Source organism: Cupressus sempervirens, chromosome 5 (assembly GCF_028749045.1).
Source record: "Cupressus sempervirens isolate cs-2001-9-10 chromosome 5, ASM2874904v1, whole genome shotgun sequence".
NCBI classification, from domain to species: Eukaryota; Viridiplantae; Streptophyta; class Pinopsida; order Cupressales; family Cupressaceae; genus Cupressus; species Cupressus sempervirens.
Window position 1 is genome coordinate 643348365 of NC_143122.1, and position 72089 is coordinate 643420453.

The window sequence follows — 72089 nt, forward strand, 5'->3', positions numbered from 1 at the left end:
TTCTTAAGCAGAATAAATCATCAAGTCCCTTTGCCCATTCATCTTTTTTTTTAAAAATTATTTTTCTTATCTAGGGCATGAGGAAACAAACTAAATTTTTGGCTCTTGTATTTGTTCAAGTAGCCAACTATTATTCTCTGTAAAAAAATTATTTTATTGTCAAAATCAGCAAGATCAGAAACAATATCAAAGGTTTTTTCAATTTGATCAGAAGAATTATTTCTCCCTTCTCACTCATTTATTTACGATAGGCTTTAAAACCTCATAATTGGCTTTCAACTCCTCCCAGATACTGATCACCCTGGCCAACTGATCATGAATTAGTGGCCATTCAACTTTGTCCCCCAAATATGTGAGAGCTTTTCTTAGTTTATCTTCATATTTGGACTCCAATTCTACATGTAAGGCCCACATTTTACCTTTTTCTTCTTCAAAATCCTCAGTAGTGTAGTATTGTGGCCTTTGGGGTGTATCTGGTATTTCTATAGGGGGGTGGATTTGAAAGGCTGAACTGGGGGACGATGGTATGTTATTTTTGGCCTAATGGATTTTCCCAATAGCTTGTTCTCAAGCTCAATTCTCTTTTTTACCTCTTTATTGTAGGCATCCACCACTGTTTCATACTTGCTCTGTAGCTCAGTCATTTCCTTTTCTTCCCTCTCTGCAGTAGCCAAGGAAAATTGAGAATAATCCACATTCATGTGGGTTTCCTGTACATGTGAGGTATCATCAACTCTCCTCACAATGATACTCCCTGTTAGTCTTGAATCATTAGGCTTTGATGGAGCAGCCTTGGATCCTCTTCTTAATGACCACATAACAAGAGCAGCTTGGTCATTACTAAATGTAGTTCCTAATAACTCCTTTTTATCTAGATCTTGCAATCCCAAATTATTTGACACAGAATTAAAAATTAAGGCATCATCAATGTCCCAATTTGGCAATAATAAAATATTTGTAGCCTTTACCATCTGTCTCCCCTCTTCAGGGGTTATATTCTGGAACTCTTGCATCATTTGTTCCTTTATTTGATTCTGAAGGGAGGCTTCATCCATTTCTGGATGCTCTACTTTCATATTTTTACATCTTTCCTCAAAAATGTGCATGTTTTCCCTCCAAGCAAACTGATGGAAAGCCCTAGATTTTACAAAACTATCATCAGACAAAAATTGATGGCTGGCTTGTTCCAAACCAGGGTCTAATTCCCTTCCCCAGAAATCTGCTATAGTTAACTCAAAACTTGGCACAAGAGGCTCCTAGGGATTCCCTTCATCAATCTCTGCCTAGGTAACAAAAACTCCCCCTTGTGATCCAATTTGTTCAATTTGCTCATCAGTGAGCTGCTCCTCCTTAATTCTCATAGGGGTTTGGGAAGGTTAGTAACTTTCATCATGTGATTCCTCTTCCCTTAATATCTTTCTTCTCTTAGGAGAAGGTTCAGGTGGCCTTTCTTCAAAGCAACACTAGTAGATTCAACTATCTGTTTTCCTTTATTCACAATGGGCCTTTGATCCTGAATGACAGTATATCCTGACCTCCTTTGCACAATTAGTGGGCCTACCCCTATATTGGGAGTGAAACCCAATTTCCTCATTATTTCGCTGGCTCTATCTGGAAAAGAATCAATAAAATGTTGCTTCTTCTCATTCATTACCTCCATTATTTCGGGGAATGTACTCATAAGCTTATTTATTCTATCTACAGTAGTTACAACATTACTAAGAGGGCTATAATCTTTGTTAAAACAATTAATAAAATCCAAAACTTTTGAATAAACTCTCCATTTTTCTTTCTTTGTTTCTTGCTCTTGCAAAGAGTACTCATTCCTTATTACATCTTCAAGGAAATAAAATGCATGCTCAACTGGATGAAGCTTGATCCTATGCCTAAGAGATGAATTAAAGAAACCTTTAGCATCACAAAAATGAGTGCGAGATACTGTCATTTTAGATTGCTCCAAAAATTTGTAGAGGAAGACCCACCCTTCCTTGGTTATTACAAACTGGTGGGCTACTATGCAAGTGGGAAAAATTGATCCTGTTCCCCTTTTGTGCAAAAAGGTTTCTTCTACTCCTCCCAACTGCCATAAGAATTTAGCTACTCCTACCTTTAAGGGCACCTAATAAGGCAGTACATGGGGTGTTCCTTTAAATCCATAAATTTTGATGACAGTTGAAACTAAATATGAGATGATATCCCCCCAATTATGTGAAACTTTCAGATTATGGGGTTTGTCCATAGGCCTAACAAGGTACATTAGCGCCTTAAGAATTTTGGGATTGTCACTCAATATGAGGCATCTCAGTTTGGAGGCAAAGTGCTTGTCAAATCTAACAAAACTAGCATTTTCTACTTCCCTATTCATATCTACACTCCATAATTGAACTGGCAGTGCTTCCCCCTCTCGTTCTCTGTTCAATGCCATTTCTTTACCAAAGTATGTAGCCCCCTTAAACAAAAACACGTGCATCAACAGGGAGTATTGGCCCCAAACCTTCTCCACCTTGCTCTTTGCAATCCCAACCAATCCATTGTGAATCTCGTCAGCCAAGTAAGAAGCAAAATCAAAAATTATATCAACACCAAAAGAGGAGATTTGAGTAATCATATACATGAAACTCATAGGCATAAAATATTCTTCACCCTCTCCAAAGACTGTGCACAGGGTCCTGTATATCTCTACTGCCCTGGCATTAAAGCATGCTTTCTTAAAAGGTTCTTTAGAGGATGATGTTATTGCTAGTGGGGTTCCAATTCTACCAATGTGGGCCTTCAGTGCACTTTGTCTGACTACATCCTTCTTTGACATATATTCTTTTTCTAAATCTATCAAATTAATGGGCACATGATACCTAGTGACAGGTCCCAAATGAAAAACGTCCCTAATCTCTTCTGGACTGATGATGATTAGAATTTCACCATCTACTCGTCTTACTACCCTAGTGGCTTGATCATAACTCTTTGCCATGGCCTCAAGGAGGTCATAATCCATAAACACACTGGGAACAACTAGCTTTCCTAGGTTGAAATTCCATGTATTGGCATGTGGGGCAAACAATTTCCTTTCTGCAAGCCATTTCTTGAACAAATTTAAACCAGTTTGCGAGGTTTGAACATCCTGGACCCAATTACCCTTATCATATAATCCATTTGCTATCCTTAGCCTAGGGTTTAATGAGGTCAACTTTTTAACTTGCACTGTCTCTACAGTAGACTCAGGAAGCAACTCAAGAAAATCATCATGGACATTTCTGTCCAAATAATTAACTTGACCTGAAAATCCCTTCTTTGGAGGCATCTTTGATTATGCTTTACAGAACTGTGATACTTACAAAGATTACAGTAGGATTACTTACTTGAATTTAGTCCTCGTTTTCTCCTGTAGTTCTGCAAATTTTTTTGCAAACAAACTGCTTTACAAACTTGCCAAGCTTCAGCACAATCTTCTTCAGTAATTGCTTCTGCTTAGGAAAGGCTCGAAATCTTTGTTTGCGTAAGGTGAAACTGAAAAAATCTTCTATATTATACTCTATTTTTCCTCACGTGCAAAGCTTTCATGTCTAATTAATACACAGAGTGGCACCACCTTCTGTGTTTAAATTTGCATCGTCGATCTTTAAAAATCCTACAATCATGGGATATGGAGAAAGACAACTAGGCATTGCACTTGACAAGTTGGCCAATCGATCCAATGAAAACTACCCACGTACATAGCTCCTTCCTTGATGGAACTTTTGTCTAGACCCACTAGCGATTAAGGACACGTGTCAACAGCTCGCTACTTCACTATACATAAAGAATGAGCACCTTGCCATAGCGAAGCACCGACAACCATCGATTCGATCTTGATCTTGTGGATGATATATTACTGTACTACTTAGACGGACAGTTGTGGGCCCTCATTCACTATCTCACTATACGTATTGTCCAAGAAACTCTTCATGGCAAGACAACGACGACTATTGATTTGAGATTAAATCAAAGGTGGAGAAATTGCACCAAGTACCTTGAAGAGTGGTGGGTCCCATACTCGCTATGTCACATGGATTAAACAACTTGCAACTTTCCATAGCGAGGTAGCGAGGACTGTTGATTTCACTTTGATATGACGATTAGGATCTCTTGCACACATTATGAATTGGGCGTGGGTCCAGGGTATTGATGACATAGGAAAATCTGCACTGCTGGCACCCAACAAGACCTTACTTTAGTCCTAGTCACCATCCACGTTACTTGAGGTCCCATCGACTGTTGATTTTGTGGCACCTCGCTACATCACTAACGGCAAGATGTCAAATTTTTTTGATAGCGAGGTAGCGAGCTTCGATGACTCGAATAAAACTCGATGTTGTGAAAAATAATAACCCATCAAATCATTATCGCTCCTACCAATTGCTTCTGATAACATTAGTTGTTACTTGTCATGCCATTTGGATAGACCATGGTTACTGAGAAATTTTGAGGCCACTATGTCTTTAATTTTACGGCACCTCGCTACTTCGCTAACGACAACATGCTCAATTTTTCTGATAGTGAGGTAACGAGGCATCATAAAGATCCTCATTCCGGTGCTGACTTTTGGCTGCTTCTACTGGGTCCCTTTTTCAATTCTGACAGTACTTGCAAGGTGTACGTGATTGAAAAGTCAGCCATAAAACAAATCTCTGATTGTTGTGTCTTCATTTTTGCGGTCCCATCTTATAAACTTTCTGGCACTCGCTACCTCACTATACATAAAAAGTGCCCATGATTTCATAGCGAGGTAACGATACTGGTAGATCTATTCAGATCAAACGGTTGGGGAATCTGAGAAGAAAAGTAACTTGAGGGTGTGAAAAATAAAAAGAAAATAGAATATTCGCCCGAGTTGATTTTCAAATATTTCACATGTGGAATTTTTTAAAAGGGATGGGACATAAGGTTTTTTCACAAAATTTTTCAAAGGCTAGAAAAAGGATGACTTAGCTAAAAACCCTATCATCCATTAATGGATACAATCTAAATTTTCTATATCTAGACAAAGGACTTCTATCATGCAAAAATTCAGACCAATACTACCTAGATATCAAATTAGGAAGAAGAGAAAAAATTCTAAGAGTTAGCACTTTAGCTATGATTTTATAAAAAGAATTACAAAGACTGATTAGATGAAACTGGTCCATGCTATCTACACCTGGCTTTTTTGGAATCAAAACAAGGAAGGTACCATTCAATTCTTTTAGAATTTTCCTAGAACCAAAGAACTCCTTAACCCCATTAAAAACATCTTCATGAATGATATACCAATACTTATGGAAGAATAGGAAAGGAAACCCATATGGCCTTGGAGCCTTGTCTCCATCAAAGGAGAAAACAACCTTGGTAATTTCTTCATTAGATAGAATAGAAGTGAGAAATTTATTTTGATCCTCAGATATACAATTTGGTATGTACATTCCAGGAACATATTTTTTTTCTCCTTGTCTAAATTGGGATCACCTTGCAATAAATTGTTGAAAAAATCCATGGCTTCCCTTCTTATAATCTCCTTGTCCTCCATAGTACCTTCATTAACATTAAGTTTGGATATTTTGTTAATCATTCTATGCTTCAAAGTATTCATGTGGAAGTATTTAGTATTTTGATCCCCTTCCTTCAATTTTTTTTTCTAGATCACTGCCTCTAGAACATTTCCTCCTTAGTGATAATATCATGTATCTCAATTAATTTCACACTCTTTTCTTCCCTAGAAATAGACCAATATCCATCAACTTGAATATTGTCCTAAATCTCTTTAAGCTCCTCTAGAACCTTCTTTTCGTTCTAAAAAATGTTCCCAAAAGTATCCTTATTCCATATTTTGATATTCTTTTTAACATTTTTCAACTTACTCGCAATTTTGAACATGGTAGTACCCTCCACATGAATGTTCCATCACTCCTTAATAAGATTTTCTAGTCCTGAATGGAGAGTCTAGATTTTTTCAAACCTAAAGGGATAATTCTTCTTGAAGGTTAATAGATCAACCATAGTGAAAATGGGGTAGTGATCCGAGCCAATATGAACCTGATGCAGGAGCATCTTGCATGGGAAAATTAAATTATTAAAAAAAAAAAAAGAAAGAGAAAAAAAAAAAATTATGGAGGAGAGAGAAAGTGACGAAAGTAGAAGGAAAATAATAAAAAATAGGAAAAAAAAAGGAGAAAAGAGGAATTTCTATTTTCAAGGTGTATGGGTGGCATAAATAGAAAATAATAAAAATAGTTGTCATTCCATTAATCTAGGTGTGTAGGTGGCATCTTAGAAGTTTGTGGAAAGTTCCTTAAATCATGCATTTAATATTTGTTGGGTGCTTAGTTGTATTTGGGTGGGAATTTGATATTTATTTAAAGGTAGTTGTATTTACCTTTTATCCCACATTGCTTGTGTTTGTAATGTCTTGGGTTAGAAGTGCCTATTTAAGCAAGGCTTATAATCGTTTGTAATCAAGTTCAAGAAATGGAAGCTCTTCTAATGGAAGTTGGAGAAATAGAAGCTCTTCAAGTAGAAGCTCTTCGGATGTAATTTCTTGTAGAAGCTCTTAGTGAGCAATCTCTCTTATATTGTAAGAATTTGGAGTTTTTCCATTTGGAGAATATTCTAATGAATTTCAAGTATTAATGGAAGTTTTATGAAGCATTTTGTCATCTCTTTTGTCTCCATATTATTGCATTTTTGGTTGTGAGTTGGTACGGGTGGTGTGGCCCATCATCAGAACCTAAGCAAAAAGAGAGCATTTATATTTAAAAAACCAATCACTACTAATAAGGGCTCTATCCAACCTTACCTGTATGAGGTCCTTTGCAGTTCTTCTATTGGTCCAAGTATAATCAATCCCATGCAAATCCATATCATGCAATAGATGATTATCAATAAAATCCATTAAATCTAATCTGTTATCCAAGTTTGTCTGACTTTCTCCCACCTTTTCATTTTCTTTCAAAGGAGTATTAAAATGCCCCATAATAATCCAGTTATCCTCCACAATTTTTTTCTCTAATTGGAGATATCTTCCCAAAGTTTTTTTCTACCCCATTTAGAATTGGGAGCATAAACATTAGTAAGCACCCATACAAAGCCATCCTTAGAATTGGTAAATCTAATATTTATTATATTTTTATTCTGAGAGATAAGTTCTCCCTTAATACGTTTGTCATTCCAATATACTGCCATACCACCTAAGGCCCCATCAAAATCATTCCCAATAATCTTACCTCCCTAAAAAACTAAGAGACCTTCCACTTTATCCTTTGACTTTTTTGTTTCTTGAATTAGTACAATATCCGGTTTCTTATTGCTAATCATATTTTTCATAATATCTTGCTTGTGAGGATTATTTAATCCTCTGATATTCTATGATATGAACTTCATTCCTTATGATATTTTTTTTGAATCTAAGATAGTCCTCTGACTACCATCTGCTAAACTTCTACTGGTCTCAATAATTCTTCTTTGCATATTAGTTGGTCTACCTATTGATGAAGGAGATGGCCCAACATCTCCAACCTTAATACCTTTACCCGATAGTGTTGTAGGTAGACGACAATCCTTGGCTTTATTGTACTTAAACTCACCTTTTTTACTACCTTTTCCTAAAGGTGTCCTAGGGATATCTCTTTTCTTATTATTCCTAGTTTTTAACAGAGCATTCTCTTTATTCCTTTTGGAAGAAACAACCTCATTTTTATTTTTTGATTCATTGATTCTTTTACCCCCAACTAGTGTCGAGTCTGCATCAGATTCCTCCTCTACCCTTTGTAGAGTTTAAAGGATTTCCTCAACATCCCCCCTTTTTTTATTACTCTCTATGGCTGCAAGAGGTTCAGTTTGACATTGAGTTTCCTTACTCGTGATGATACATTTAGGTTCATTAAATAATTCAAAAACATCTTCAATAATTTTATCCATTTGGATCTCCCCACTTTCTTCTTCATTAGCTTTATTTGAGTTGATCCCTCCATCATGATCCAAATTTTTTTCCTCACTACTATGATCAAGTGGAGCGTTTACCTAATTTTCCCCTTCAGCATTCACCTTCACCTAAGAAACTTCCATTTGTTCAAATTCATCAACCACCAAATTTCCCTTCACCACACCACTAACCTCCTGAGTGTTCCTTCCCTTGTAGCTACTTTTCTTAGCTCCATTCTGATCATTCACTCCTTTACAAACCTACATTTTTAAACCTTTTTGGGAGCTTCATTCAAAGATGGGCATGTTTTAGCCCAATGCCTAGATTTTTTGCATTAAAAACAGGCAAAGGGAATTGTCTCATACTCAATTTTTTGCTTCCATATGCCAAGTTTAGATTTAAGAGAAATAACCTCTGGCATATCTGTACCTCAAAGAACTCCTACACATATTCTAGCATAGGTCATTCTTCTCCTTGGCACTGTGATTGAATACATAGATAGGAGCTCACCAAAGGTATTAGCAATACCTTGAAACACATCCTCCACCCAAAACTCTATCGGTAACCCTATCAATCTAATCCAAACAGGCACTTAAATCTTGGATCCATCAAGAGAATACAAGTTTGGAGCCCATTTCTATAGAATCAATGTATGTTTACCCACAACCCAAAAACTTTTACAAAGGATCTCTCGTTAATCTTCTTCACAAGAAAAACCAAAAGAAAGACAACCTTTTGCCATCGTTGCAATGTCCACTTGGCCTTTTAACGCCCATTTCCTTCAAACAAAGGCCTAGATGACCTCAATGTTGGGCCTAGCACCTAAGAACCTTCCTACCAAGTTTGAGTTCATCCTAGAAATATTTTTATTGATGATTTGATCTAGGATATCAAGTGTAAACATACTTTGATCTATCTCAAAAATATTCTTTACTGATGGAAAGGATGACTTGCCTGTTGGTTTGATGCTGAATAGACTGGCCCATTTTTTTGGTGGAACAACATCCAACCTGGGACCCACCCTAGATCCTCCATAGTCTCGCTAGTATTGGGATCAATCCCCTTTTCAAAGTTGTCCCTTGCCAACTCTAATTGCACTCCTAAACTAGATGATTTTGTCTCACTCCCCCCCCCCCACAAAAATAAAAATAAAAATAAAATTTTGAATCCATTATTCCCGCCCACCACACCTACACCAGTCCTGCTCCCACTTGTCATGATTCCAACTATCATATATTGAGTAAAGTTATTGATATACTTTGCTAGTTCTTTCTATATTGCTTCAATATATACAATTCTAAGGCAATAAAAATATAAATCAAATTTATTAGAAGGATAATTAAAATCTAAAAATTTCAACATGGTATCATAGTAGGTCTAAAGAAAGGATCTAATCAAACATTCTTATTTTATAAATAAATTTAACTAAATATCAAGATGGTGAACGACATGCACTCGATGACATGTTTGAAATTAACAACACTAGTAGGTGTCTTACTCTAAAGAACCAACTTGCTACTATAAAAATGAATAAAAGAGAAACCATCACCTCATACTTTATGAGGATAACATATTTAAGAAACCAACTCTTAACAATTGGTCACATCTATGATAGTAAGGAGTTGACCATGGTAACATTAAATGGACTCCTTTCTTCATGGGAGAATTTTAGACAAGGAGTACGTGTTCTCTCCAAACTCCCTAAATTTGATAGACTCTAGGTTGACTGCATTCAAGAAGAATATAATTTAAAATCTAGAGGAATCAATATTGAACCCACAAGTGAAGACATTCAAGCTCTCACCACTAAGTTGAAAAGGAAAAAGGGGAAATACTCTAATAGTAAACCTTTGCACAAGAAACAAAAAGACTACTCCAAAGTTCAATGTTACAGATGTGACAAATATGGGCATACTTCAACAATATGTCTTGACCGACTCAAACATCAAGCTTCCCTCGCTAAAGTTGGTAATTCAAACTTGGATTTAGAGTGTTTTCCATTCTAAATCAAAGTTTTCAAATTCATATTGGATTAAGAGGGAGTTCACAATTATTCACACCAAACCTTTGAAGGTAAAACTTTGTATGTTGAAATTATTAAGACAAAGTTTCATAACAATTGATTATTGTACTAATGAATTATTATTTATTTTATATAGATTCTGTGTACATCACAAGGAAGTGATGACTTTTAAAATGATTCTCTTGTATTGTAAGTTATTGAAAGGTGGCATTCTAATAAAAACTTAAATTTTCTATTATGATAGACTTATCTTGCATGGTGGAGAAAGTTCCTTAAACAGACCATGGCCTTCTATTGTGATGAACATCTTATAATGTTTAAGAAGATCACAATAGAAGATATTTTGCATGGTAGATTAAGTTCCTTAAATAGACAATGGCCTTCTATTGTGATGAGCATCTTATGATGTTTAAGCAGTTGCATGGTGGATTAAGTTCCTTAAATAGACTATGATACAATTTTCTATTATCATGGCCATCTTATAATAGTTGAAGTATAAATTATAATAAGTTATGATAAATATCTTTTTATCAAATATATTTCCTTTGTTGATATAATGTTGAAGTTATATCCCATCTTGTATCTATCCTTCCTAACTAAGAGGGAGTGTTAATGTTTTATAGTTCTGTTGGATAGAACTTAAAGTATAAATATAACATTCAAACCCTTGATTAATATTATGGATATTAATAATGTCAATTTGTCATGTGCTAAGTAAATTGATATTTCTATTATTCATTTATATATATTTTACCATTATACTATATATATATATATATATATATATATATATATATATATATATATATATATATATATATATATATATATATATATATATATATATATATATCTTGAGGAATATCCATCATTCATATCATTTATCGATGACAATTATATAATATTCATCAGTGGTTTTTGAAAGGTAAGTGCATGTCTTATGTTTTTGTCCCATTGGGAGTCATGAGCATGTGACTCCATATTGAAGTCACATCCAATCAGGGTCATGACTGCCCTTAGATAAATTGCCTTTGTTTGATCTGTGAAATATATTACAAACATAAATGCTATTTAGTCCTCCAAGGTTTGACTGACACTCACCACTTTTTCTTTGTGACACCATTAGTATATAAAGTCTATGCAAATGAGTAAAATTGTACAATTATATATTGAATAAAGTTATTGTCAAGTATAATCTTAATATTATATATTGAGTAAAGTTATTGATATACTTTACAAGGTCTTTCTATATTGCTTTAATATATATAATTCTAAGGCAATAAAGATATAAATCAAATTTATTAGAAGGATAATTAAAATCTAAAAATTTCAATAAATATTAATCATCATGCTATTACTGTTATATATATATTGATTGATATAATTATTACTATGCTAAATTGGCACACTTTACAAATTTGGGTGTTTTGTAACCTAGTCAAGAAGGGACTTATGTGAATCGTAGTGGCATGAGCTCTATTGCAAAACATTTATAAAAGTTTTAAGCATATCTACACATATATGTCTCATTTCAATCTAAAAGTATAAACACTTAATAATCTAAAATTAATTTTCTATTAATTAAACAATTATATATTTAATTAATTCACTACCCTCTTCTATATTATTTAAATAAATATATCTATTTACTTTTATAATGTGTTGGCAATTTAATCATATAGTTGACTAAATTTTCATTTACCGTCTCTATCTTCTCCTATGGAATAAATATTTTCACTTAAAAAAAACACTAAAATTCTTCTTTCCAATTCTTATCCTAGCTACTCATGGAGGCTAACAATTGTAACCATAATTCAAAACTTTGTGTAATTAAATTTTATTTATTATTCCCTAAAAGATAATGCATGTATTGTACACTTAATTAATATTTATTGTCATGTTATCATTTTTAGATTTATTTATTGACTGATATATTTATCATGACCTTAAAAAGATACTTTTTGAAGGTATTTGGTGGCCTACCCAAGAGGGAACTTGAAATCCATTGGAGTGGCATGAGCTCTATTGTAAAACACGTATATGCAATTTTTAAGTATATCTACATATAAATGTCTAACTTCTCATTTATTAGTATAGACACCTAAGATAATCACAATACTTTTATATTAATTAAATAATTATCTGTTTAGTTACTTCATTACTCTCTTCTATATTATTTAAATAATAAACATATCTATTTATTTTTATACTTTGTTCGCAATTTAATCATATAGTTGAATAAATTCCCATTTATTTAGTACCTACTTACAATCTCTCTTTTCTTGAATGGAATAAATTTTTACTTAGTTTATAAATTCACCAATATTTCTACTGACATGGATTAACTTCACAAATTTGAAGCTTTTGACAAATAAAAGTTGTCTCTTCATTTGACTTTTGCACCATCATATCTTCTCTTAATGTCTTTTAACCTCAACCATTCATTTTCTAATGCCCCTTAATCTCCTTTATTTCAGACATTCTTTACTTATTTCTCAACATCTTTCACATTAACCCTATCTACTCTCTAAACATGGGCACTTACCTAACACCTCTTAATTATAACCTTTGATTTGTATGAGAGTTCTATAAAACAAGACTTCTCTTATCAATTGAACCCCATACATTGGTAAACTAATGCTTTTACAAACTTGAACTTTTGGAGAAGTTGTGCTCTTCAATACTCTACCATTTTTGAGAGTCCATAGCTTTCATCATTTTCGATGTCCTATCACCATTATACCATTACCATTTGCCTTCATACATCCACCATTCATTACTTTACACATTACCATTTGTTTTCATACACCATTCATTATTTTATACCATACCATTTATCTTCATACATCCACCATTCATTACCATTCATTAATTTATATCATTATCATTTGTCTTTATACATCCACCATTCATTATTTTATACCATTACCATTTACCTTCATACATCCACCATCCATTCATTACTTTGCATCATTCATTTAATTTCCATTCTTCTATAATTTTATAATTTTTTGAATCAAGCATCTCTTAGGTACATTTTGATAGCTTATTAGTTCCTCCCATAGGCAGGTAACTTATGCTTTCACTTAGTCCATTGTATTAATAGCTGCACCTATCAGATTTTAGATTTCATTCATATAGTAATGTTTGCAAAAAGTTTTGTAATTTGCATGATTTTTTGGAATTGAAAAATACAATTTTTTGAAAACCTTATTGGCTCATGAGGAAAAAGGCAATGAAAAAATTTAATTTTTTTCAACAAAAATACAACTATTTTTTCCAACACCTCTATTAATGCAAGCATTAATTGCAACTTTATCTTTTCTTTTCTTGTGACAAGTGAAGTGGATAAATTTTATTAAAAATAATCATTTTCCTAACACCTCATGAATGCATTAATTTCAATTTTACTTTTTCCACATTTGTCACTAATGGACAAACTTTTTTTTAAAAAGACAATCACTTTTAATTTTTGTAATTTGTAAAATGCTATTAAATATAGATATTTTAATCAAGTATAGGTATTTTAATCAAATATAGACATTTTAACTCTTTTAAATTGTCAATTTCCAAAAATTATTTTTTATATAGCTTAATTTCATATTTATTTTAATTTTAATTTATATATAAGTTTAAATTAGAATTTAGTTCCTTTTATTTTGACATATCTAAACCAATGCTTTTAATAGATTTATTGTTTATTTTTTTATTTTTATATATAATTTTTATTATATTAATATTTTTAATTTATACTTTAAAATACATAATACTAATTTTGTATCAATTTTCATAAAGTTCAAATTGTTTAGCTTTGTATATTATCAACTTTATTTATGATAAAGGTGTTTGGTTTTTTTAAAGCATAAATGTTATTTTTAAATTAATTTATGTTTATTTATTTTTATGCATTAGATTTAAACTTAAGAATATTATCCACCTTCTTCAATTAGATGAAGTTATCGCTTAAACAAGATATATCAAACAATTTCGTCATTAAAATTAATCAATTTAACTCTTTAAAAAAAAATTTATATAATTTTATCTATATCTTATATATAATTAGTTTATAAATATCTTTGGTCTCATAAATGTTCTTTACAATGTTGTCTAATTTTAATTTACCATGATACTATAATATTTATTTATATATTCTTTTACTATTTTAATTAATATATATCATTGCAGTTATATAATTTAATAATATATTAATTTAATTTAGCTTACCACTATAATATTATATTTGTCATTACTATTTATTTGTTATTTTATTAAACTAAATACATTATATTTTAACCAAAACCTACTTCAATCAATCATAAAATCATGAAGGCACGAACTTCGGCGCTTGCACCCCTTGTTTTGTTTTATTTTCTGCTTATGCATTGTTGGAAAAAAGGTGTGTTGGTTTTATTTTGTCCGTCTGATTCCCGCCATCCTGCAAAATAGATAAACAATGACGAGTCCGAGGGAGCATATTGAAGAGATAGGAAGTAAATTTTCGATAGGCGGGCAAGAAAATCCCCTAACAGAAGATCTTCATTATGCCGTTAAACATCTCTCTGCGGAACTCTACACCAAGGATGCCCAATTTCTCGTGGAGCTCATTCAGGTAGCTTTCTGGGTGGTTTGATTCCAAATTGTTTTTGTGGGTGATATGAATTCACATTGTTATGTGGGTGATATGAATTCACATTGTTTTTCTATTTATAATCGGCAGAATGCGGAGGACAATGAGTATGAAGGTGCGTTGAACCGTAGTTGGAATTTGTGATAATGAGGAGAGACGTGGCTTGTGTGGGAGCCCCTGCTACTCTCTTGGTGTTTAACAATGAGAAGGGCTTCACTCCCAGAAACATTGACTTCCTCTGCAGTGTTGGTCACTCCACCAGACAGCGAGGTTACATTGGAGAGAAAGGTACCTGTTTCATCTTCCTCAACTTTTTTTCTAGAATGACCAATCATACAGGAAATTAATTTGAATTCCAAATTGAATTTTTTAAGTTTTAAATCTAGAATCATAATTTTAAGAACAGAATTAGACTTGTGATAAAGATGGCGTCTCACAGCAGAAACTCAGCATTAGTCTTAAAGCATACACGCAGATTATAAAGTTACAAAAAACATCTGTTTTTATTGTTCCAAATGATTACAATAATTATCTAATTTTCTTGTTGGGGACTGAAATATATTTTCCCTGTGTTATTTCATAGACTTTATTTGCCTCTAAGTAGAACTTTTGTATCGAAGTTTTCTGAAGTGAGGATCTATACAGTTTTGAGTTCTTAGAAACCAAGAATTGGACCTATTTCTTTGGGTGGAAATTGATAGGTCAGGATAAAATAGCATTTCTCATATCTGACTTTTTAAAATAGCCTTTCCCCAATGCTAATGCGTATCTCTATAAAGTGGGAAAGATATAATGACGAACACCAGACAAACCCTAAAAAGAAAGACCAGCATTAACATACAATCAGTGGAGAAGCTGAAAGTAACAGATCTGCAGTAAAGAGCTGAAAGTCCGAAAGAGGTTGATTCAATAAATGTGGTTTGAAACTGAAATACTGATTTGAGGCAGATTCAATAAAGGTGTTCTGAAGCATTGAATGTAATCCACGGAACCTTCTTCTGACTTGTTCTCTCTTATTTTTCAGTGTTCATGTTCATTCTGGATAATGTTGCCCTTTATAAATATTGGACAATCACCTGTTAATGTTTCTTCTTGGTAAACTATTTCATGCCAAACACCCCTATAATTCTCCTTTAATTTTGCTTCGAAAGAGCATTTTAAAAGATGTAATATACAGTTTTACAGAGATGAATAATAGAACAAAGGTTGCTGGATATTAGTCTTTAAATGTTCTGATTCTTGTTTCTATGTGATATCATTCATGTTTTCTTATAACTTAACTTTTAACTGGCACTATCATTGCTGAAATGTTTTTCTTTAATTTATGTCAAATTACAAATAGCAATCTGTGTTGTAGCAAAGTGGACCATTTACATCAGTTTGGTATCAGAGTGCAAAGACGATCCTAAGAGATATATTCGTAAGTTTGTTTAATCATTCCTCCAAGAACACACATATGTTGTTAGGAATAAGGTGTCTCAACCTTGTATAATTCCTATTCTTATTATTTGTTTTGTAAAATGTATTTCTTGCAAATAATGTTGATGTGTCGACATCTTGAATTGTGTGTAAGGAGATCATGACTAAAACGGTTATGACGGATTCCTATGACACGTAAGAGCTATGTTAAGAAGATTCAATGACAGGTGAAGACATGTGGCAACTAAGATATTTGAGTACTGTACACTCTACCCCAATAGTAATGGTAAAACCCTAATACGGTTTACCTTTGGGAGTAGCCCTAAAGTGAAGCGCATGTTATAAGCGTTTTTAGGGTTGCGAAGAGATGCGATGCGAAAAAGGTGTATTGTTGGTACTGCGAGTAGCTACTGGAGTTTTCTGTTGTTGATGTTGAACTTGCATTGCAAGTGTATTGTAACCTTGTGTTGAAGATAATACATTGTTCAAGGTCTAAAGGGGTGGGGTTGTTTTACCGAAAAGTTTTTCTCCACCGGCAAATCCTTGTGTTATGTGTTCCTTTCTCTGTCTATTTTCTATATGCATGGTTGGCTGCAATATTGTTGTTTACATGATATTGAATCTGTAAGTGTAGAAGATTTTAATAGGATTTGCATCATACTTTCCTTATGAGATTAGTGTAGGAAGCTGTTTCTGCACCTGAGTTTCCTTACAAGTGGTATCAGAGCTTGATCAACTTTTGATCCTAGTTGTTGGGTAGGGTTTTTTGAGCTAATCTCAAGTTGAGTGGGAGTCTTGTGTAGAGCATCCTGAATCTTATTTGCAGATTGAGATGGCGAGTTCATCATATGGAAGAATGGAGGTGGAGAAATTTAATGGCACTAATTTCGAGTTGTGGAAACTCAAGATGGAAGACATGTTGGAAGATCGTGACCTATGGGAAGCGACTACAAGCGCTACAAGACCAACAACTATAGCTCAAGCAGATTGGGATATCAAAGACCGTAAAGCTAAGGGTCTCATAAGACTCTGTTTAACCGATGCAGTCCTTCTGAATGTTCTAGATGAGAAAACCGCATATAGTTTGTGGGAGAGGCTTGGGGCCGTGTATCAGGCCAAATCTTTGGTGAACAAGTTGTTCCTGAGGAAGAAGTTGTATTCTCTGCGAATGGAGGAAGGTGGATCCTTAACGGATCATTTAAATGCATTTAATCTGCTAGCTGCATAGTTGACATCAACTGGTGTCAAGTTAGAGGAGGAGGATCGTTGCTACACACTTTTGTGTTCTTTACTGGATTCATGGGACCATCTTGTGATGGCTGTCGGAAGCACATTAGTCACCTTCAAAATGGATGATGTGGTGTCTTCACTGCTATCAGAGGAGATGCAGAGAAAGGCTTCTGTTTCGAAAAAAGAAGCCCTTGCTGTTCGTGGGAGATCCACGGAAAGAGGGAAGAAAAATGACAATAAGTGTGATAATAAGGGTAGATCCAAATCCCGTGGGAAGTCAAAGACTTCCAATAAGTCCAAGGCAAAATGTTGGAACTGTGATAAGACTGTGCACTTCCGTAAAGACTGTAAAGAGCCTAAGAAGAAGAAGAAAGCCTCAGATTCTGGTTCTGAAAAATCTCAAGAAGATGGCGATGCATTCATCGTAGCTTTGGTAGCCCATGCATCTGATGATGTGTGGTTGGTTGACTCGGGTGCATCTTTTTACATGACCTCTGATCGAAACTGGTTCTCAAGATATGAAGAGTTTGATGGTGGAAAGATGTTCTTGGGTGATGATTCTCACCTAAAGATAGTTGGACGCGGAAGGGTCACTATCAAATTTCCTGATGGACGAGTAAAGGGAATCAATGGAGTTATGCACATTCCAAGTTTGGCACGAAACCTATTATCTGTAAGTATGCTGAATGATGTAGGTGTGCAAGTTGTTTTTTCTAAAGATGGATGTAAGATGATGAGAGGAGCTATGGTGCTTGCTAAGGGTACTAGGAGAGGTACTTTGTTTCAGCTTGATGCATACATTTCTCAGTGTAATAGTTCTTCTGTTTCAAAGAAGAGAGCAGCTATTACTTCATCCCCACCATCTGAATGAGCAGTAAAGAAGATTGTGGTTATTGGTTCTGATGGCAATGTAAACACTTTGGAAGGCAAGCTTCCTGCAGAAAAGACAATGTTGTGGCATATGAGATTTGGCCACATTGGTGAGAAGGGTCTCAGAACCCTGAAAAACAAAAATCTCGTTGAGGGGTTAAATGATTGCAATCTCGAGTTCGACTTCTGTGAACACTGTGTATATGGTAAACAAAATCGTGTTCAGTTTTACTCTAGTTCTCACAAATCTTCTAATGTTTTGGATCTTATTCATTCTGATGTATTTGGTCCTGTAAAAGTTCCTTCAATCTCCAAGTCTATATTTTCTGTATCTTTCATAGATGATTACAGTAGAAGGACATGGATTTATTTCCTTAAAAGTAAGACACAAGTCTTTAGTCGATTCAAGGAATTTAAAGCCCTTGTAGAGAATCAGACTAGTAAGAAGATTAAGTGTGTGAGAACTGACAATGGTGGTGAGTTTTGCTCAGCAGAGTTTGAACAGTTCTATAAAGAACAAGGTATCGAGAGGCATAAGACAACTCCTTATACCCAAGAGAAAAATGGAGTTGCAGAGAGAATGAACAAGACACTGATGGAGAAGGCTAGGAGTATGCTTAGTGGAGTTGGTTTAGAACAAAGGTTTTGGGCCGAAGCTGTGGCCACTGCTTGCTATCTGGTTAACAGATCTCCTACATCAGCCCTTGTTGGTAAGACACCCATAGAGGTGTGGTCTGGTAAGAAGCCTTCAATTAGACATCTTCGTGTTTTTGGTTGTGAAGATTATGCACATGTTCCAAAGGAGAAAAGATCTAAGTTGGAAAACAAAGCTGTTAAATGTATTTTCATCGGGTACAGTGCTGGTGTGAAAGGATACAAGCTTTGGGATCCTGTGACTAGTAAGGTGTTGTATAGTAGAAATGTTATTTTTAGAGAGCTAACATCTTCTCCTATTGTGCTACAACCAGATGAAAAAGAAAAAGAAAAAGATGTTGTTTAGTTGCCTCCTATCCCTGAGAAGACTGAACAAAGAGACCATGTTGGGTCTAATGATGAGGAGAGCTCTAGCAGCTCTGATAGTTCAAAAGAAGAGGAAGAACAACCTCAACCTCAGCCCTTGAGGAGATCCATGGGAGAAAGAAAGCAACCAAAAAGGTTTGGTTATTCTATTTTAGTTTCCAGTTGTGCTTTTGCTTTGATTACTAACACTGATGAGCCTAGATCTGTGAAAGAGGCTTTGGGCATGGAAGATGCAGGTTCCTGGATTGAGGCTATGGATGATGAGATGGCTTCATTAGAGAAAAAAAAAACATGGGACCTTGTACCTTTGCCTAAAGGGAGAAAATTTGTTGGCTATAAATGGGTGTTCAAGAAGAAATTCTGTGCAGAGGGTAGTGTTGAAAGGTATAAAGCTAGATTGGTTGCAAAGGGGTATTCACAGGTAGAGGGAATAGATTATGGTGAAATATTCTCTCCTGTTGCAAAGTTGACATCCATTAGATTTCTGTTATCTCTTGCTGCATCATATGATTTAGAGATAGAACAGATGGATGTGAAGACAACCTTCTTTCATGGTGATTTGGAGGAAGAGATTTATATGTCACAGCCTGAGCACTACATTGTTAAAGGTAAAGAATCCTTAGTTTGCAGATTAAAGAAATCTCTATATGGTTTGAAGCAATCTCCTAGGATGTGGTACCTTAAGTTTGATGCCTTTGTGTTGTCAATTGGATTTGTAAGATCAAAATCAGATCATTGTGTTTATTTCAGAGTTGAAAATGATTGCCTTCTTATTGTTGCATTATATGTTGATGATATGTTGCTGTTTGGGAAGGGTAAGGGTATGATTTCTGATTTTAAATCTCAGTTGTCAGCACTGTTTGAGATGAAAGATCTTGGGGCAGCTAGGTACATCTTGGGTAGGGAAATCAGTAGAGACAGGTCTAACATAAAACTTTGGTTGAGTCGGAGTAAGTATGTGAAGTCTGTGTTGTACAGGTTTAGCATGGCAGATTGTAGACCACTATGTGTTCCTATTCCTGTAGGAACAAAGTTATCTGTAGATGATTGTCCAAAATCTCCTAGTGAGGTGGAGGACATGAGTAGAGTACCTTATGCTAGTGCAGTTGGCAGTCTTATGTATGCTATGGTCTGTACTAGACCAGACATTGCCCAAGCAGTGGGAGTCTTGAGTCGATTTATGCCTAATCCTGGACAGATACATTGGGATGCAGTTAAGTGAGTATTCAGATATTTGAGGGGTACATCAGATTACTCCATATGTTATCATGTTAACTCTTCTGGATCCCAGCATTCAGTTTGTATTCATGGGTTTGTGGATTCAGATTGGGTAGGTGATATTGACCGCAGGAGATCCACCAGTGCTTATGTGTTCACTATGTTTGGTGGTGCCATCAGTTGGATGAGCAAGCGACAACCTGAGTTTCCTTACATATGTAGCTGCACTAAAGAAGACTTGCCAAGCATTGAAAAGAACATTTTGGTAAGCATCACATTGCAGGAGGAGCAGCAAACAAGAAGAGGGAAAAAATAAAATAACAAGAATTGAATTGTGCATAAGAAAGAGAATGGAAATAGAGGAGGGAGGGTGGTGTAGATTGGTGGCAACCACAACTAAAGTGTTGAATGAAATCAATGTGGGAAAATCTGAAGATATGCAGAGTTGCCTGTATTAAGGTAGAAGGAATGAATATATGTAAGTGGAATCAATTTTCAAATATGTTTGGTATGATCATGATCTTTAACTGGTTGTGGAGCTGTAATGTCTTAGTATTAGTCTAAAAAATTTAATTACTCTATTGTCTTGATATTTCTTTTCAAGTTAATGATTTTATGCATTAAGCATCATTAAATGGAAATAAGAATAGAGAGTGTAGTCATGTGGAAGGAGACTAGGAGTTTCGGTTTTGTGTGGAAACTTGTTTATTGGAATTATGGATAGAGAAAGTGAGCTAAAGCTACCTAGTAGTTGCAGCCGTGCATTTGATTACTGGTTATGTATGCATATATGCGGTATTAACTTGCAGAAGTGTCTTCTAAATTTGTATTGTATCTTTTTGAAGAAATGAAGGATGGAAGTAGAAATGCTGATATATGCTCAATAAATTTTTCATTCCACAAGAAATAAGAGGAGAGTTGCATCTCTGTCTTAGAGCTGAAGAAAATTATGGAGCTCTATCGCTATGCAAAAACATAGGATAATCAAGTTGGAAGAAAGAGTAAGACAGAGACAAAGATAGAGAAATTTAAAAAGGACCAACAAAAGGAGTTGCAACTAGTAGAGCGCAAGTTGGAGGAGTTATGGTGTATATTGGAAGATTATGAGACATGCAGCAACAGGAAGCCATAGAAAAGAAATCTGCAACAAAGATGTTGAAAAATTATGAGAAGATCACAAAGAATGAATTAAATCATTTACGTTGTGAGAAAGTAATTCTCAGAGAGTAGAGCCATTGAGTCAAAGATTATAGGAGGACTGACGTTGTTAGAACAAGGAAAAATATAATCCATTGAAGAGTTAGCAGAAATTTTAGTGGATAAAAGACCCTTGGATGAGATCTTCCAAAAATTACAATTAGAAGAATTAAATGAATACGATGAAGATGAAGAGATAGTTGACTTTGAGGAAGCTGTTGAGTTGTGTTATCCAGAAGAAGGGGAAAGCGTTGAAGAGAACAATGCAGAAAGAGAAAGGGAAGACTGCAATGAGAAAGGAAGTTCACATTGTTGTACCAGTGGAAACAGTCCATGTTGGAGAGGAAGCTGTAACAGAGATAGAGATCTTTGGGAGTCCTATATGTGATGAAGAGTATTGGTTTTAGAGAACACAACTTGTTGGAAGCAGTTAGAGAATTTGTTACACCCCAATTTTTGGCTTAATTTTAAATGTTCCTTTATAGCCGTTGAGGTTTCATGAGAAGTTGAGTGATTGGTTAAATTAGTTATTCGTTATGGTTTCATGAGAAAATGAAGTGATGGTTATTCATTATGATCTCATGGGAAATTGGAATGTTGGTTAATCGTTATGATGATATATGAATTGGAGATGTTTGGCTAATATGATCATATGCTATGATAATTTTGATTCCATAAAATGATGAGAAATATGTTATTATCGTGATAAATTTATCTTGCAAGAATGTGGCGAAGGGGGGAAAACATTAGCAAAGAAGGAATTGGGCATAGGGGCACCACCTATCATTGGGAAAATAGGTACGAGTCCTGAACTACCATGGCTAAGGGTAAACAACTAGGCAAGCAAGAGTATACTTTGGACGACCATGAACTAACCAGTTATCATATGTCATTGAATAATAAAAGAAAAATCACTAAGCATTAACAAAATTTGTTACTTTTATAATTTGAGTACCTTCTATTGTGTAAAGCATGTCTTAATATAACAACACCATGATACCTATATATACTCACACATGTACATACATATAAATGTATACGTGCGTAAGTCAATTAAGATGTATACACCTATTTTGTATGTATACATAAAATGCATTTGTTTAGGACTTACACATGTATACATGCATGTGTACATACACATATGTGTATAGGTAAGTACGATGTTGTCCTTATAGTAAAACATTAAGTGGGTGAAGTTATTATTTTTCCACCTTTGCTATGGTCTTAATATTATTTCATGAGCGACCACTTTGCTAATTGTCTCATCGGGCCTTATGTCGCCAGGGTGACTAAGTTTAATATTATTATTTATATGATAGCCACTTAAGCTGATGGTTCCTTGTTTCCATTGTAACTCTCACGTTGCCTCCTTTTTCTTTGATCTTGTTCATAATCGAGCATGCACAAGGGAAGCAAGTTATATGCGTTGGTTCTCATTGCCAAGGGACTGAATCCTTTACATGTACCAGTTGCCATAGCTCCGAAATCTTCTTCACAGTTGTATTTAGTGTTAAATTTGTAACTTGATCTCATACTGATCTGATTGCACAGATCATTCAGATCTATTCTTGCATGGTAGACCTATATATATAAATTGTTCTATTCTAGTCATGATCGGCGTCTCCCTTGGATTATGGTACTTAAGTTCTAACTTAACTAAGTCTTAGTTAGTTTGAATGACAAATAAGACTATTACTCCTTGAACACCGATTATGGGAATAACATGTAGGGCCGACCTAGATAGGGTCATGTCCCTTCAAGGGACATGCCCTTTGGTTACCTTATTTATATGGGGTATGGGTGTAGTTAAAGGACACACAAAGAACATAAAGTCTGCCCCTTTAAGCAAGTCTGCCCTATTCAAACACTTGCAGATATAAAAGATTTCAGAATAGTAAATATATTATTGACACCTCTTCTCTCAAGTTTGTAACAAGGAAGATCATCTTCAACAAGCATAGGCGAAGGTTTTATCTCAGATTAATCACATAGAATTTGCAAAAAATTTACATGGTATTAGAGCTCTGCTAGTTGAACCTAGGCTCTGCAAATTAAACAATTAGACTTAATATATCTAGCATCATTCTTCTATCTTCAATGACATACACAATCAGACCCGAGGATAGGTTTGATGGGAAAGAACACTTAGATGCTTGGAAATTCAGAATCATGAGGATTCTTGAAGAAAATGATGTAAAACAATTTGTTGATTTAGCATCCAAACAACCTGCTGTTGAACTTAATAAAACTATCTGGAGTAAAGGAAACAGGAAAGCCATGTAGATCATATTAGATGGAGTGAAAAATGAAATAGTACCCATGCTAATGAAACATCAAACAACATTTAATATGATGAATGCATTATTAAATGCATATGGGGTCAACAATGTAACTAGAGCCCTCGTACTAAAAAGTAAACTAAATCATATACAGATAAAAAAGGGAGAATCGATGAATTTTTACTTCCTAAGGGTTCCCAATCTAAGAGATGAACTTGCAAGTATAGGAACCATAATTGATGACAAGGAACTAACACTGATGGCTATAGATAGGTTATCGGATTCGTGGGAAATGTTCGCACAAGGAGTAAGTGCTAGATACAATCTTCCTGACTTCAATAGACGTAAGGAAGATTGTCTTCAAGAAGAATCTAGAAAACTTAAAAAAGGGGGAAATTTGAAAACTGAAGATGAAGAACTTCATGTTCTCACCACAAATTTCTATAAAGGTAAGAAGAAGCACTTCGAGAAGAAAAAGGGGGATCAAAAGAATGACAAACCTAAGAAAGATCTATCCAAAATAAAATGCTTCAAATGTAAAAAAAATTGGACACTATAGATCTAATTGCCCTGAGAATTCTAGTAAAGAAGATAACTATGAACCTGAGAATCGTGTATTGTATTTGGCACTATCAAATAAAGTTTCAAGTAAGGCATGGGTGATTGATAGTGGATCATCTCGACATATTACAGGATATAAAGAAGCATTACTCTATATCAGAAGAAGTTGATGGCGAAGTCACCATCGGTGATAATTCAACACATTCTGTCAAAGAAATTGAAAATTGCACCCTGAAATTGAAGTCGGGTTGTGTTCTATATCTCAAAGGGGTACTCTATATACCAGGAATAAAAATGAACCTAATCTCTGTTACAAAACTTGAAGATGATGGACATAATGTTGCATTCATGGACAGTAAAGTATTGACTTGGTCTAAGAACTCTTCATTTAAGAAATCAAAGTTGATTGGTCAAAGAAAGGGATAGTTGTATGAATTAAATACAGAACCTAGTTGACCTATTCAAGCCTTAATTCATGAAGCTGTTGATATAAACGAAATATGACACAAAAGGTTAGGTCATCTAAATTTCAAAACCTTATCAACTATGCAAAAGATGGTAACTGGTTTACCTAAGTTGAATAAAGATCACTCAAGCATAGGCAAAGGATGGGCTCTGGGTAAGAACACCAAAAGTCCATTTCATGATAGCGCTGGAAAAACTAACAATGTTTTGAAATTAATCCACTCAAATTTATGTGGACCTATGTTTGTTCCTTCTCTTGGAGGATTCTGGTACTATATACTTTTTATAGATGACTTCTCTAGGAAAACTTGGATTTACTTCTTAATGTGTAAAGAATCAGAAGAAATTCTTAAGAGATTTAACGAATTCAAAACCTTAACTGCAAACTTATCAGGACACAAAATTAAAACTCTTAGGACTGATAATGGAAGGGAATACACTTTAGATTTGTTAAAGAGTTTTGTAAAGAAATAGGAATTAAGAGGGAGTATACCGTTCCTTATAACCCACAACAAAACAAGGTAGCAGAAAGGAAAAATAGAACAATTATAGAAGCAATAAGAGCTATGATAGTTGATCAAAATTTAGAATATTATCTTTGGGCAGGAGCCTCTTGTACTGTTGTCTATATTCAAAATAGGAGTCCTCACTCATACCTTAAAGATAAAACTCTTGAAGAAGTTTTTATTAAGGTTAAACCCAATGTAAGTCATCTTCGGATTTGTGGGTGCCCTGTATATATACATGTTCCTAAAGAAAAAAGAACCAAGTTAGAACCCTTCGGGAGGAAACGTATTTTTGTCGGGTATAGTGAAACATCTAAAGCATATAGGATTTTCATACCTGGTCAGAAAAACATTGAACTTAGTAGGGATGTAATAGTTGAAGAAGATTTAGCATTTGAAAGAGCCCTAAATTTTGAAGATCCCTCTCCTTTACTTAGTTTTGAAGAAAATACCGAATCTGAGTTTCAGAGGGAGAACATTGAAGATATTGAAAATGAAATTCAAGATCTTAATCTTAAGGAAACTCAAAATCCAAAGAAAAGACCACTTTGGGCCATTAAGATAGTAGAGGAAGCACAAGAGTTTGCCGCACCATCTGGAACCTTCAGATAAAGAAAAAGATCCAAAAGATTTTCTAGTTATGCAACAAACATGAGTGGTTTATCTAAATCAGAACCAACCAATGTTTTAGATGCTATTAAACATACAGCTTCGAAGGATGCTATGATGGAAGAATACCAATCTATTACTAAGAATGATCTTTGGGAAATTGTTCCAAGGCCGAAGGAAAATCAATTGTTTCTTCTAAGTGGATATTTAAAATTAAGCATGTTGTTGATGGTAGCATTGAAATATATAAAGCCAGATTCGTAGCTAGAGGTTTCTCTCAGAAGGAGGGAATTGATTATGAAGAAACCTTTGCTCCAGTTGCCAGATACACCTCTGTAAGAGTAATCCTAGCTATTGCAATATCAAAGGGATGGAAAGTACATTAGATGGATGTAAAAAGAACATTTCTGAATGGAAAGATTACAAAAGAGGTATATTTGGAACAACTTGAAGGATTTGCAACTCATAACCCTAAATTTTTTGTTTGTAGGCTCAAGAAAGCTCTCTATGGGCTTAAATAGGCTCCAAGGGCATGGTATGAAAAAATTGATAAGTATCTCACCAGCTTAGGATTCTCCAAGAATGAAGCTGATCCAAATCTATATTATAAAAGGGAGAAAGATGATATGGTAATTTTGATACTGTATGTTGATGATTTACTAATAACAGGTGATGATCATCTTATAGATCAATGTAAGAAAGATCTAATCAGAGAATTTGAGATGAAAGATTTGGGACCCCTTCCTAGGATTGGAAGTATGGCAAAATTCTAACAACATCATACTTAATCAAGGAAAGTATACATTAGATATCTTGAAAAGATTTGAAATTTGGAACTATAGGTCTATGTCTTCTCCAATGGAGACTAATCTACATAAACTTAAGGAAGCAACAACAAAATCACCTCCCATAGATTCTACTCTCTACAGACAGATGATTGGGTCCCTTATGTACTTTGGTAAATACAAGACTTGATATTTGCTATGTTGTTAATGCCTTAAGTCAGTTTATGTGTGAGCCAAAGGAGATTCACCTAGTTGCAATCAAACACATTATGAGATACTTACAAGGCACTCTTAACCTTGGGCTCAAATATGAAAAAGTTGACTTGGATTTATATGGATTCACAGACTCAAATTGGGGTGGAAGTGTTAAAGGATAGAAAAGTACTTTAGGATGCTGTTTCAGTTTAGGATTAGCGATGATATCATGGATATGTAGAAAGCAGTTATCAGTAGCACAAAGTTCCACATACGCCAAATACATTGTAGTAGCAATAGCCTCTTGGGAAGCAATTTGTCCTAGAAAGGGATTATTTGGTCAAGCCATGAGTCCTATGATTATTCATTGTGATAATTAGAGTTCCATCAAGCTTTCTGTGAATCCAATTTTTCATGACAAGTCCAACCATATTGAAATTTCTTACCATATGTTAGAGATATGGTAGATAGGAATACTGTAAAACTAGAATACATTTGTACTGCACATCAGACAACATATAATCTTACCCAACCTCTCTTTCGAATGAAGATAGATCACTTCAGGAAAAGACTTGGTATGGTTGAATTATGAAACATTTTGTATTCTTTAAATTATTATTAATAATTTTTATTGTTAGGCTATTGACTGTTATGGGCTTCACCATTTGTATTCATTATTTAAGAGGTGACAATCTCTGAGATAATGGACACTTGTATAAAAGACATTATGAGAGATGACGATCTGTTAGATAATGTGTTGAACAATAGAGAACTACTGTTAGATCTAGATGAGTTCAAGATCATTTGTGATGTAGACATTTCTATGCCTATAAGTCACAACTTGGATAAATGAAGAATTTAATCATTCTCCAGAGTTTATCCTGTGTTCTGGCAGATCTTAACTCAGCATCATGTCGTGATATAGGAATACCAATAGTATGAGTCACAACTTGGATAAATGAAGAATTTAATTATTCTCCGGATTTTATCCTGTATATTATATTCTTTGGAATACTGTTATTACTAGTATTGGTGATAAGTCATATCACAGGTATAGTAATATGACATAGTATCATGTGTTCGATGATACCATATGCTAAGAAGATTTAGATAGATATAGAGTATCAATCTATGCCTTTTTTTTTTTAAGAGGGGTAAACACTTTGACCTGGAGCTATGAACCAACGAGGCCACAAACGGGGGACCTCATCCTCATTAGATTTGAACCTTGATGGCAACGATAACAACTCAACAACTTAACCGTTACAACATGCCACTATTGGCATCAATCTATATTTATTGTAATTGATGATGCTATATATGTTATCTCTCAGTATGATTGTCACGTTAAGAGGGAGTGTTAAATCTATAACTTGATCTCATACTAATCTGATTGTACATATCATTCAGATCTATTCTTGCATAGTAGACCTATATATATAAATTGTTCTAGTCTAAGAATGATCGGCGTCTCCCTTGGATTATGGTACTTAAGTTCTAACTTAACTAAGTCTTAGTAAGTTTGAATAACAAATAAGACTATTACTCCTTGAATGCCAATTATGAGAATAACATGTAGGGCCGACCTAGATAGGGTCATGTCCCTTCAAGGGACATGCCCTTTGGTTACCTTATTTATATGGGGTATGGTTGTAGTTAAAGGACACACAACGAACATAAAGTCTGCTCCTTTAAGCAAGTCTGCCCTATTCGAACGCTTGCAGATATAAAAGATTTCAGAATAATAAATATATTATTGATATCTCTTCTCTGAAGTCTGTAACGAGGAAGAACATCTTCAGCAAGCATAGGAGAAGGTTTTATCTCAGATTAATGACATAGAATTTGCAGAAACTTGACATTTAGTTCTGCAAATTACTTAGCACAATCGCTTCTTGTTTTACACAATCTCATTAGTGAATGCGTAGCCGCGGATGACCTGGAGGTCATTCCATTTTATCACAATTTCTTATTGCTTACTTGTAACTCATTCCTTTTCTCAGCTTCATACCATGCAAGATCTGCCATCATAGCTGCCTAGTTTAGTGTTGTGCATCATTATTGGTGCAACCCTTCATACCATGTGTGAGCCAAATTTAGGGCTGCACTTTGAAGATCTTAGTCACATGATCATGTTCTTGCAATCATACTTTTTGCAAGTGCTAAGGAGCTGACTAGATATCACAGCTTTCTCTACCTTAGGGAAGCGGCATCCCATACAGGTCATGCATTCTTTTTCTGATATTCTATTCATTGCAAATTCAATATAAGAGGATCTGAATTTCTAGTTGGAAAGAGAGGGAACGTCTTGTTAAATATACAAAGAGTCTAGCTTTGAAAGGAGTGACATTTTCTTTTTCTTTTATGTTCGGTTGTATATATATGCATAAGAACTGAAGAACATGATATGATCCGAATTTGTTTCTTATCAGAACTTTGTTTAAAAGGAATTTATTTCAATGCAAACTTATACAGAGGCATTTTCCATATGTCTCCAAGATAAGGGGCAACACGCTCCAGAAGAGATAGTAAGTAATTTCAAGTAGCATAAATCTTTTGTGAAGCCATAGGCCTAGGTTGGTTAGTATGCATTGTATGTGAATATATAATGTTAGGCAATCACCCTAGACGTAGGTTGGCTAGTATGCATTGGATGTGAATATATAATGTTAGGAAATCACCCTAGACATTCATCGAGGAAGACCAACATGGTTGAGATGAAGGGTGTGTATTGATATTCATTGAACCACAGGTATATCCCTGCATGATAAGAGAAAGAACAATTAGCAACAAATAAGCAAGTAATAAAAAGAGTTTTAAATTGAGTCTAGTCCATTGAATAGTCTTGTTCTCTAGTTGAGCGGTGGGTTGATACTCTAACACTAGGATGCTCAGTGGTTGGAAAGTGGTGTCTCAAGTCTAATCCCAGGGTAGGGAGGGCCTTTCTTAGTTGGGTCTATAGTTGGGAGTTTAAGCCCCTTATGTTTCTCCTCTCCACCAGGTGCTAAGACTTGCACAAGATAAAGTTATTATCTGCATTCAAATATTTTCTAGTAATAGGTATTTTACTTTTATGAATTTGCAAGTTCAAGTTGAAGATATGTTAGATGGTTAATATCGTTAAATTTGTTATTTTCTTTTCAGTTATTAGTTATAGCCGTTGGTTCTCTTCCATTTGAATATGTAAAATAGTAGAATTGTCTTCATGTGATTATGAAAGGTATGTATCTTTACTAATAGAAAATGTCTCTCTTACTATTAAGGAGCGGTTGGTAATGATGACAGTTATATTCATCATATTTGTTGATTGAATACTCCTTCAATTGTTAGTTAAGATATTTTAGTTAAACTGATTATAACCGTTAATCTCTTTCATATGAATATGTAAAATAGTTGTTATAACTGCCTTCTCATGCTCATGAATATGGAAAATTGATTGTGTTCAATGATATGGCAGTTGTTAGCTAAGGCTGGTAAAAAGGGTATGCACATAATTGTGTTGAGAATCTCAATAGTGATGAAACAGGAGTAGATCATCACTTTCCTAAGGAGACAATGATGCTAGAAGGCGACAATAAAGATATGAATAGTTATAATATAAGGACAATGTCGAAAAAGATTTATCTTATGATAAACATCACTCTAAGCTTAGAAATGGAAGCCACCTCACAATATATGAAATGGAACACATGCCTTAATGGTGTAATGCAGAAGAGGAGAACACACTCGTGGAAGAATTTTATTCCATTAACTTTATTTATGTTTCTAATGATTTACGTGCCGGTGATACAAATGGTGAAGATAACAATGGTGATTTTCAATGGAGGAGAATAGCTAAACTTTCATGTAGCTGGAAAACGAGGAAGACAACCAATTGGAGAAGGAGGATCTCTATTTTGACAAGTGATTTGAAGCTAAAGCAGAAGAGATGTGACGATCTAAAAAGATATCTGATTTGGTGAAAGGGAACACTGTGGCCTAGTTTCGAAGTGAAATGGTTGATTCTACTATCTATTTCAAATTCTTTCCTGCATGTTTTGATGGGTAGCATCTTGGGATAACTAGCAAATCACACATCACAACAAAATAAAATGAAATGTATAATAGTCTGGTTATTATTTGCTGAAGCTTACTGCCATGTAAAAAAAACTCTGAACTGGTAGTTTCAAAATTTTAAAAAAGGGACGATGTAGAGCATTTTCTGTAACAGCTGTAGGTTAATTGCCAGCACAGAACTGGTCATCTCTAATAGTTGTTTTTGTCATGTATGTTAAGCTTCAGATATTAGTTGACGGAGAGTTATGTAGGAGTAAATTCAGGTGTTGATTCTCACCTAATCTACAGTTTGCCTTGCAGTCACTATAGGAGTAAATTTAGGAATTAATTATTAATGTTTTGGTCTATTGTTTCATTGTAGCACTGATATGAGTTAATATAGGAGTTTAGATTCCATCAAAAAGTTATTTTAGGAATTTCTTAATCATAAAGGGGAGAGCTGAAACCACAGAGTTGAACAATTTAGAAGATGTAATTTATGATTTAACAGAGACGGTGAAACCATAGAGTTTGAACAATTTAGAAGATGTAATTTACAATTTTACAGAGATGAATAAAAGAATAGAGATTGCTGAGTATTAGTCTTTAATTGTTCCGCTTCTTGTTTTTATGTGATATTATTCATGTTTTCTTGTTCCTAGGCTGTTAACTGATGCTGTTTATGATGACAAATTATAAATATGGGTCTGTGTTGTAGCAGAGCTGAGTGTGTGCATCAGATGCTAGATGTCATGTGATTTTAAACCGAGGTTCCATCTTGGTCTGTTTGAATGATGGGTGAAATTTTCTACTTTGCTTTTGTATAAATGCATTATTATTTTCATCTGAATCTCAGGAATTGGATTCAAGAGCGTTTTCCTGGTCACAAATCAGCCTTATGTTTTCAGCAATGGCTACTGATGGAGCCCTATTTTTCAGAGAAAAATCCAGGGATCCATTTATGATGTTGGAGATAAAAAATCCATATGATCATAGATCTCAAAGGCAAAGATGTGAAATACACACACAGTCAACAACCTAATGAGTAGGGGCATTGAAATACTTATCTTTTTATTATTGAATCTGCTCAAGTGAGCATATGCCTTTTGGTATTACCGGTTGTATGAAGTCTAAAATCAAGAGGGCATCATAAGTGCAGGATAAAGAGACAAATCAGAAAAACAACATTCTGCTCATATGGATAAAAGACAGGTTTGATACGGTGACAGTCAAATCTGCAACAAATGTTTGCAAAGATGCCAATATAGATAGGGCTGCTGCTATGGTAGAGTGTTTTCAAACCTTGATCTTAATATGCAAAGTCAGGTGCAGGAGGCTTCCAAGTTAAAGAGATGAGATGAAGTGCCAATGTTATTTTCCTAAAACTGTAACTCAACTTACTGATTCGTCAGCTGTGCAAACAAAATAAGTGGCAGAGGCTAAAGATGTTGTCAGTCAGAGGCCATACACCTGATGTTGTCACCTACAACCACCTCATTAATAGACTTTGCAGATGGCAGTTCGTGAAGACTTTTTGACTACCAAACTGAATGCTGAGAATAGAAGAATATGCAGATTATCTCTTCAGGGATGATGTTTGTTTGATCCAACATATTCTGTACATACACTATTGTGGGTGATGCATAGGATACAACAACAATAATCTTTGAGCGGTTCACCGTGGCAGCTAAATTCCAAGGCAACTCATATCTCATACATACAAGTATTGAATCTTTTTTCGTTTCCTTCAAATCTATAAGATAATAATATATGGATGCAGCAGGTGGGACTTCAAACTCCAGTTGTATATTGTGCATATATTTTCTATATATAAAACATTGCAGTAGGGGAGTTTGGATAATGTCGTGTTTATTAAGGACCTGATAGGGAGTATAGAACAGAATAAATTTGTAAGGGCCTGAGGCAATAGCCATTCTATTGCAATCAATATTTGATGCCATCGTTGGTGACAACTTGTAGAGATGATGCCATAATTTGACTCGAACAAAGCAGGAAGTAACCAATCTTCATCTTCACTTCATAGACCCCATAATTGGCTAAAATCAACACATGTTTCCGTGTTATTATCATGACTGCCATTGAAATGCAACAGCACACACCAAAGACAGGTTCAATTATTGGAAACAAATATTGAAGGAGAGCGTGAGTTCCAGTTGCTGAAGAGTGAGTGCCCAAGAGACTTTGCCGCCCGTATTTTGTAGAAGCCGGAGTATTATTGAATATTGGCTAATGTGTGATGAGTAATATCTAATGCTTCTCTGTATTTGTTGCAGGTTTAATGAACCCACGGGAATTAGGAGATTGGATGCTGCAGAGTAGGGTATGAGCATCTCTTGAAGGCGGAATGATTGGACCAGCGTATATTGATCCATGTAACTGAGGAAGGAATTCAACAATGATATGTTACCTATGTTATTTGAAAGCATACCCGTGTTTATATCGTTGCTCCAAAAACATAAGAATGCCTACCTTGGAGATATACATGCCCGTGGACGATTTTGATTTATTATTAAGTTCATCCAAAAAATTTCAGAAAACTTATTATATATTACTAGCCGCTTTCATTTCATGGGGATATTCATTAAGTTATCATTACCGTCTAGGTTAAAAGGCAATTGTGATTAGGATGTACGGAGAGATGTGTCGGTTCATATTGGCACCCTTTCACATTTATAAATAAGAGATGTAAAATAGCAAAGGGCTCGTGGATTTGAATTATTAGGTAGATAGAGCATTTGTAAGGAGTGCCTTTATTGTGATTTTATTTCCGGCATAATTATTTATTTTTAAATTTTGGAGTTGAAATATTATTAAGAGTGTCCTTTATAATTATTTTTAAAATTCTATAAATGTTTGCACAAGTGGACTGGGTCATTATTGCATTTTAAATTTGATAAACATAGATATTGTGAAATATTTAATTGTTTCCGTATTTATGTCTAGTTTGTCTCTATATCATAGAAGGTTAAAGCGCATCCTAGACTAGTTTAAAATTGCATTCATATAATTGATCCGTTGCGTCTGAATTGTTAAAATTGTTTATAAATTTAAGTACATTGAACTTTATAAAGTTGTACGTTTTAAACTTATAATACTGACTCTATTGCCCTTGGGTACTGGTCTTTATATTACTCTTGACTCACAATCCATATGCTGGTAATCATTTTATTTCTTTCCTTTGAGGAATTAATATATTCATTTGTTACATTAATCTATACTTATTCTTATTTTTGAAAACATTCATACATTCATTTATTATTCTTAGTTCATAAATTGCAAGTTTGAAGTTTTCGATAATTCTTTTCATTTTGGAAGCTTTCTATAATTCTTTCCATTTTGGAAGCTTTCATTACATTCACATTCTAATTGATTTTCTTTTAAGCATCTTGGATTTAAGGTTGTTGTCCAGGATTAGGTACGCCCGCCTTGGTTTTGCAGAGCCAAAAGCGCAGGGGATTTGGATTGCAACGATCAATCGTGTCAAGTTGGCCATAATCGGTAGGATATCCCAGCATCGAGTTGGCAAGACTCGTAGGATTTGAATCTGCTGTTTTGGGAACCAACTAATTGGCAACTCTAATGGGGAATGTTGCAAAACAAACTCTAATAGTTTTTGATTGTAGACTAGTAAGAGTTAGATTCTATTTAATTTGTTAAAACATATTGATATATTTGAAATTCTAAATTGATAAGTTTTTTATAGTGCATTTAATTTCATTGAAGATTTCAATCTCTCGCAATTATTTTACAAATTCTAGTCCAACTTATGAGGGTTTGATCTTGTAGAAGCATTCTATATTTTTCTTTAAGCTTTTTCTGTAGATTCAATCTTTGGTGAGGTATACTTTGCTGGAAGGAAGAACTCGGATTCTTGAAGATTATTCATTTCCTCCATTTGGAGGTGGCGACTCTATTGTATTTTGATTGGTATTTTAACAAAAGGAGTGCTTGGATCATCAGCGACCCTGCTGAGGGAGAGACTCAAAAAGAAATGGTAGATGGTCATTCAAATGTATTAATCATTTGAAAGAAAGCCTTTTGTTCTAGATAGCATCAGGCCATTGGATTTCAGCAGTTTTGATTATGAACCTAGGAAGTTATCTCCAAAGCTTTCACAACTGGTACCAAAGTTCCATGGAGAGTGGGATGAATCGGCAATTCGACATTTGGATACATTCTACACATTTATATAAGATTATGAGATTTGTGCGGAAGATCAAGTGATGAAGTTGTTTGCCAAAATATTAAAGGACGATGCAAGACAAGCATACGAATCATTACCCACATAGCGTATCTCGTCTTGGAAAGAGTTTGAACAATGGTTCCTATATGAATTTTATGATACAAGCGAGGAAGATGACATGTATTATGAACAATATGAAGACCAAAATTGCAACATGGAAGAGGATCCTGACATGTCTCCACTTGATGTCTTTTTCAAATTGGAAAGGTATGAGGGTGAGACTTCAGCACATTTATTTTTTAGGGGGATGAACACTTATCATGAGATTCCATTGAACCTCAAACCTCCTTACATGGAATTTCTAAACAAAATTGTTAAGTTGAGAATCTTGCCAAAGGACCCTGACATAAAGCTTCTTCTTCAGATATGGGATCAAGCCATTAAAGATGAAGCAAAAGATACTAAAGTAAAACAAGAACATAGTAATGTTTCAAATTCAAACATAGAGGAAATGAAAGAAGAAGTCGATCATGATGAGACTGGTAAAGAATCAGACTGTGAAGAATTTGAAAATAAGGAAGAGGATTCTCTCAGCGTGAGTGAGATTTCAGCCTTGTTGGACATAGAATATCAAAAGTATGTTGGGAAAGGAGGTCAAATTTTTCTTCTAATACACAAAGAAAAGCATACCAGTGAGACAACAAAAATGTCCTTTGAAACTTTCAATGAACAAGAAAATCCATTCATCTTGTCAAATCCTTATTACTTTCATGAGAAGGAAGCCAATGAACCAGAAGGAGCATACAGTTATCAAGATGATATATTTGTTGAAGATGTGCATTCTAATCAAAGTATAGAAGGACATTTCGAAGACAATATGAACATACATGAAGAAGAAGATGCATCCAGGAAGGATTACAAAATCATTTCAGATCTGTTATGCAGTGAAACAATAGAGAATCTTGATAGAATATTTTATGAAGTTGAAATAAAACAAAGTACAACATATGAACATGAAGAAGTTTCAGATGAAAGTTCTCCTAAAGATATGCCCGAGGTCTCTACTTTCTCAAATCCATTGTTTGAAGAGGATTTTCTCTGCAATCAAGTCCATTAGCATCATGATGAAGATAGCATGCCTGATGACAGTTTTGAAGTGGATAAAACTCATGATGTGCAACTAGAAGATGAAATATATATTAATTCATCTTATGGTGAGCAAGAACAATCATACGAGAGGGATTCTGAAAATTCTCCAACTATCATATTTGATCATATTTTCGATAAAAGAGGAGTAATAGTTTCTGAAAGTGAGCAGTCTTCAAAGCCTTTTTGTTATGAGGAACAACATCTAGAGTATGAAGATCAAGCAAATTGTGCAGAAAAGATTAGTCTAGGTGCTTGTATAATTGGTCAAATGCATGAGCATAAGGATTCTTCATTCAACAAAGACCACATTGCGCCTGATAACTTCTCAATAGCAAAACAAAAGTCAAATACCAAGGATTGCATTCATGAAGTAGAGACAGTAAGTATTGATCATGATTGTGATGCATTTGATACAGGTATGGAGTATAAGAAGCATACTGAGGTAAGTATTCCTAAAGACTATAATAATATTTGTTAATAATACGCTTAAGGAAATACTTCTAAAATTTTCTCACATTTCTTTTGGGGATTTTTCTTTTATGCATAGTGATCAAATAATTGAAGCAAGAGATATCATATTTGGATTAAATGATAATGAAATTTATTTCTTTTCTATCGATCTTGTTGATAAGACAAAGATAAATTCTAATCCAAAACAAGTGATGAAGGATGATGAGAAATTATGCAGTGGTCTGAATTTCACTCAAACAGCTAATCAGGCAAAGCTAGGATATAATACCATGATCAGAAGCAATGAGTTATTACGGGATCAAAAACGGGTGTTTGACAGAGGGAAGAGTAAATGTTCATTTTTTTGGGGTGGCTTGGGGCCACCCAATTTCATGCGCATCATGGTAAGCATGGATGCTTGGTCTGCTTCTCCAGAGATAATTGGAATCTCACTATGCACACAAGGAGCACATGTCCCCAACAAGAACCACAGATGGAGCCCTATTTTTAGTCTCCCTTTTTTTGAGAGTGAATGAACACAATAAGTTGGTGCTTTTGATGCCTCAAGAGAGTGGACAGGTTCGATGTACAGAATTTCAAGCACAATGTGTTTCTTTTACCTGAAATGCTGAAAATTTCCAAAGTATCCTAGCTGATCAAACTCTTGGTGAAAGAGAAAATGTACTTCTAGAAGATAGGCCATTCTCAAAGTCTTGTTGTGAAGAGAAACAATATTTGAAGTATGGGGCAGATTGTGTAGAGAAGGGCATTCAAGAAGATGTTTGTGCAATTGATCAAATACATGACTATGGGGATTTTCTATTCAGCAAAGACCACATTGCACCTCATGATCTCTCAAAGGCAAGTAAGACGGATGCCAAAGACTTCATTGATGAAACTGAGCTAATGAATATTCTTGATGAGAATGGCGCACCTACTACAAGTTTGATCTTTGGGCAGCAGATTGAAATGATGAAAATAAAGCATATCATGATCAGAAGAAAGAAAGTGTTACATGATCAGAATTGGGTGTTCGATAGAGGAAAGGATTGATGTTCACTTTTTGGGGGGCTTGGGGCCACCCAAATTTTACCGTGCATCATGTGAAGCATGGGTGCTCGGTCTGCTCCTCCAGAGATAGCTGGAATCTCATTATACTTACAGGGAGCATATGTCCCCAATAAGAGCCACTGATGGTGCTCAAATTTTAGTCTCCATTTTTTTGAGAGTGAATGAACATAATAAGTTGGTGCTTTTGATGCCTCAAGAGAGTGGACAGGTTCAATGTACAGAATTTCAAGCACAATTTGTTTCTTTTACCTGGTGATCTTTTATACGTAGATTATAAACAAAACCTATGAGACTCATTTGATCATTTGGTGGACAGCATAAAGGCCTTGAGTGAATACAAAACGAGTACAAAATATAAATATCATTGCAAATACAATATATGTCTATGCATGCATGTGTAGGTTTGCAGAATAAAGATATCAGCAGGGACAATATTCACATTTCTAAGTGTGTCAAGCTCAGACTTGCACATTCAATAATAAGAAACTTGCTACCAATAGATATACTTAACATCAAACTGTCCATTATGCCATTTACTTGTTAAAACAAGTCTCACCTGTAGCATTTCACTCCCAGCCAAATTTCTGAAAAGCACAATCAGAAAGATAAACAAATAATCCACAAAAGCACTAGTCCATAGCACTTATTCAGAATTGAAATAAGTTTTCTCAGACTACAAATGATAGGATATTTAACAGTTCTAAAATTATGTAATCTGGTTATCGTTGCTAGCAGAATGGTGTGAGGTAAATGCCTTCAATTACCGAAATTGACACATAAACTTGTGGCGGGCCATCTCCAGTTGGGGGCATGAATCATGTGAGATGGAGAATTTTGTTGAAACGCACAGAGGATGTGAAAGTCTGTATTCTTATCAAGGATCTCATCATTTCCGTATCAACGATTAGAGAGGCTTCAAAGATAGCAAGAACAGATGACATACAGATTTAGTTCTTTGCACAGAGAGCCATTGAGTATACCAATTAATATTTGAAACGAATTCATGAAGCCTACAGGTGCAGACAGAAGTTTCATCAAATGAGTCAAGGGATGAATACCATCGCAAAGAGAATGTGCCGCAGTCAGACAAATCGAAGCTGTATGCACCAAAACGGAGATATGCAAAGGTGGTATTAACTACATACTTCGATAAGGATTGAAGATTGAGAAGGGAAAACGTTTGTTCTTTTCTCAACTGACAGCAAAGCGATATTTGGTGATGCCGAGAACTAGTGAAACGTGGAAGACGAGGAACTTCATCGATTGATCATTAAACAAAAATCATCACCCGTGCTCGACAGATGAATAATGTTCCAACGGCAATGACCAAATATCTTGATTTAATAAAAAAGCGGGGGAAGCCACAATAATATTAAGTGTGAAGTTTATTATGCAATCAAAATAAGGATATTTTATTAATGAAGCAACGCGATTAAATAAATAATATGACTTTTGAATTTAAAAGGTCACATCCTATTGTATACACAATATAAATAGTTGTAGAGATTTTTCATTTTGGGAAGGCATATTTGGAACATTCATATTCTACAAAAATTATATTATATTATTTGTATAAAAGGATAAGGAGTTCAATATGACTTTGTAATGTAAATTCAATTATTTTATTTTTATAATAAAATAAAATATTTTTTGTTTATTTTTAAATGACATGAAGATTTAAATTGCAGATGAATCATCCTTTGTAATTATTTTTTGAAATTCTGTATAGAATTTAAATATTGGATAAGTGGACATAGTCATTTAGCATCTTGAATGTGATCATCACAAATATTGTGAAATATATAGTTGTTTCTGTATTCGTGTCTAATTTGTCTCCCTACCAGAGGAGTTGAAGTTCAATCTTGTTTAATTTAAGATTGCATATATATTTAATTTGTCGCATCTTGATTATTTAATTGTTGGCAGTATAAGTGCATAAGAATTTTATAAAGTTGTCCATGAAAATTAACTGAAGTTGACTCTATTGCCTCGATGAGCAGAGGCATTAGTCTTTCTATTATTGAAGTCAAAAAATCTATATATTCCTTCTACAAGCATTAGATCCATCATTAAAACCTTATACAATTCATTCAATTCAAACACTCAACATTCAATTTCATTTTAATCAAGTTCAAGGACCTTGCCAGTCGGAGAACTCCAAAGCTTAAATTCGCTTTAGAAAAGCTCTGAACTAAGTAATCAGGTTAGAGGAGGTCTACCTGCCTAGGTGTAGAGGAGCATGAAGTGCAGGAGAATCGAGAAGTATTCTTGTTCGTTGGCCATAACTAATTGCTGAATCCTATCGAAAAAGTGGCAAGCTCTTGGATTTCCAATCTACGGTTTTGGGAACCAGCAGGTACAACATTCGGTTCAATAAAATCCCTCCATCTGGGGGACAAAATTGGGTATATAGTCCCAGAGTGGATTGAGAAGCCAGATATTGAAGATTTTAGTACAATATACAGTAGCCAATGGGGAGGTGAGCTTCCAAACACAGTCATACTTCTCCCTCTACGCCTCGAGAAGGTGGAAGGTGTGAGGAAACAACTTGCGAATATCCATCTAGAGGTCATTTTGTTTATGTCCAAAATAAGAAGACTCCGCGTCCGTGAAGATGGCCAAGACCAAAACCCCACGGTGAATGCAGTCTCTGTGTCCAAGGAAATAGGATTTCAGAACATGAAGGATGAGGGGAGTGAATTATTTATTCTTCATCTGTCAATAGAAGAAAATGGGAAATCCAATGGGGAATGTGGTTATTACATGTGGAGGCAAATATTTCTAGTGAGATTGGAGAATCAGGTAGACGAGAGAAAAGACATCGACAATTGGGTAATAACACTTGTCTTTCCTCGCGAAGATTCAGTTACCACTGGCAACAGGGTAGGTGCTGGTATTTATGAATTTCTTGCCACAGAAGTAGTGACAGGATTCCCCTCCATAATTCAGGCAGATTTTTTATTGCCATGCTCGAGGGAAAGCATTCTCTGGGACAACAATTGGAATGAAGGGATTCTAGATTGTATTCCCTTGGCATTTTGTGTAGCTTTCCTCTCTCTTATGAAGAGTGTGGGAGAGGCTCCTCCCCTTGCAAGATCATATTGCTTCAGATATCTCCCCATTGATATCCCCTCTTATCTGCAACTAAGACAAATTCAGGATGTCATCCAGGCCAAGCTTAGGACAGAGAAAGTCGTCTTGTGTGAACTTGAAAATGCATATTGCATGCCAATTCAAGCTCGCAAAACACTTCCCGACTTTAGACAAATATTAGAGAAAGCAACCTAACAAGGTTTGGAAAAGCCCATTCCTCTGTGGTCTAATGGAGTGTTCATAATATACTCTTTCCTTGATGAATCAACTCGTTTGGATTTCTTGGGAGTGGACTATGTGGGTTTGGAATGGTACTACACATGTATTCAATGTAGACCTTGTTGGATTTTAGGGCTCTCTGAGGATTTATATGTCCAATTGCTTAGCTTTATTGTTGATCATTGGAACAGAGGAATTTCGAGCTCTCTCCAGAATTTTCCTCTTTTCAAGTTTGATGATGGCTCCTGTGGTGAGGGGTGGGTAAGTTTGACAATGGCTCTTTCCAAGGGGAACAAAATATTCATTTCCTCTGAAGAAGGAGATATTGCATGGTTGACAAGGTGGAATAAAGTGCCGGGAAGTGCTCAACATTACAAGTTCATGACAAATGAAACACAAATGGTCATGAAGCACTTGGGCTACTATACACAGTCACAGTCTCAGCATTGGTTAGATGGATATGCTGGGATCACCTATCTTTCTATTTCAAGTTTTAGTAAACAGCTTTTGGAAGATGTAAAGGCATCTACAAGGAACGAACTCATAGTAAATGTGTCTCATTTTTTGCATTTCTCGTTTGTCAATGGTTATATGGATGAGAGAGAGATGCTCGATTTTTGCAAGGAAATGCCTTTAGCTACTGAGTTGGGATCCATCGTAAGTAGTAGATTCAAAGCCAAACTTTTCCCTTGATTTATGGGCAAGTGGCACAAGCTACTAGGAAACAATCCATGAGTTGTAGAAGGGATTGTTGCACTGTCACCTACCTACGTGAAACCAAATGCAAGTGGATTGAGAGGGGAAATGGAAGAGGAACTTGAGAAGTTTATGAGAGATGGGCTTCGAGCAGTGGACCTTCCCAACCTAAACCCCCCAACGTTCCATTGCCTGCAGTTTCCTCTCCCATCACAGGAAATCAAGTTGTTTTTCTTTTAGAGTGGATTCAATCTTTGTTTGGGTCCTGCCTCAATGATTCCAATGTAGTATAATGGAAGGGAAATGGCTAAAATCCCACCGGGGGTATGAGTACCCAAACAAATCTTTCTTGTACAATACTGAATGGTCTCAGGCTGGTGTAATGTTCAAGGACCTCCCTTTTATAGATTCTAGTTTTTACAAGCTGTGGAACAGGAACATTAATTACTTCAAGAGAGCCCTCCAACTGATTGGGGTGGTGGTTGAGTTTGGAAAGGGATGTGAAACACTTGCCAAAATGGTTCAGATGCACACAGATCTCAAAGTCATAACAAGGCTCTACAAATATCTTCACCATTTCCATTGGCGGCCTAGGGACTACAACTCCCTCAAAATTTGCATTCCACATAGTGATGGGCTTGTGGAGTGGAAGGATTCCAAAATGTGTGTAGTGCATGATGACAATGGCCTCTTCTGTGGCAGGCTACAAATCCTGGAAGTGTTTTATGAAGACACTCTACTTCCCTTTTTCTCTAGCTATCTTGGTGTGCTTCTGCATCTCGTTATTGAGGACTACTGCAATTTGTGGATGGACTGGATTGTGGGTAATCATACGGTCACTGACCAGGAATGTTGCTTGGTTTGGAGGAATATTCTGAAGCAGTGGAGTCTATCACCTTCAGGTTGAATAGGGAAATTTGGAAAACAGGGTCTAAGGTTCCCAGCGCACACATCCGATGGGCATATTCAGTTGTGTGGACCTAATGAAACTTTTATTCCCACTGACCTTACATTGACTCAGTTATTCAAGATAGCTTCTACAAAGATCAAGTTTGCGTGGTACCCAGACCCTTCACATCCGAAAATACCCTTGGATTCACTGTTCTCAATGTATGAGTCTCTCAGAGGGCGAAAAATATCACAGGCAATAGAGAAAAAGGAGTAGTCTGTTTTAGGTGATATCTCTCTGCACAGGCCTCAAGCAGGGGAGGGATTGTTGGGGAAAGGTTTGTATATGATTATCCTTGGATATCTCGCATCTCCATCCTTCAAGTTTTCATCTGATAAAAGACATTAAATTGTGAGAGCTCTTTGGAGTCTTTGGCTTACGAAGCCATTTAACCGTTTGCAGTTGTGTACACTTTGGGAGTCACAAGTGAAGATAGTGAGACAAAGCACATTAATGTGACTGCACACTCTGTTGTGCACTGAGAAAAAGATGTGAGGAAGATCTTGATACAGAAATTTGAGCCTCACTATTGAATTGGCTAAGGTAGTTTTAGAAGGTCTGTTATCAGAGCATCCAGATCTAGTTGCAGGTTTGTGTGAGATGTTGAAGCTTGGGTGCATGGTAGAATTTGATACTGACCGTAGTCAATGATATGCTCCAGCATAAGTGTAATGCCTCGCCAGGAGATCCTTGGAAACAAGGATTCAAATCAAGCCAAGATATTTTTTTTTTACAAGTATGAATGCACAAGACAACATCATACAGGGATCACAAAGATCGCAATGGAAGACTTCAACACAATCCTGACAACCAACGAATCTCCGAACGCCACTACCAAACTGACACACACAAACAAAGCCAACAAAGACAACGCACATGATGAGGGCACAAGAAACAACTACTCATCAACAAAACACCAAGCTGGGGTAAAATGCAGAATCCCGAAATTTGGCTAAGCCTGAAATCCTGAAGCCCTGAAAATTGGCTAAGTCTGGATTTCTGAAGCCCTGAAATTTCCTAGAATCCATAACTTATCTTCGAGAGGTCTGAAACCTATCTCAAACGATTTGTCGCATATATTAAAATATATCTTAAGTATAAGCAACTTATACTTAAACGATATATTTTAAACCCCTAGGAAATCTATTTTGAACCAGGAAGGTGTAAAAACTAAAACGGTGTCCAAAACCAACTTCCGAACTTTCATCCGACAAGCCTAGATAGCCCATGTTTCTCGCGCGAGAAAGAAAACTGGTCTCGAGTTTTGCGCGAGATCTTTCATCGCTTCGCGCGAGAAAGTGCGCACTTCGCGCGAGGACTACTGAGCTTCGCGCGAGAATTCACATTCTCGCGTGAGGATTCCCTACGCGCCGCGCGAAGATTTACATTCTCGCGCGGGAAGTGTATTCTTTCGGGCGAGGAAAATACAATTTCGCGCGAGGAAACAAATCAGCGCGACACAAAACCCAAACAAAAAGCTAAACAAACAAGGAAACCTCCACACCGGGGAGTACCGGATCCACGTAAATCGAGGAATGAACACTCGAGAGCACTAACAACAAGGAAAGAGGAACATCTAACCATCTAAAACATAAAAGCAAAGCACATACTGAAATAAACATTGCAATGAACAAAAATGCATTTCAAAACTAAACAACCAAATAAGTGCGCGGTTCCTCCCAACCGTCAATAGCATCATAAGACCATTGTGGGTCCTAGCCATCCCCCACGCGTAACATCCCAAGCCACCGACCAAATCGTCGGTACTGTCGTAATAGGGACGTCACTACTAAAACATGCAACAATATAAGCACAAGGAAATCTAACATGCTAGTGATAACGCATAAGATAATCCTACAGTAGATAACATCACCTATCACATGCTAAACAACAGTAAGCAACAGATATACTACTAAAGCAAATCACATCATCTAATCATATGCTAAACATCATAATAAGGGAATGCGCCAAATAAAATAACATCATCTAAACATGATATACAAGCATCTCAATGAAAGCATAAATCACAAGAAAGCATACTCCAGAACCCGAAGTACCAAGTGAAGACATCCAACAACGGTCGCACTAGGACAAAGATCATCTCTGTACACCGATCCCTAGTAGTGGTGAAGGTAGTTACGCCTCCCAACCACGTGGAACCCGTAGGTCCACACCCACCGTGCTGATGGAGATAATGATCTAACCACAAACACACAAAAATCACAACATCCATGGCTAACACTCACGCCAGACAGTATGATGGCTGCAACCAAGAACCTAAGACAATGCAAGGAGTACAGGTCCTGGTCAGACACTCAATAGGCTACTATGTAGGGACTAACATCATGGAGAGTCGCTTGGCATCAAAAAGCCCAAGCTAGGACTTGCGCAGATTCAACATCCCTCAACGGAAAGGCTCTTGCACCCCAAACTTTTTTATTATCTTAAGTTTTATTATCATTCACACATTTTATTTAATTTTCACTTAATTAAAGCTTCCTTCGCCAACCCTCTGGGCACAATGATCACCAGGCTACGAAGTAGAAGCCCCCTCCATATGCTACCCTACCCTACCCATGCTCATCCTATGACAAGTGCTCGTGGGCATGCATACTCCCATCCCAACCCCAATGATCATAACTTCCGGCAAATCCACGGAAGATCGGGCCTCGCAAGTCACCCAACAAATGTACGCGCACGTACTCGTGTGTGGCGCACCACCATCACGAAGATCATAACACAAGGACAGGAATGAGAACACAATGCAAAGAAAACACCCAACTGAAAGCAACATGGGAAGGACGGATTCTACATGAATCCCAAAGCCAATAAAACCATACATCATGAAATCACTCAACCGGCCTCAATCCGAGAGTATGGATTCTACACGAATCCCAATGATGTAACAAGACCAAACATCATGAACTCACTCAATCGGCCTTAATCCGAGAGTATGGATTCTACACGAATCCTAGCGTTCACGAAACAAAAGCAAAGGTCCAACAAAAATCATAACAAGTGTAAAATCACTCAACCGAACACAACGTCGGGAGTACGGATGCAACACGCATCCCAATGCAACATAAAAGTGCAAAAGTGGTCTGACTGATATCCAAATAGATCATCAAGGTCCACGACCCACATTATGCCAAGAAAATTCGAGAAAACACGGTGGCACGCAAAACGAGGTAAAAACTTCAAAAATTTGGAAAACTATAAAATTAAAACCCATTTGGCCTTTGGGTTCAAAAACCCCAAAAATCCAAAAATAAATGAAATCGGACATCGTATGCAAAAACGGCCAACATAATGGCGTAAAATCCCAAACCCTCATTCCAAAAAAAAGGGAAATGTTCATACCCGCCCAACCGGGTAGAACTAACATACAGAAACAGAGGGGAACACTAGTGCTCAGCCTCCAAACAAATGGCTACCAAAAACAGAAGCAGAAACGGAGCAGAAACAATAAAACAGGAAAGCCCTACCTCACAGCCAAAAGGGCAAAGCGGGAATCTGAACCATAAAATAAATATTCCGCAGAAGTAGCTGAAAATCGCGGCAATCCAAAGTTTCCCCGAGCCGGATCCAACGAGCCCAACCTTGCGACGATCCCACGCCCGTAGCTCGCACAACGAACAAAACAGTAAATCCTCATGAAGAGGATTTTGGGTTTTACTCTCCAACTTTCCAATTCAAAAGTGAGAAGTGAGGAATTAAATTCCTTTTGGATACTTATTCACTTTTTGGGTGAATAATCGATTAGGGCATTTAACCAGCCAATCCAGTTAAACCCCGAATCGACCCAAACGAAAACAGGCTATTCCTATAAATAGGAATTCATCTATGGCAAAGCTGCCAGAAATTAAAATAAATCAATTAAAAAGCCTGAAAACCCAAAAACACATAAATCTCCTGAACAACTTTCGCGACAAAGCGAAACTCTAAATGCACAGACATGCTTACTGGTCTAATCACATAATGCAAATGAGTTCGGATTTAATAATCACTGAAAGGTTTAAATTAAAACATTTAATTAAGGATATGTCGACCATACAAAGGCGACATTGGTAAAATATGAACGACTGAATCACTAACTCCAAGTGCCACTGCTAGGGATATAAATCCTGCACACTAAACAACACGATCAAGTGCAATTGCATATAATAACATAGCCGAAGCAATAAATGCATTAAATCACCTAATTTAACCATTTATTTAATTATATTAAAATAATCTATTTACATCACTCACGTTCGCAAAAGGCATAGCAACACAAGAATGAAGTAAATAACCATAGCATTAAATCCATCATATAGCGAAATCAGAGGTATGTCCAAATACCAGATAACCAGATATCACCATAAAACACACTGTCATCTCAAAATAGCATCATCATGCAATATGATTAACCGAACAACATAGTAGTCTAATATCTATGATACTGGAATCAAAGAGTAACATTTGACCCTCAGGTCATCTCAAATGTAAAACATCACATAAGAACAGATATCTCTTAGATCAAAATAAAACAAGGTAAATGTCCGCAACACATAACCAAATAATCCAACAAGAACAATCCATTCTAGTTACTTAAGCATTTAATAATGATTGATTACTCTGCATTAAAAAGGCATTTAAAACACATAAGCAAACACAGTCATAAACATGACTAACCACTGCTACAGGTACCCAGTCCAGTGTAGCATGCTAATAGAACATAGTGCAATCTCTGCACACATCTCAAGGTAATAACGAAACAACCTCATGATACCACATCGATCCTGGTAACCACTGGCACAAACCTCAGTGAACCAAAAATCACATCATAATCTCAAAGATTAGTCAAAAGCATAATCAAAGCAACTGATACAAAAACATAAATCCGAACACCTCGACGGTGTAGACCACTCAGGGTCACAATCATGATCCATCACAACAAAAGATCAGCAAGGGTGCATCCATCGGGACAACTTACAAAATTCAAATGGGAGAGGCACTACAATAAGAACCTTCAAATTTTCAAAGAAGATGAGAACTTCCTATCAGGGTTTTTCCAATTGAAGACTCCCTTGAGCTGCATCATCATCATCATCTAAAAGGTCATCAGGGCAGTTCTGGTAGCAGGGGAAAAAGGAAGAGTTTTGACACATCAGCTAGGCCAGCCAAGTCACCTGATTTTGGGGTTGCAAGTAGAGCGGGTTTAATCATGGAGAAAACTCCATAGTTAAGTGCCCTTGAGCTGGAGTTGTACTAGAATGGGTGATCTCGGAAAAGTTCTCCATGCTTCACCTAAATGAACATCACCTAGATTCAATGAGTGCTAAGTGTTCATTCATTCATGAACCAGTAAGTGTTAAGTGTTTCATCATTCATTCATGAACCAATAAGTGTTAAGTGTTTCATTCATGAAAGATGAGTCAGACTGGTATGCTTCTATTTGAGTTCAATAATTTCAATGAATGTCTTATCAGTTTTTCAATAAATATATTTAATGTATCTATATTAGTAATTTTAAGTTTTTTAAAGGACATTTTAATTTGATTTTACTCTCTTCTATAAGTAGATGAGCTCAATTTGTAATTAATAGAACAAACAAGAGTGCAGCCGGAATAATTTTGCAGGGGAGAAGTGGAACTGGAGATTGGTTTTATTTTATTGCATTGTTCTTTCAGGTTCATATTACTTCCTGCAACTCATAGATCCTGATTTTTGGTTAACATTATTAGTTCCTGTCTATGCCACGAAACTATTGGATCCATTAAGTCCAATTATGTAATTAATTAAACCAAGTGGATTTTAGTATTTTTTTACTTATAAGATCTATTATATAGTTTACAATTTTCCTTATATTTTCAGAAACTAATAAGTATTATTTATTTGATATCTTATTGGTTTTGAGGGAAAAAAGCAAAGAGAAAATTTAATTATGGATCAGAAAATTAGAGAAAAAATTCCCGGATACAGATAAATATTAAATATCAATGCAAAGTGCGCAAAGTGCATTGCATGTTTGTCCTTTTTTCAGAGGACATTTAGCATTGTAGGTTCCAGGATTTCTAGAATTTTCTCAAGAGTGAAGCCACACTGAACACATCCTTCACAAACAACAAGGGAAAAAAAAAACTAGGGGCTTTGAAAACAGAGGGTTTGAGTCTGGGGGAAGAAAGCATGGGGCATGTGGGTTCTGCGGACAATGTTCTACTGAAGCAATTCTTTGAGGAATTTAGTGAAGTTCAAAGAGACAGTGAGGTTAACAGGTCCGCTTTAAATTGAACCACAAATCTGCAGATTTTTGAGTTGCAATGGATAGCCACAATTTATTTGTAAGTCTTACTGTATTATTAAAACTATTTCTTTTCAGTTGCTTATAACTCCACTGGATTGTGTTGTTTATGATGCGGTGCGTGTGAGGGAGATGGGAGCTGGAGAGATTGATTCGCCTTCACCATGTCCCAAGGTTTTCTCTGTAAGTTCTTCAAATCGATTGAACTTTGTCATTTTATTGTTCTTTAAAAGGGTTTTTGCAGATTTGATATTTCTAATGCCGATAAGAGATTCTTATGTTCTTGGACGTTTGTGTTGTTTAGTGCATCTGTAATGTAGTGTGGCTTGTTGGAGTACAGAGATTAGACTGCTATTTACTCACATTCAGTTATGAATGCATTTTTGAATATGCCCACATTATGCGCACCCACAAGCAGCATTTGTTGGAAATGCGCATTTCTGCTTATTTCGTAAATTACTGAAATTTTTCTGTTGTTGCATGGACACGGATTTCTCAATGATGTTTTGATCCATAAGGTCAAGCAGCTTGTGCAAATTTCAGAATACTCATTTGTAAGAGGCAATAGTGATTTTGTGTTTCTTTAGATTTCAGGAGGGTTTAAAATTTAAACATACGTGGCCCAGAAATTTCATGTCGGAAATAATATTTCTTAACTGGCACTTTGGTGATCGTGGAAACTTATATAGTCAGATTACAGTGTTGAACAGATATTTAGGAATTGACAAGTTTAAACCTACATTGCCCTCAGTTTGCTCGTGACAGATTTAACTTGTTAACTTTCACCAGAGGCACTGATTTTGAACTCTTTAGCCAATACAAGCACGATTGCAGATCTTTTATTTTCATCTCAGGCTCTGTTGGATGCTTTCAGTCTGGAGGGACTTCTAGTTGTGGTGTTCTAGAGACAAATACACAGATGCAGTAGCAAAAATAAATAAATTTAATTGATAGTTTGTGCCTAATAATTTTTGCCCTCTCTCTCACACAGCTGGGAAAAGATTTCAAATTATTATATGACAAGTTGAATTTTATGCGCAGGGAAAATATGTGCAAAAGAAAACACCATTGTAATCGAAGCTCTTTATTTCTTTGGTGCTTGGAGATAGTGGAATATGCATGTGTTTTATGGGAGTTCATCAGAGTATCTCGTATAGAAAATCAGAACATCTTTCTTGTCTAGAGAACAAGACAAATAATGTATTTTCTTATGATAGGTATTCAATTATATCAGCCAAATTAATGATCATTAATTTAGTTCAAAACATCAAAGGATTTCGAAGAAAATCGACATCATTGGCATTTGAATTTGATTGCTAGTTTTGTGGGCTGATAGAATTGCTATCAAATGGTCCACGGGTTTCTGCCTTTGGAAACTTAACTGGATGAAAGGATTCTTACCATGCACTTCAGATTATTGACCTTTCATTAGGAATTTATCAGCTCAAAGACAATATCTGTTGAGGTTAGATTCCCTTTTGTGATTGGAGGGGAAAGACTTCAATGGGAGGATAATACTGGGCTACCCTCTTTAATGATACATATACTCTGGTGATAGTGCAGATCCTCTCAAGGTATCACTGGCAATTAAATCTTTCATCGTCAGAGAACTTTGGTGCTACACATTTGAAAGAAGACTTGTACAGGAAGTTGCTAAATCTCAGCTTTATCATTTTGTTCAATCTTATTAAAAGGAAATGACAGTGCTATAGATGTGTGCTGGTTACATTGAGATATCTCTACCTTAGGCTCTTCTTGTTGGTTTTAAATATCGTGGCTAATCTAGACTGGAATGGAAGAGCCTTGAAGAACAATTGCACTGCTGCTCTTGGATTCAAATGGATGCTTAATCAAGTGAATTATTCTGCTACTGTTAAAAAGGTTTTTATAATTTTTTTGCTAATTTTTTATGCTATGAGATCTTTGGATGTTAATCAAATTGGCATATTTTTATTTTCTTTTTATCTATTTTCTGCTCATTGGTGCTTGCAATTATCCACAGATCATATTTTACAATGCTGGTTTGTTGTACAATGTCTGCATAAAAGTAGAGCATGGGGAGCTATTTTATGAAGGAGATTTTCGTGTAAAATCTTCTTCTCATACAATTTGTCAACTGCTTTCTGAGGGATTGATGTTTGGAAACATCAGTTTTCTTCAAAAGTCAATCTCAAAGAGTTGGTAGCCACAAAACAAGACTAACTCCGCTGCCAAAGATTCCTCGGACTTACCACTTGCTCCAAGTATGTTGCCCTATGGAAACGCTTCCTGATGGTCTGAATTGTTAGCGATCTCTCTATCGATACTTGCGGTCTGAGTTTTTCTCTAGAGATCTGTATAAAACCGCTGTATTTTATATTTTACTTACTTCCTGATATTTCCTTCTCTAGAGATCTGTATAAAACCGCTGTATTTTATATTTTACTTACTTCCTGATATTTCCTCTAAATATCAAGCTTATCTTCTTGTTTTCATATTAATTGCAATCTACCAGGCCTCTGCTTATGTTTCCAGAGCCAAACTCAAAATTGGATTTTGAATGCCGTTTTGCTCAGCTGCATATTGCAAATTAGCAGGATGCAAATATAATATATTTGCGTGCAAAACCATTGATATGCAACATGACTATAATCTGAAACCAGGTATAATGTATAAGCTATTCGCCTTAGTTTCTATTGTTAAAAGTCCAACTTGCACTACACAACATTTGTATGCTCCTTCCCTCTCTTAGGAACTCATCTGAAATAGCTGATTTATATAGCAATGCATTACCAACAGCTTAACAGGTGGGTTTCTGAGACTATAAAAAAAGTCATATAAATTCTGGCAATTTCTGCTGATGTAATTCTTTCAATTTTTAGTTTTCTGAACTTGAAATTATATAGCAATGCATTACCAACAGCTTAACAGGTGGGTTTCTGAGACCATAAAAAGTCATATATAAATTCTGGCAATTTCTGCTTATGTAATTCTTTCAATTTTTAGTTTTCTGAACTTACATATTTCTAAACTTATAACTAATCGATTATATAGTCTATACTCCCAAAAGTTTGATGGATACATACATCACAACAATGTGGGACTAGATTTTTTCACAATTCATAGTCATTATAATAGCAATAACTAATCCATTATATACTCTATACTCCACGTTTGATTGATATATACATCGCTAGACTAGATTTTTTCATAATTCATAGTAGGTAAGCTTTTTTTCTGGGATAGATGTACTTAAAATAATTTTAAAGGCAGATTATTGTTAAGATTAACTTTTTCGCTTTGAAACAGTCAAATCCATTCCACATTCATGGATCTGAAGACCTTTTAAACATTGTCAAATACTTTGCTAACCATTGTGAACCAACTGAACACATATTTGCATTCATGCTATGTTAAGTTTAACAACATTCATTCATTCATTTGAAGATCACATATAAGAATATCTAAGGACATTTATGATAAATAATGAGACAATTTTAGAAAAATGATCAAAATATTAAATCAGCACAGACATCTTCAGTTTGTTTCATGTCTATCTATTATCCTTAATCTTGGTTCATTACAATTGACTTGATTTTGAGTTAAAGAGGTCTAGTTGAAGTGAACTTCATCAATCCTTACAATAATCATATAATGAGGCATGCCTCTTCTAATAGTCCGCATTATGATACTTTACATCAAGAAGTTGCAATTTAAGTATGTACATGACAATCTACTTTTTCAGTAAATGGTTTACATAATTACTTTCTATATCAAAGATATATTTATAAAATCTATTATATTGTGTAACCATACTCTCATTTCACCCAATCTCACTCTAAAGATAATACACCATAGACATGAATTGAATATATAGATTAGTTTTAGTTTATTATATTTTTTTTGGCAAAACTTTATATTTATATTAATAATCATCCAGAAAACTTTGGGGGAAAAGTCCAATCTTATACATTAGGCCAGTAGAGCAGGTACTTAGCATGAAAGTCTCATAAGGGAAATTAGCCTACAACCTTTCTCCACTATGAAGGGGAGTCGACCCTGTGACCTTTTAAAGAAAACTTTAATGTAACTTTTAAAGTGTTTTTTAAAAGGTAATAAATTATTAGTATATGTTATTCAATCAAAAGAAATTTGTTAAAATATAATTGTCTTATTGTATTCTTAGATTATTATATTGCATTCACATGTTCACAATTAGTATAAATAGTGAATTGTTTTGGACCAATTATAGATAACTATTAGTATAATAGTGAATTATAGTGACCATAATGACAAATGATAGGGATTGTTTTAACACAAAAGATGTATATTATCTATGTTTGAAATTCATACAAGTATCTTGTATATTATTCCATTTTGAAATTCACAACAATAATTAATAGCATATTATAACACTAATAATATGGCTCATACTTGTCAACCTAAAGATGATGATAATTTACATTGTTAAGAAGATAATAGTAATCTACCAACAACCCTAAAAACCAAGATCATCACCTAATTTAATTTAGGTTCACCACTAATCGCAAAAGCCATTCCATAAGAGTCCAATAGACATTGATTAGGCTTTAATAAAGAAAATCGATAGATGATAGTTTAATTAAAATGAAAATATCCTTCTCTATACCTAGGCTGAGAATAGCTCAACAAAAGTAAACATCTTAAAGCATTAAGATCCTAGAATCCTAAATTTAAATAATTTAAGCAAGCGGGAAATCATATAGTTGCAGCTCATTAAGCATATGAAATGAAAATTAGAACAACATCGATTACTAGAATGTCTTAGCAAATGCCTTGCTCAAAAAAGTCTTATATTTAACAATATAAAGATGAGGATATTCAACAATAGTACCAAAAAACTAGATCAAAACCTCGAGATAAATGCATAGACCATTAAATATTGATTTACATCTATTCCAAAAAGCCAAAAGACCAAGGGCTTAGTTGCTAATCTCCTTTCAATTTATGAAACAAACCACCTCTCATAAATCTTCTATAGCTTCAACTAGAGCTTTATTGTCAACAATGCCCTCCTCAAATTAGGTTGCCAACCAATTATCCTCCACTGGGACCAACAATTTAAAAAGCGTTATTAAGAATCTCATATTCTTTCCATAACTTCTCGATGAGTCTAGAATCCTTCCAAATCTTCCAAAAATAATATTGGTTAAGTAGGGGAAGTTTAGTTTCTTAGCATGAGTAAGTTGTAGTTATTTTATCTAGGAATAGTAAAATTATTTCTAATGTTAATCAAGACTATATCCAAATCTTCTAGGATCTCCTCAATAAACAATTTCCTACACATCCTAGCTATCAAGTTTCTATTATTAAAGATATGCATAGCATGGTAATAAATATTGGAGGAACTTCAGGGTTATCCCTAAAATGCTCTCTATAATTTTTCAAAGTGCCCACCCAATTATCCTATTATTCTTAGAAATAATCTGACGAATAAGATCCACAATGATGGGAGAATCAAAGGCTATTTACCTATTCTAGTTGTTGATCTTAGTGGGGGTCTCCATATTGCAAATGAATCAAGTGAAGAATTACAAACATATAAATATAGGGGAGTAATCATACAACCTTTAAGTCCTTGCAAGACAAGTTAATGCAATAAGTTGTCATCTTTATGAGAATAACCACCCTAGAGAGAGAGTAGCCAAGAGAGAAAAAACATTTGGTTATAAGTGAAGGAAACCTCAACTATGGAAAGGATGAGAGTTAAACTAGAGTGAGATCATATAAAATCCATCGCAATAATGATAATGGAGATAGACATCCCAAATTAAATGATTGTGATAGAAAAAGGGAGCCATAAACAAAATAAATGCTACTAGAATTCCATATTTCAAATAAAGGAAATACACAGGCTAAAGAGAAAGAACACACATCATATTAATAGATATGATGCCTAGGTATTGTTGGGATAGTAAAATTTATTGGGCTAGCATAATCCTTATAGGAAAGGAATGATATAAAATTAGTTAAGGGGTTAGGAAGGATAAAGTCCAAACTAGGTGAGCCCCTTATTAAAAGATATACCCAACCTTAGCTAAACTAAAATTGATTCATGAATTAGGAGGCTACACTTTTAGGGAGGATAACTATCCCATCCACCCTTTTACTTTCTAGTTCATCTTCTTAACTATTTCCTTCCCTCTATATGGTTAATAGTCAATGTTTTGAAGAACCTAGTAAAGTGTATAGATTTTGTTAACAAGGCTTCAAGCCTCCAATTAGGCATGAATTTATTTCTCAAAGCATTAATGATAATGGAAGAGTCCCCTTCGATCTCTAAGTTTTCAATACCTAGTTTAGAATAGAGCTAGAAGCCTTCATATAGAGATTTGACTTCAACCTCATTGTTGGAGGCTAGACCAATGGGTTAAGATAAGATTGTGACTTCCACTCCACCATTGTTATGGATGCAACATCAAATACATGTAGTGCTTGGGTTCCCCCTAGAGGCCCCATCAAAGTTAAGCTTATACCACCCAGTTATAGGTGTCTCCAAACACACAACAATCTTTTTTGTATGTTATCTTCCACCCTTTGACCTAAAATGGGAGGGATTTTTAAGCAAGCATATTTGTTTCTCATCTCCACATCCGAGGGTATCATAGTTTTTTTTGCAACCTATTAACCTTAAATACTTTACTATTTAAGGTTTGAATGATTAAAAATTCTACTTTAATAATAATTTGATTCCATCCCATTTTCAAAATTTTAAAGTTCTCCTATAATTTGCGATAGAAAAGGGACACCATAAAAAAAGGAATTCTAATAAGGTTCCATATTTCAAATAAAGGAAATACATGGGCTAAAGGGAAGAAGGAACACATATAAGATTACTTTGAAATGATGCATAGGTATTGATGGGGTAATATATGGTTAGGAGGACCCTTATAGGAAGGGAATAATAGAAAATTAGTGAAGGGGTTAAGAAGGACAAAATCTAAACTAAGTGAGCCCATATTAAAGGATAGACCCGGTCTTAGCTAAACCAAATTTTAATACATTAATTAGGAGGTTAGGATTTTTGGGAGGATGATTATCCCATCCACCTTTTTATTTAATAGTTCATTTGGTTTACCATTTCCTTCCCTATCTATGCAGCTGATAGTTAAGGTTTTGAAGGGCCTAATAGAGTGTATAGCTTTTGTTAACAAGGCTTCAATCCTCCAATTAGGCATAGATTTCTTTCTCAAAGAATTAATAATGAAAGAGTCTCCTTTGATCTCCAAGTTTTCAATACCTTGTTGAAAAACAAAAGCATAATAAGCCTTCAAATAGAGCTTTAAGTTCAACCTCATTGTTGGAGGCTAACCAATGGGTTTAGCTAAGCTTGCAACTTCCACCCCATCACTATTATGGATGCAAAATCTAATACTTCTACTACCTAGGTTCTCCCTATAAGCTCCATCAAAGTTAAGCTTATGCCACCTAGTTATTAGGTATCTCCAAACACACAACAACCTATTTTCTATGTTATCTTCCACCCCTTGACCTAAAAAGGGAGGTATTTTTAAGAGAGGACATTTGTTTCTCATCTCCCAGTGTGAGGGAGTCATAGTCTTTTCCAACCTATTTTGACCTTAAGAATTTGACTATTTAAGGTTTAAATGATTAAAATTTCCACTTAAAAAATAATTTGATCCCATCTCATTTTCAAATTTTTGAAAGTTCTCCTATGATATGTGGTAGATAAAAGGAATCCATAAAGAAAAATAATGCTAAAAGGTTCCATATTTCAAATAAAGGAAATACATGGGCTAAAGGGAAGAAGGAATGCATATAGGATTAACTAATATGATGCATAGGTATTGATGGGATAGTAAAGGATAGATCTAACCTTAGCTAAACCAAAACTAATTCATGTGTTAGGATTTTAGGCTTTTAGGGAGGATGATTATCCAATCTGCCCTTTTATTTGCTAAAATCATCTACTTTACCATTTCCTTCCCTATATATATGGTTAATAGTTAATGTTTTGAAGGACCAAGTATAGTGTATAGCTTTAGTTAACAAGGCTCCAAACCTACAATTAGGCATAGATTTCTTATCAAAGCTTTAATGACAATGGAAGAGTCTCCTTCAATCTCCAAATTTTTAATATCTAGTTTAGAACAAAGCCATAAGCCTTCAGATAAAGCTTTGAGTTCAAGATCATTGTTGGAGGCTAGACCAATGGGTTTAGCTAAGCTTGTGACTTCCAGTCCATCACTTTTATGGATGCAACATCCAATACCTCTAGTTTTTAGGTTCTCTCTAGAGGCCTGATCAAAGTTAATTTTATACCACCCAGTTGTTAGGTGTCTCTGAATGCACAACAACCTTTTTGTATGTCTATTGATTGATGAAGAGGATTTGAAAAGAAAAGATATCAAGGTGAGCTAGTGATGTTGTTGAGAAGAGATAAGTTAAGTATCATGGAAATGCAATGGAAACTTGATAAGTTGGTCATTGATAAGATAATGTATTGCTTAATCATTACATGAAGTGATGAAGACAAATGAAATTGATGTATAAGTGAAATGACAAGAGTTGAGTTAAAATCTAAGCATGATCGAGTATTAGTGTTGGTCTATTGTGAAGGAGATGGAACAAAAGATTAATGTATTTAAGAAGAAACCAAACAAAATTTTTAAGCCGAGTGACACTTATTACTAAGAAATTTGATGGAGGAAAGTTAGTAGTGACCAAATGTAGTAATGGATGAGCGAGCTAGTAGATGCCAAGTGAAACAGAACACTATATGCCAAGTGACAATGATGACCGAGAAGGACATAGTGATTTCTGAGTGACAACGAACATTATAGTTTGTAAAAGAATTGAGTTTGAGGCCAACATAGTTAATTTTTTTGGATTAGCCAAAACTTGTGGATGATAAAGATTGATGAGATGGCATATTTATTGCAAAAAGAGAGTTTGTTTTAAATCAAAGGCAAGGATTTGATCAAAAGTTTCTAGAAGTATCAAGAGAGGAGGAGGAGAAAATAGTGATGGAAGGATTTGATGAATCTAATCCAAGATCTATGGTCATGTTTAAGTGGAAAAAGATCAAAATTACCTATTTAAGGAGGCATATGAGATGTTTTCTAAGGTTGGTTTGTTATTGATTGGCGATCTTAAGGAGAATCTTAGAGGAGCATAGTAGTAGAGGAGAAGTGAAGAGATTAGTGAATTATGATTGCTTGAAGGGATGTCAAGCAGATCAATGATGGAGATGATGACAGAGGCTAGTCAATAAACTAACATGAGCGAATGGAGGTCTAAATTTGTAAAGTGAGTTGTATTTTACATATCAAACCAATTGTTACATTCTAACCATCGTGATAGTCAAAATCCTTTAATCAAGGTTTACCTAACAATCATTTTGTAAATCCTTTAATCAAGGTGACATTCTAATAGAATGATCTAAAGCCATCTAACAAGACCACTCCTAATAGAGTAATTAAATCCTTTAACATGGTCAGATTTAACCATGTGTTGTATAACCTTTTGTCACAAAAGCTTGCACCCTTCCCTAAAGTTTTTACCGAAAGGCAACCTTTTGAAACATGGAAACAACCTCTAAGTTGTGGGACTTGAACAATGAGGTTGAGTCTCTAGAGAAAGCTGGTTTCCTTTGTTATCAAGATGCACCTAACTATTTCTTGAGAGGAAAAGAGAGAAGGAATGCATGAAATAAAACTATCTAATCTAATCTAAGAGGAGGTGATGCACCAAAATAGTTGTTCAATCTTATCTCTGCCTAAGAATGTAAAGTTAACGAATCATAATCTTAACAAATATAGTTCAAACCTTGCTTAATCCAACAACCACATGTAGATTAGAAAATAGAAGAATGCTATAAGGAAAGGACTTCACTTTATAATATTTAAATGTTAAAATAGACACAATCATACAATTGGAGAATATAGAAAATACATTAACTAGAGGCAAGAAGGTATTTCATAGTATGTTAATGGCTGAAAGAGATACAACAGAGGAATATGATAACTTAGAGGCATAGGAAATTATAGTAGCAAAGTAGAAAAACACAATACTAGAGAATTAGAGAAAGATCAACCCTTGGAAGGGCAACAAAACTTTCTTTTATAGTTCAAGCATATAACTATGATAACTTCAGAAAGAAGCCAAGTTCAACCACTAAAATTAAAGTTACAGAGAACAATTACGCAAATCTGAAGAAAATCTAATGTTGATACGCATCCAGATGCATGAAAATCCAATTTTTTTTCCAAAAAAAAAACTCTGAGAAGACATGAACAATTACCATTAAAGTATAGCTAGGTAGATGGATAACCATGTGATGAGTGCATGCTCCTTTTGCATTAAACAGGCATGGAAAATAGAGAAAGTACCAATAATCAATCGAGTAGATCAAATTTTCAATTAAACAACTATATTCTTCTATTATCAGCACACCAAGTAGATGGAAATGCGGGTCAATGATTTTCAATGTTCATCCTATACCTTTCCCACAATCTGATTGGTTGAATACCCTTTACTTTATAGCTTAGACGAGAAAAACCCTTGAAGTCTTCAAAAGAACATTTCAATTGAGCACTAAAGACTTCACACGATATAAATTATTACCATGCAATGATGCCAACAAGAGGGGCTCTCTGAGACTTTGACCCCTGGGACACGTGGTGCATAGGCATATCCCTACATTTGCTAAAGATTGTTCATTTTGGAAATATGGGCATCTGCTGACCATTGATCATCTAAAATTGATGGTTGAGATCAAACTGGAAATTGCTCATCTATCCTACATTTGACCTTTGACCTACTCATGTTTGCAGTTTCATAGCCCAAACATCAACTTGTTGGAAGATTGGAAAGATTGGAGAGATTGGTTTGATGATGATATATTACATTCATGACCGAGTTTGTCATTGATGTCAACATAGCATGTCTGATGTCTTCTATGGTATCTAAAAGAAGAACAATATAAAGATTAAGTTGGTACAGATGGCTAGTTGAGCATGATAATCACCTGAGGTTATGAGAGATACTTCTGAGTATCTGGTATATGCAGTTAACTTTGAAAGTAGAAAGGAAAAGTCTAGAAGAAGTTATGTAAGTTTTGGTGATGTCTGTTCCGAGATAGAGTTTACAGAGGCATGTTCTAGTAAACTTGCTATATCTCTTAGTAGAGTTGATATCTTGATGATTGAGGTTGAGGACATGAAGATGACATGTTGAGGATGTTGTGGCTAAGCTCACTCGTCATAATATTGTGTGTACGAAAAGTTATTCAAGTTGCAAGGTAGAAGATTTGTTTTATCACTAAGTGTAACATGTTCTTAATAAGGTCCTATAATAATTAGTTGAGAAGGACTAACATATGACTCAGGAATTTTTTTATGGACTTGATATAAAGGGAGGACATTTTCCTATAGCATGACATGTGTGGGTATGAGGATATGCAAATTGTAAATGTTTGGAAAGTAGCAGAGGATGCAAAGTGGAGTAGAGCAGTGTGGAAGTGAAGGAAACTTCATTGCTGTAGTTTTTCTGAGTGATCTAAGGTTTGATATTTGGTTTCGAGGTTTGTGACCTAGTCTACAAGGTCTGATAGTGATTGGTTTGGTTGATAGGATAGAGGAAAGTATAGAGGAAAGAAGAAGTTACCAGCAAATTACTTGTTTGAGCAAATTACTTGTTTGAGCAGTGAGCTCTTCTTGCAATTGAAATTGCATGTTTGGGCAGTGGGCTCTTCTTGCATACATTATACCACAACTCCTAACAGGGTTGGAATCTCCTAACAGGGATTCAAAGTCTCCTAATAGGGATTCATTGTACTAAATGTTGTAATAGACTCCTAACAGGGTCTATCCTCTAACAAAGAATATTTATATTAGTACATAATCTTTTGGGCATCATTCCCACCAAGACTTTTCCTCTGATCAAGGGTTTCCCTAGTCAACATATTTGGTATAATTGTCTATGTGCATCTTTGTATGGTTATTGTTTACTTTAATTGAATGGGTTAAGTTTGTTTAATGAAGATAAGTGGTTGAATTATTAGATAACTGACTCAGCCCACCTCTTAATTATCTTGGTGGACTATTGTTTCTAACACAACTAGCATCAAATTCCTATGGCTGTGTGATCGACCATGTTCTAACTGCTATCGCTTAGTTGCCACTTTGACTCAGAGTCAAGATTTTAACCCTGTGACCTAGCAAACAAGGTATTCACGATGTCACCCTTATAACCATAGTTGAATGTTAACTCCCAATGACAGTGTGAATGAAGGAAGGTGTGGCCTCTCCATACTAACCATGGGTTAAACTTAACCCTCTATGACCAAGCAATCAAAATGATCGCTATGTCATCCTCCTAACTAGATGCCATCATTTAAGACCTGCGACCCTGTGCCAATCATGAGAAGACTGCTATCGCGCCTTCACACATCTGCAAATGGTTAAGCCACAAACTATAATGACTAGGTGAGGGAAGGGTAGTTGCACAATCATGACTTGAAAGACTTTGAAGGATATAACATGAAAATGGCTAAGACATAGGATATCATGGATAAACCAAGATTTTATGAATCTTTATGTATTACTCAATTATTGAATTTTTGAATATTATAACTGTTGGGGTATGCTTAGGCATTTGAATTCAATTTTTTGGTGAGAGGGCATTTTTGGCTAACATAACCTTTAATAGAGTTGGCTCTTAACGAAGGTCACTTCAAAAGAAAGAAAAATTGGTAGCATATTACTTAGTGTTTTTTCCCAAATTAGGTTTCCACATGAAATCTTGGTGTTATAGTTGGATAACTGATTCAACCCCATTCTCAGTTATTCTAAATCTTTCTAACACTAAATTCCTTGGCAGGTATACCAAACATAGAAAATGATATCCATTTCTAGCCTTTACCTTCCTATACTACTATGTAATATTTAACATAGCTGCCCAAGTGGGCCTCCATGATGGATCTTAAATAGTTTATAGGTTAGCTAATGCAATGTGTCTTTATAGTCTCCCTTATTAATCAATCCGAAACTAGGCCTTATGCCCATCCCCAAGACTCAAAAGATAACTTATCTTGAATAATATATTTATAGTCCAACTAGAAAATTTCATACCCTAGATCCCCTTTGAGGTTCCTTGTTCTAAAAAATTCCAATATGATCTAGAATTATTAAAAAAATTCCTAGCCCATTTTAAGAGGGTGATTTTAAAACATTATCTATACTATTTTTTCTCCTAGATCCATCCCTTGGTATTTAGTATTTTTGATGTAAATATCTCCTTCCTCATGAGGTCTACAAACTTTATCCTGTGCTAGAAGAAACATTTTATGTTTACTTTGATATCCTTTCTAAAAAAGGTTTCTAAAGAGTTTATTCAAGAACTCCCATTTTGGGATAGGGAGGTAAATGGCAGAAATCTAGCAAATTGGAATTGCTAAAAGGATGAACTTTGACACCAAAATTCCTATTGTAATGGAGAGCTATTACCCTTCCAAGATTAAATCCCATTTTTGACTTTTTCAAGTATCCATCACATAAGTAGGAGGAGTGATTACCAATATCCATAGGCAACCCTAAGTATTTACATGGAAGACTACATAGTTTAAGTTTAGGACCCTACATATATCCTCATATTTTTTAGAGATATTAATGAAGAAAACCTTTTATTTTTCCATATTAATCTCTTACCATGAGGAAATCATATAATTATCCAATACATTCCTAAACAATATGGCTTCTTGGATGCTATCCTAGCCTAGAGCATCGTATCATCAAAAAAATATTGATGAGTTGCAGGGTCTATATTGCTAGTCATGTTAATTCCTTTTATGAAACCAAGATTCCTCATATTAGTAATAGCCCTTCCAAGTGCTTCTAACATAAGGATGAATAAGAAGGGGAACATGAGGTCCTTTTTTCGAAGATCTCTAGAAGGAGAGAAGAAACCTTGTGGAGATCCATTAATGAGAACCAAGAATTCTAGAGTAAAAATGCATTCATAGATGTTATATTTTCATGTTCTAGAGAAACCAAAAGCTTATAGGAACTTGCATAAGAAGTGACAATCTACCTTATTAGGTGCTTTACTAATGTCCACCTTAAAATTGACATCCTTAGATTTCTACTTTTTTGTAGGAAATGAATAGCTTCTTGAGAAATAATAATAACATCATAAATAGACCCCCTAGGGACAAATCACATTTTTTTTTCTTTCACAAACGAGGGTTAGAAGAAGTTTTAAATGAGATTTTCTATAATTTTTGTTAACAACTTATATAATCTATTGCATAAGGCTATGAATATAAAATCATTGAAGTTATCCACCTTGTCCCATTTAGGGATGAGAGACAAGAAATTATTCTTGACTTCCATACATAAACTACCTAAATTTATAACCCCTTCTATGGCCTCATAGCTCTCAATATCCCATATGAAATACCAAAATTTATAGAATAAATAGGTAGAAAAATCATCAAACCCTAGAGATTTATCCAGATTAGTTTGGGTTAAAGCTTCTACAATATCTTCCTTAGAGAATTTCTACAATAAGCTTTTGTTTTGGTCTTCAAATCTTAGTTTTGGATATTAGATAGGATTTTGCTTGATTGCATATTAGACATCCATCCTAGTCATTTAGAATATCTTCAATGACCCTTACTTCTTCATATGATATAGTAGATTGGTTCTTTAGACTAATTCCATCACTATTTTTAATTTTAGTGATTCTGTTGTCTAACCTTCTTTGTTTTGTACTATTATGGATTTAAATAATAGTGTTCCTATCTCCCTCTACTAGTCAAGTCTCTCTCAACTTCTATCTCAAAAAAATACCCTTCTTAGTGTATGTCTCCTCACATTTTGATCTTAAGTTCTCTCACAAATAAATGACCTCATCTATTCCTCTCTTCATTTCTCTAGAAATCACCTTGTCAAGTGGAGATTCTAAATCATGCTTGGAGTTAAAAATATTTCCAAAGTGATATTTATTCCATTGGATAAGTTAAAATTTATTATTTTAATATTTTGGACTAGTTCTTATAATTAGAACCAAAGACTTTAGCCTCCTTTCACCATTCCTCCATTATCTCTATTAGAGATTCATCCCTTAACCATATTTGTTCAAGTCTAAAGGAAAACCTCTTAGGACTGGATTCAAAGCTTAAGTTCAATCGAATAGGGCAATTATTTAAGCCTAAAAAGAGAAGGTCTTTAGAGTTAGAGTGCAATTGGATATTGTAATACTACCAAAGAGAAATAATCTATCTATTTTTTCAGCAATTTGGCTAAACCATCTCCACCTATTACTCTAAGTAAATGCATTTTTATTTTATTTCTATTTCTTGTAAAGATGAGTTATTTACCCAATTGTTGAAGTCAAAAGTGGCTTGTGAGATCTTATTGCACCCTCCCCATATTTTTGAATTCCTAAGAATAACATTGAAGTCACCTCCAAGAAGACTAATGTGACTCAAGGAGTGCAAATACTAATTCAACTCTAGTCATACCATTCACATATCCAAATTATGGGTTGATCCATAGATGTTACTTAATAAATTACTAATATTAAGTTTAAAAGTAGTTACATAGAAATTGATCCAATTATTCTTAATACTCCAAGGTTGGAAGGGAAAATTTTTGAGGATCCCAAACAATAGCCAGACCCCTTGAGTCTCAAATTGTAAGGGTCCCAAAAAATTACTTGAATCCAAGTTTTCTTTGGAAGAGTTTTAAATTTAAATCTGTTTTTGCTTCTCAAATTAGTTGTAAATTAGGTTTATGTATACTAATGCAACACTTTAGTAAGTATTGTTTGTTAGGGGAATTAAGGCCCCTACCATTCCAAGTTAGGATCCTCATTTTTTCCTTGAAAAGGACCTTCCCCTTCCTTTCATAAAAATTCCAATACAATTACTTTGGCCTTTCACTTTAGCATCTTTGGTTCTAAATTCAATTAAGGATTTACTCCCATGTTTCTTATGGAATTAAGTGAAGTTTGGAGAATCAAGTTCTTTACTTTTTTCCATCCCCATTATGTCATCTTGATTGACCATGTGAACTAAGTCTTCCATTTGATAATTCATAGATTAATATTCCCCTCCCAATTTGAGGGGTTGATAAACTAAAAGATACTTTTGGGAGTGGATTTCCTTCCTCCTCCACAATCTCATCCTTAAAAGCATTACAAGATCATTTGTTAAGTTTTCATATAAAACTTCTATGTTTTTTCTTTGATATTCTAATCATCTTTAAGAGTCTTGCCCTTTAGCGGGTTTTCCTAATTTTAATCCTTCAATGCTAGAAGAGGGTCTAGAGGAGATGGAATTGATAAATTCTTCTCAGGGTGGATATCATGATCATTATTATTAATTTTAATGTCTTGATTCTTAATTGGGGTATGGATTTTATTATTATTCAAATGGAGAGGAGAATTCATCTTAGATTTATTAATATTATTACTACCAAGGGTATGACCTTCCTCAATTACTGCATTGTCCCCTTCCTCCATTAATTGACTAGGAGCTTGGAATGGAGTTGGATTCTAAAATTAGTGAAAACATGGAAACAAATAAAAAAAAGTAATATAATATAATTATGAAAATGCAATGAACAATTACAAAAAAAGGTGAGCTATAATGAAACTATTATCTTTACTTACCAACTGCAATGTGAATCCATTGTCGTCCTAAACTTTGAGTTCTTGTATTTGTGATCTCTTAGACTTGAATCAAATCCTTCCTTCAAGATGCTTCAAGGTGTCGGAGAATTATGAATTCTAAATGAAAATCTATGATAATGCTCCTAGAATGCTCTATATATACTAGATGTAAATGGGTGACAACTATGATCCTAATGAGACTATGATAATGATATGAAATGCTTGAGGATTGCTTGAATGCTTAAAATGCCAATTGCTTGAGTACTAAGAATTCACATTGCTAATATTTCTTATTAGCTTGTGTGAAGGAACAAGGGTTCCTTTTATAATTTTTTGGAGGACCCTATCCTAGGTAGTGACATTCGATAGTAGAGATAAAATGTAGGACATGTGGGCACCAAAACTCTAAAATTAGTGAAAATGCATAAAACACTATAAAAAAACTAATCTAATCTAATTATGAATACCAATGAAGGATTATAAAATAAAGTAAGTTAAAAGCACAACTTTTATTTTTACTTATCAACTACAACATACCTCCATTGTCCTCCTAAACTTTGAGTGCTTGGATTTGTGAGCTCTCAGACTTGAATCAACTCCTTCCTTCAAGATGTTTCTAGGTGTTGGATAATAATGAATTCTAAACAAAAATCTATGATAATTATTGTAGAATTCTCTATAGACTAGATGAAATAATAGATGTAAATGGATGAAAACTACGATCCTAATGAGCCTATGATAATGATATGAAATGCTTGATGATTGTTTAAATGCTAAAATGCCAATTGCTTGAGTACTAAGAATGCCTATTGATAAAAAAAAATATTATCATGTGTGAAGGAATAAGAGTTCCTTTTATAGAGTTTGGGAGGACCCTAGCCTAGGTGGAAACATTCGACAATAGAGAGAAAATGTAGGACAAGTGGGAGCCAATACAATATGCTAAAATTAGTGACAATGCAGAAAAGGGTATAAAAATAATAATAACCTAAATATGCATACCCAATGAAGGATCATAATACAAAGTAAATTAAAAACAAAAGTTTTACCTTTAAACTTATCAGCTACAACATGCCTCCATTGTACTCCTAAACTTTGAGTTCTTGGATTTGTGAGCTCTTAGACTTGAATCGGTTCCTTCCTTCAAGATGCTTCAAGGTGTTGGAGAATTATGAATTCTAAATGAAAATCTATGATGAATGATCCTAGAATTATCTATAGAATAGATGAAATGGTAGATGTAAATGGATGACAACTATGATTGTAATGAGACTATGATAATGCTATGTAATGCTTGATGATTTTCTTGACGATTGCTTGAATGCTAAAAATGCCAATTTCTTAAGTACTAGGAATTCTTATTTCTAAGATTGCTTATTAGCTTGTGTAAGGGCATGACAGTTCCTTTTATAGAGTTTGGGAGGACCCTATCCTAGGTGGTGAAATCTGACAGTATAGAGAAAATGCAAGACAAGTTGACGAATGAGATTGACTTGGTTAAGGAGGTTGAGAGAAAGAAGGACTTAGTTAGAATATGATAGAAACACTAGGAGAAGTAGAGACATATGACACACATGTCACCAAGACCCTTAAGAAGACCCTAATCTCAAAGGAGACTCTTAGACAAGTGTTTGATGAGTCATCCTTGACCCTATGAGGTAGATTGACTAACTCCTATTGGCTAGGAAAGATGCAGAGGAAATTTTTACTCAGAGACGTGCTGTGAAGCCTTGCCCCGACCCATCGTAGCATAGTGATACATTATTATTTTGATACTCATGACTCGATATGTCAAGACACTATCGGATACACTCAACATATTATGTTATTTCATGTTGTGTGATGTTTTACTTTTAGATATTTGATTTCGTCATTTAATGCTTTATGAACATGTATATTGATGAAGTAAGAAAATGCAGAATTAACACTTTGATTATGCAATTTTAATGATTGAGAATATGAGTAGAACGAGATAAACAACTGATTATTTGAAAGATGGATGTCTTAATTTATGTGATTTCCTTGATACTTTATAAACATATACACATGTGGTTATCTTGAGCTACTGATGTGTGTAATGAGTGTGCAAGATATTTTAGCTGAGAAATCTAATGGAGAAACGAAACTGAACCCTATGTATCATTTGTGGAAACCAGGGTTAAATTTGATGAAAGATGCAAACCCTATTGTTCATATTTTATTTGTATAGTGGTTTGAATGAATGTATAAATTTGTAATCTTTAAATGTTAATGTTTCATAACAGTGTTTTTATAGTGTCACTTGACACTTGTGAATTGTATATGCATTCCAACATGATAGTTAGGGTTAATTGAGTAACCTAAAGATCTAAGTTAGACTAGGTTAGTGACCCTTTTTGCTAATCAATTTTTAGTCGAGATTAATTACCCCTAATCTAGATTAGTGTTTAATCTGCATTTTGAAGGTTGTTAGATAGTCCTTAAATTCCTAGCTTTTGATAGGTCCCTAATTAATCCTAAAGGCCTAAAATCATGAAATCTAAGCACCCAAGGGGTATGGGTATGGGTTGGGGGCATTTTCGACCCTCGTAGCCCCCTTTGTTGACTTTTATGGTCACTCAAAAATCCCATTTTTTTTTTATTACGAAAATTGATAGTTCTCATCATGAGTTGGATGACTTTAACTCCACCTTGAGGTTAGCCTTAGGTCTAGTTGAGTTAGAAGCCTCTAGAACTTGTAGGCAAGTGGGGGAGTTATTGCTTCTGAGAGTGGTTGAGTTTAGGATCTTACTTAGAGGCTTTTTTCAGAAGGTTTTGGTTGTTCACCCAACCTCTAGTTTTAAAGGGGATTTTAGAATTGAAGGAAAACAAAAGGAAAGCAAGCTCATCTCAAATTTGTGCATTTGCCATAACCCAAATTTTGAAGGTAGGAATACTTCACCTCTTTTTTTTCATGCTGTGGTTCATGTTTTAGTTGTATTGCTTATGTATGTTGTGTGTGTGTTGAGTATGTTGGGAGGGATTGAAACATATTTTCTTAAATTTTTTTTCTTTGTATTTTTGCTTTGAATTTTGAAGGGATTGTATAGGTGTATTGGTAATACTCACCCTCAAATAGGGCAGAAGTGGCCATGTACGGGGAAAGGTCTTTAGTTGGACTTTGACAGTGTAGAGTCTCTTCTCAAGATGAGAAGAAGGAGAGAGGGTAGGGTGTTATGGGCCCCTACTCATTGGCACAAACCACGTATGAGTTTTGGATGTAAGAATGGGAGAACATAAGTTCTTGTGTTATAGCCCCAAAAGGGCACCTATTTTGGTATTGTGTCTAACATTTTCTGACAAAAAAATCCACCTTCTCCCTAGTCTAGTTCAATGTTGAACCTATTGTGTAAACCCAGGATGGGAGTGAATATTTGATTTTGTCTTCATGTTATGTTTGGTTGTCTCCTGGTCAATTTTCGTTCTCTCCATGATCACCGTGATGTATGTGCAGAATTTGTAATGGATCCCTTGTTAAGGGCTAGGAATGAAATTCAGAATTTTATTGGATTTCAATTATGTTGGGAATTTTTCCCTTAGGATAATATCTTGTGTAAAAATGTACATTTGAACTTATGGTTGAAGTGGCAACAATGTCGAGTTTTCTTACTGGTTCTTTCCCAGTGGAGTCTTTGAATTAGGTAGTTTAATAGAAAAAGAGATTGAGTAATATTCTTGCATTTGAGTTCTTCTAGCATTTTAGTTTATGCATGTGTGTATTGAAAATTAAGTAAAATGGAGACATGTAATTTATGCAATTGTGAGTTCAATTATGTTATGGAAAAATTTAAGTTATGGTTGGAACTTTGATTTAATTTCATGATTTTTAGGAGATAAAATAACCTTACATTAAGGTTTTAACAAATTAGTAAACTGAATGATTAAAGTTAATGTAGAGAAAAAAATACATATATATTTATATACCTCCTTGGTTAACTAGGCATTTGGTAATTTCAATTAGAAAGAAAAAATATTAACCCCCTTGCTATAAAAATAAATTGTTTGAAAAATTCCATACTTAGACAAAAAATGTAATTGGCAAAAAAAAAAGTGTTTCCAAGAGCAAAAAGCCCTCTTGATTTTGTATGGGCAAAAAGAATTAAATTCCTTGAGGTAATATAGGATATTCCCTCTAAGATGCTCTTTAAAAATCTTTTGTTAAATTTATTAAATCATTTTTTTTTATATAAACAAAACAAAGAGAAGTAATTAATTCATAAAAGAAGTATGCAAAATATCTCCTATATTAAGTTCTACCTAACTAACTTTTTCTTCCTCCCATAATAAATAGGAAAAGTTGGGCGACTTGGAGTGGGAGCTCTTTTATTACCCTCCACCCTTAACTTTGGAAACACCAAAGTCAATGAAAATTATCTTATTAAATAAAGACTCCATCCCCTTTCCTTCTACAATGAATTTATGTGGGGGAAGACAATCTTGCCATTGGAAATCAAATTTATGTGGGGGGCCAAATCTTGATAAAGGCTAACAAAAAAAACTTGACCTCATTCCTTACCTCCCTAGAGGCCTGGGAATTACTTCTACCTAGCCATCATTTCGACATGACCTTGGGCCACATACTATCTCCATTCCCCACTTGGACAATGCTTGGGTATGCGCCCAAGTTGGGGAAGCAGTACCCCACATGGATAGGTAGGTGGGTAAGGGAGATTAGATAGGTATGAGGTTAGTTTAGGTAGGATAGTATTATTAAATGTTAGTTTAGTTTAATTTAGATCTTAATTAAAGTTTTAAGTTTTAGATAGTTATATTTTTTAGGTGATTTAATTTTTATGTTTTAAATGTTAATTAATATTTTTTTAATGGCCATTATAATTGTTTTTTTTTAATTTGGTAGTTAGTGTTTTTTTTGTTAGAGTATTTTTAGATTAGTAGGATGTTAGTTATTAGGTTAGTATGTATTTTAAATTTAGTTAGTTTTATTAAACTAGGATTAGTATTAATAATGTGTTAGCTAAAGTTATTAGTTGTATTTTAGTTCTAGAATATGATAAATATTAGAATTTAGAAGTATGTTGTTTTGTTTTAAATGTGTTAATAAAAATTTAATGTTAGATTATTCCTAGAAAAGTGATGCAGGAGCATCTAGAGGTATAAGGGCAATCTTGTGTCACCCAAAAAAAATACTTAGACTTAGTTTCTGTTTCATGTGTTTTCATTTTTGGATACCCATTTGGGTCAAATAAAGGTTCCAACTCTCACAGTTCCTCTATCAGTGTTTGTGTAAATCTTGAAAAAATAGGAGTATGTAATTGAGCCATCATTTTGGTGAACTAGGAGGTGTAAATTGGCTAGATGAATGTAATTGTAATTTAGAGCATTCCAAAAAAAGAATCAAGTCAAAAGGCCCCACGGTTTGAGAGTTATTGCAATTTTTTGAGTTGTGGAGACCTCCTAAGAATGCTTCAAAGTCAGGTTAGGGGCATTAAATGACCTCGAAAAGGGCCAAAAAATGGGGGATGAGAAAAGCTGGTCCATAGGGCTATAGAGAACTTTGAGAGCTTTCCAAAAATGTAAACGGTTTGTCAATCAGAGCTACGATTCAAAAGTTATGCCTCCTGGAAGTTCGATTACCGTTTTTGGATTCTTCTAGATTTGCGTTGACTTCTAACGCAACTTCTGGAACCTTCTATTTGGTTAGTGGATGCCTACTAGCACTTTCTAGAATGTACTCGTAGTCCTTAACCCTCCGGGGTCTATTTAAGGAGATTTCTGGCATTGTAAAAGGCAGTTCAGAGTGGAGTTTGAGAGGAGGTACTGAAAGGAGAAATTATCTCCACATTTATGCTATTGTAAGCCTTAGGGCATGTTTTGAAGTTTATTTTCTCTGTACTGAATGTACTAGCTTATTTTTTAGTTAATAAAATTTCCCTTTTCTATTGTGTCCATTCTATTCTTCTGTTGTGTCCCCATCAAGTGGTATCAGAGCTGGTTTTCCTGAGTGTGTAGATAGAGCGCCGACTGTGAGGCAGTTTGCACCAGGATTGTGTGGTTGTGGGTTTGAGTTAAGAAGATGCCTCCATGAAGAGAGCGTGGTGGAAGGGCTAGAGCTATTAATCCTGAGGAGGTTAGAGCCCTCCAAAGGTAGGTACAAGCATTATAGGAGGAGCTTCGTAGAGGAGAAACTGTGGCCGCAGGTGATGAAAGTGAAGATGACAACGAAGAAGATGAAGTTGGACCAGAAGGGGAATTTGACGAGGAAGTTCTAAATCATGCAGAGGAAAGGTTTTTTAGGGCCATTACTAAGTTTGGGAAAAGACCTACAATTGAAGTGGGTGTATTTTTAGGAAATCTAAAACCAGATGAGTTGA

General features: G+C 34.9%; 1 protein-coding gene and 1 long non-coding RNA gene across 3 annotated transcripts; both read left to right on the plus strand.

The window, feature by feature from the left end:
* Window positions 1-14387: 14387 nt before the first annotated feature.
* On the plus strand, window positions 14388-33781 carry LOC149557549 (protein NO VEIN-like). 2 transcript variants are annotated; one of them, XM_089786001.1, is made up of 4 exons: window positions 14388-14562; window positions 14671-14868; window positions 31826-33153; window positions 33264-33781. In XM_089786001.1, the coding sequence occupies exons 1-2, from the start codon at window positions 14407-14409 to the stop codon at window positions 14722-14724; spliced, it is 210 nt and encodes a 69-aa protein (XP_089642127.1). In that variant the 5' UTR covers window positions 14388-14406; the 3' UTR covers window positions 14725-14868; window positions 31826-33153; window positions 33264-33781. The 2 variants fall into 2 exon arrangements, with proteins under 2 accessions (XP_089642127.1, XP_089642125.1); XM_089785999.1 differs by lacking the exon at window positions 33264-33781 and having other exon boundaries at window positions 14437-14562; window positions 31826-32142.
* A 14143-nt stretch (window positions 33782-47924) lies between these two features.
* LOC149557550 (uncharacterized) lies at window positions 47925-51751 on the plus strand. Its single transcript, XR_016352401.1, has 3 exons — window positions 47925-49266; window positions 50125-50964; window positions 51086-51751. It is a non-coding gene; the product is annotated as an uncharacterized LOC149557550 (long non-coding RNA).
* Window positions 51752-72089: the final 20338 nt, after the last annotated feature.

Bases quoted from the DNA above. Each gene is read 5' to 3' on its own strand.
- LOC149557549 (XM_089785999.1), top strand. From the start codon at position 14,782: ATGAGAAGGGCTTCACTCCCAGAAACATTGACTTCCTCTGCAGTGTTG. The intron at 14,869-31,825 runs GTACCTGTTTCA...TCTGAATCTCAG, and splicing joins AGGTTACATTGGAGAGAAAG to GAATTGGATTCAAGAGCGTT.